At 39.4% G+C, this 72,089-nt stretch overlaps 1 protein-coding gene across 2 annotated transcripts; it reads left to right on the plus strand.

The window, feature by feature from the left end:
• The first annotated feature begins 21,933 nt into the window (after nucleotides 1–21,933).
• On the plus strand, nucleotides 21,934–58,680 carry MRPS9 (mitochondrial ribosomal protein S9). Of its 2 annotated transcripts, none has more exons than XR_014270524.1 (11): nucleotides 21,934–22,008; nucleotides 28,698–28,877; nucleotides 38,759–38,821; nucleotides 38,917–38,947; nucleotides 41,083–41,162; nucleotides 47,422–47,504; nucleotides 50,219–50,294; nucleotides 52,955–53,123; nucleotides 54,894–55,002; nucleotides 56,428–56,572; nucleotides 57,976–58,680. XR_014270524.1 is itself a non-coding variant. In XM_082498812.1 (11 exons), the coding sequence occupies exons 1-11, from the start codon at nucleotides 21,946–21,948 to the stop codon at nucleotides 58,065–58,067; spliced, it is 1,116 nt and encodes a 371-aa protein (XP_082354938.1). In that variant the 5' UTR covers nucleotides 21,934–21,945; the 3' UTR covers nucleotides 58,068–58,680. The 2 variants fall into 2 exon arrangements, 1 of the variants encoding a protein (XP_082354938.1); XM_082498812.1 differs by having other exon boundaries at nucleotides 56,403–56,572.
• Nucleotides 58,681–72,089: the final 13,409 nt, after the last annotated feature.

Below are 72,089 nucleotides of genomic sequence, written 5' to 3' on the forward strand. Positions count from 1 at the left end.
TTTATGAAGGGAAAGCTAAAAAACCCCAATGATGTTATATTCAGTTACACTGAAACTGCAACCTTTCCCTCTGCGGCTCTGCTTCTACCATCAGCCATACAAAGCCCTTCTTCTTACCACAGAATATATCAACTGCAGGTCTCCAGTTAACTCATGTGTGAAATGTGCTTGATACCAAATGAATGGATGATCATAAAAACAGCGTTCCTTTTTCCTGGAAACAAAAACCAGTGGTGATACATATTGCTTCTGTTTTCAGCCAAAGACTATAGTACCAGATGGCTAACACAACCGTAACAGCTAGCTGCATCTGGATTAAAAAGTTTGGATGGTGTGAGCTAATCTTTAAAAAATGCCAGATAACTTTTATCTCTTTAAATCATGTTACTGCTCAGTGTATTTCCTGCTCACGCCAGCCTAGCACTGCTCAAACATGCCTCAGACATGTTCATTAAGCATCATTAAACTGAACGAAAAGGCTAGTAACTATCTTTGTCAAGTCAGAGGTCAGCTTTCGGGATACGATCCAAGATCCACTGAAGGCAAGGGAAGACGTCTCACTGATTTCTGTGGCCTTTGAACTAGGAGCCTAGTGGTTATTACCCCTTGTCCGCATCTATTAGGGCGGCAGATGAAACTTACACTGGTTAAGGAAAAGAACAGAGAAGACAACTCGTCTCTTTGGATAAAATGACTTGGCTTTTCATACTTAAATGTACTTTTTCCTATGAAAGCAAAGATGTTTGGGTAACAACGTTTGGCTAGCTATGTAACCTGAATACTGAACAGACGGAGAAGAAATATAACTTTTCTCTCTATATGATTATGAGATACCCGAAACAATAATTTGTAGGGAGGCCCTGGGCTTAGCTACAGATGCTTGCATTGCAACAGTCAGATATCGTTTCAAATGACTTTTAATTCAATATCTTTCAGAATCAGCTAGAAATGAAATTCATACGCTGTTGGATGGGAGAGTTGTTGGCAAGGGTTTTGAGGAAGAAAGAATTTTGATTTTGTGAACAGCAAGACCAAAATCTGTGGCTGATGGACTAGGTACAGAGGACACGGTTATTTCTCTCCAGAGACTGTGGCAGGCTACCAAACAAGATTCTGAGTGCTAGCTCTTGGGTTGGCTTTGCTTTTCTTTCCCCTCCAATTTTCTTTGCTGTAATGATAGCAGTGTAGCTTAAAAATTCCACAATTTCCCACACGAATCTTTGCCACTGTGTCTCAGACATTCAATGGGAAGAGTCTCACAATTACTCAGTGTTTCGCGATGTCAAAATGTCACAAGCATTTAAGTATTTTTCATGCAGGAACATCTACAAAACTGCCTGACTCACTCAACCAGGACAGAAAAGAGAACAGCCTTGCAATGCCTTATGCTGTTTCTTGAACATTGGCTATCTTAATGGGGTCAGCGGTGACATTTGTCTTGAAAGACATCCAGTAAGGAGGAAAGTTCTCACACGGTCTTCCTCACAGATGGTGAGACCTGCCAGCAGTTTTACGGCTCAGCAGTGAATGGCTCTGCAGCTGTACGGGCATACCTGCTGGAAGGCTGCCCGAGTGATACAACCAACACGTGCGTCAAAAAACCCCCGGCGCCGCTGGTGGGTTCCTTTGTTTAATCTTCCTCCAGCAAACAAAAAGTGACTTGGCTTCAAAACAATGGGAGGGAGGGAGAAAAATAAGGGGCGAGGGTGCTACTGAAAGATTTAGTTAAAGTCTATTCTTCTCTGGTATTTCTCAGAGTAGGGGTCAATGGTTTAAGTACAACAGGCTTGATTCACTGCCTGGATGAAGCAGATGGGGCAGACCGCCAGGCAGCAGCTTCCAAATAAAAGATGCAGAGGGCAGCTTTAACTTTTCTCGCAAACCAAAGGGCCATTATAATAGTGAGAAAGTGGGACCTGACCCTACTCAGCCTGCACTTCCATCTGCTCCCGGGAATTCTTCGTGCAGCAGTTTGTGTCAGAAGGGCCAGCTGAACCGGCCCTCTGCTCCTCCGCCAGCGGCCTGGAGATCCAGTACAGGAACTGGCAGACAAGACTTCCCGCACAGGTGAGTACAGCGATTGCCTAATACCATCCAGCCCCCAGTTGTCTTATACCTTCACCTGGAGCCCACATTATACTGCAAGATGAGGTGCTGCACCAGCAAATCACAAAAGATGCTCTTGCCTAAGAGAGGAGACAGTCTAAGCATGGAACTGGAGACATCAGTGGGAACACGGACATAGGGAAACACAAAGAGTGAGCTGACATTGTTCAGTATCATGGTCAGGAGCCAGTTGCCTGATTGCTGTTATGTCTGTTGCAGGCATCACCATGATGCTTTCAAAGCAGGGAATGAGGTGATGAGGAATGAGTTCCTCCCAGGAGAAAGCTTGAGCGAAAGGGTGAAAGTGCTTATTTGGAAGTGTGGTAAATGGGCAGTAACTGCGGTCTCATTGGACAATTAGATGCAAGAGTCAAAATAATGGCAGTGCTGATAGGTCAAGTAGGAATAGACAGTGAAGATCCAGGAAAATGGAAACAAGCAGTTTGTATCAGTTGCAATACAGGGACCAAGAGGGGAACCAGAAGAGAGAAGCAAAAAGATACAGTCAAGCTGCAGTCTAAAAGGATTATTTTTTCAGTAGAAGCCAAAATGTATGTCAGTGGCACTCAGCTTTCCATGATTTGACTGTGATGCTTGTACAACTATTATTCATGACAACTTTCCCTTCTCAAACCTGGAAGAGACCCTAAGAAATCCCTTGGTGACCTGATAGAGGAGTGCCTGGAATTAATACGCAAAGACAGCTACTTCTTATTGAAGTTTTTAGCATCAGTGGTCTCTGAGCATCACAGTTGGTCTACAGAGGACCATGTTATATACCTTTTCTAGATTTTTAGAGACCCTGGCCTTGAGCTACTAGCCACCCATGTTGTTTCCCAAGCCTTTCCACAGCTCAAGTAATGAGTATGCATAGCCATAACAACATGCAGATCTGATGAAAGGGCATTGTACACATTTCTACCCCATGTATGGAAAAGTGAGAATACATTTTTCCATGTCTCTTTGGGCACATATATTATTAGACAGATAGACTGACAGACAAATAGATAAAAACAAACCATTCCACATATTGTATGTCCAGAATTTTCAACTGTCAGTAGTTATCTGTATTCCCATAAAACCATTTTTTTATTTGCTGATTCATAACTTTTTCAGTTCTTTCACACCATCATTTGCTTGATTCTTGAGTGTCTGAACAAGCACAGTATAACTGCCTTTCATATGTCCAATATCTAACAATGCCTTTGCTTTCAGCCATGAAGTTTCCTAGACACCAAAACAAAGCATTCTTCTCATACATCACAAGCTAGGCAGTTAGTTCCCACATAGTTCCATGCTCTGCTAATCCAGAAGAAAACTACACTTGTCCAAGTCCAAAGGGATTCTAATTTGGGACTCCTTTTTTCCATGGGAGTTATGTATGGGCCAAACCATAGATATTCAGCCAGGATGTAGAAAAAAGCGCAACCGACATATACAGGGCCAGGAAAAGAGAACAATGATGGAGCAGTCTGATTCCGTCGTCCAGGGACAACAGGGATCCCGCGAGTGTGTAAAGTCGTCATCTCTGTCTTCTGCCCTGCCCCTGCACCTTATCATCAGCGTGTAATTCTTCAATTATCCCTGGGCTGTTGTAATGAAACGTTGGCTATTTTGTTTTCAATGGACTTTGAAGAGCTGGCTCAGAATGTATGCATGGCTGATAATAAGCCATAACTATAAAAGCAATGAAAAACCCAGAAGGCGCTAGTTGTGCAATATAGTCCCGTGAACATATCACACCAGAAATCCTAATTCTGCAATTTCCTGAGGTAATTTCAACCATAGAGTCTTCACATTACATTAAAAGTCCTCTTTGTATAACACCCAGGGTGGGGTCAGCAACTATAGCAGGAACTGAAACGTGGGCTTTTGGGCTTAGTGACTTTAATCTCTGCTGCCTGACCCTAAAGATGCCAGTCGGGAGAGACACGGAGTGCGAGCGTGGGTTACGGTAGCATATTCTTTCGTCGTCTGCTACTCACACCCTTATTTTCACAGCAGAAAAGGAAGATCAACAGGCCTGAAGGAAATTGGATGCAAGTGTTCCTGGACTCAAAATAATAAGGCTTATTTTGAGTATTAAGACACGTATGCATACACGGGGGTTGGTTGTGAGGAGAAGAAAAATACTCAGCATGGGTGTTAAGGGGAGAAAAACAGTGTCTGCTTTGACGGTGCCCTCTTCTGCACCCATCCATATTTTTAAAGTTCTTTAGAATCAGGAGAAGAGCATCTGTCTGTCATCCATTTCTACATAGCGGTGCTTTGCTGCTAGGGGCAAGGGTCATCCTAGCAGATGTCAGCCATCGTGGTGATGGGAAAAGTAGGATCTTTTTTTAGGTGAGAGGAGTGAGTTTGTTAATAGAGAATAAAAGGCTATGAATAGAAATTAAAAAATATTTAACTGAGATTTCATTTATGACATCTAAATTATTGTATTAATAAAAGTAGATTGTATTTTGATTGTGACTGAATAAGAAACATACCGTGTGTATAAGGTATATAATCAGTTTAATCACATGCTGATCCCAGGACAATCTCATCCCAACATTTTATGAAATTACAAATAACATATAGTGCACACAATTCTTCATAGTAATTTAAATGTCACTTTGCTAAATGAACTTGAAGACAGATTTGCACTTCTTGAATACAGAATCATTCCAATATTAATTTCTATTTTTTCCATTACTGAAAGATAATTTTATGCTAGAATTTCAAATACTTAAATCCAAAAGGTTCACTAATTCTGCTCTCAGCTTTTGAGTTTCAGCAGTACCAAATTCAATTGGAAAGCTTGCTAACTACCTTTATCCTTCTACCTTGAACCTTGCTTTATCTGCAGATGCACAAAGCATTGCAAACGTCTTACAGCAGTTCTCTACCAGTCTGCCCCAGCCGAGGCAGCTCTTATTTCCTGCAGGATTATTCGTTTATTTCGAAGAGGGATGATACAGAGGTTATCATTGTGCAAACTCACAGCTCCTCCACTGAGAACCAAAGAGAGCTTATCTAAACCATAGATGTTATGAACATGACAAGCCTCAGGTTCCCGTACGGCAGTCCACCTGAGATCCTGACCCAGGGCAGGGTTGCTCAGAAACATCACCTGAGCAAGAAGCAGAAGACTGAGGTCTGGTTTTACCCTTCCAGGTATGTCTCTGTTCCTGTTTATTGCTGGTTGACTTCATGAGAAGAAATCCATTTGACATTTTAAGATTTACTTTCTTGGATACATAGGTTCGAGCAGCTGCTGCTAACCTCCCCTACAGTTTTGAAGCCAGTTTGTTTTCAGTCAAGCTAAACCTTAGAGCCAAAACTGTCAAACTTGGGTGACTACATTCCGCATAGAGACATGAAAGCAATTGGCCAGATTTTTGAAGATGGAAAACGTTCAGAGTTTGCATCAACTCACCACCTCCAAAACTCAGGGCATTCATTTAGGTGAGCAAATATGTATTTAGATTCCCAAACATCGATTCCTATTTGGAAAGGCTGGCTAGTATTTTCGATTTCATTCAACAATGAACTGCCATGCTTACTAACCTGTCCTGCTAACAGTTACCTTCCTGCTAACTAATACCTGTTTTTTTTTTAACTTTGGGGGAGCGAAGATACACCTTTACTGTAATTACTAAGTTTCATACATAGAGGATAGGTAGAATGGGGTGTATCACAGAACAAAGCTCAGGAAAATATGCAGAGAGCCACCCTGAGCAAGCACCCGACCTCGAAAGCATGCGCATCCATGGGGCACCCAGGCGAGCTCATCCCGAATCTGACATGTTATTGTCACTAAGCAGATCTGAGCAATACACAGAGTCTTGCTATACTAGATGATCGGCGTCTTACTGTGCAGTACTGCAAATCCCCAATGCAGGAACATCTCTGCAAAGCTAACTTTAGCTTAAATGTTGCCCAAGTTTAACTCATACATAGGATCTGAGCTTCAGCATGGTGAAGCCTGTAGCGCTAACTGGCCGGCCCGCTAATGGATGCAGTCTAACAATTGATCTCCCTGTAGCGGGGACATATGTTTGCTCCATGGGAAAACTTCAAGGATATACAGTCCTTCAGTGCCTTCTGCTCATCTAAAGAGGTCAGCCTTTTCTTATAAGCAATTAACTGGGGATGCTTTGTTTTGTTTTGTTTTGCAGCTTGCTCCAGTAAAGAAATCCATAGGATGCCCATCCACAACTCTTAGCATTACACACAAGCATAGGGTGGACAAAACAAACTCAAGTGTTATTTCACAGTGTGGTTGCTTTCATGCAAACAGAGCTAATACAAACGGAGTAATTCAAGCATGGATAATTCATGTTAACTCTTCACTGAAGACACATCCATCAGTGGTGCACGGGAAGTGATTTTACCCTTGCTTTGTTTTCACTTAGTTTGCTAATTAAGAGAAGTTAATCTAACCAAGTTTGAACTGGGTTCAAAGTGTCAGCCTCAGGGATTTTTTTCTAGTATACATAGATCAAATAAAATTGATCGATGTAAACTTTTGGAACTTTTCTAGTGAGGACAAGATCAAGTGCAAATATGAGCACTGACTGCAAAAAATAGATTCCAGAGCTTACAGTGCCTCTTTATGTGACGTCTTATACTTTTATATCATATGACCATCTGCAGCTAAGTGGAGATGGCCATCCAACAAAGGGATCAGTCAGGTCACTGAAATATGGAGTTGCCCTTTGCTTGTATTTGGATAACTCTGATGGATAAAACATTGTTCAACATTGTTCAGGAACGACATCAAACATTTTGCCTCCATACACAAAAAATTGCAGTCTAGACTGAGAGGAGACTTTCAGCATCCTTGTTTTCTTCTCCATTTTGCAAAAAATTCTCTTTGAATTCATTATTAAATGAAGGCATTTAAAAATACTAAACCAAAGCTGCACTTCAAACTCAAACAAGGATGAAGTACCAGTGGAAAGAGGAAGGACATTTTCCTCCTTTTACTACCGTACCTACAGTTTTTGAAGGTGATTAACTATAGTATGCTCTAATATTAAAAGGATTTTTAAATGGCATTTTATTGGGAGGATTCCTGATTTAAAGAGGTGCTTCAGGAAGTAATCAGCTGTTTTACTATCCTGTTGAGATAGCTATCTCTGTGCCACTGTAAGCTCAAGTAATATTCATATCAGTATAAGCAATGTTATGGCATACAATCTCAGAATAAACTGTGTGGAAAGTGGTTTCTAACATTGCATCATCTACATAGTAAAAAATATATGCCATTAATAGAATGTACTTACAAAGACAACAAACAAATATCACGGGTAGGCTGCCTAGGAGAAACAGGCTTTATCACTCTGCCATCATCCTATTCCTCTAACCTAATATAATGAAAATAACTTTGATGAGTCAGTTAAGAACACGATTTCAGAATAAAAACGCTTGGGTCTTCTTTTTCTGTGCCAGTCTACAAACATCGGATCAACTGCCTCAGCCTTTAAACTGCTCACCTTGTGTCACACTGCATCAACCAAAATAAGCAGAGGGACTTGTGCTAGATGGAAATGTCTTCTTTAAAAAGGAGGAGTCTGGCAGGGGGTGAATTTCAGAGGAGTTTCCCCAAGTTTGGAAAGCATTCCCTGTACTGATTGGTTTATCCAGACTTTTTTGTTTGTTTGTTTCAGTCTGTCCTTACGGATTTCAGAAGCTAGTTGTTCTACCAGGCCTGACAACAAAGCTCTGAAAAAGCCCCTTTTTAACTCTAAACATCACCTAACACATCCAGAACCTAAAAACTCTAGCAATGCGCTCAGTCCAAAGATCATGAGGAAACCATTCTGACCTGCTACCTACGGTGGCCCAGTACTGATGAAAACACCGTCAGTTCCTGAGGAGAAACAGCTTAATTCATCTTATTCTAAAGCTATAGTATTCCACTTAAATATACCAATGAAAGGATTGAGTCCAAGAGGCGAAGTGTCTAGTAGCTGTATCCTGAGAAAATAACTCAGATCTTGTCTGAATTGCATGAGCTCTGGGAGTGTGTGCTACCACCCAGCTCCCCACGGATCAGGGCATATGTCACCTCACCTAGTGTTAACCACCTCTGCATCTCAAGGGAGACAGTCATCCCCTTCTAAGCCCAGGCCACCCAGCCTGCCGCATAAGGAGAACATCTCCCAGCAGAGGCAATACCTGTGCACAGCGACCGCAGTGTCAGCATGAGAGGGAATCTTAAAGTTGGTAGAGGTTTTCTCCTAAATATGCCTGAAGCCAGGGCGAAGAAGATCCCACTCCTTGGCCTATGTCTACTTCAGCAGAGGGCAGGAGAGAAGCAGGCAGAAGGCAAGGAAGGTCTGGAGTGGGATGAAGGAGAAAGGAAAGAAGAGTGCCTGAAGGAACTAGAGAAGGAAGCCATGCAGACTGCAGGACTGCGCTTGGTGGGTTTGGTTCTGCTAGTACGCATCATCTGGCAGAGCAGCAGGCAACTTAAACCTTGGCGGCCACTTGGGGCTGAAGCAATGTCAGGTTATGCCGTGGTGCCCTGCTACACTGCATGCAGTCCTGACAGAAAGGTTCACCCGAGACCTGCTGCGCCATTCTGGAAGCTGCTACTGGCTTCAGTGATGCAAGTGATTCTTGGGACTCTTGTTATTGAGCCAGTCTCCAGGGCTATATACTAACAAATTAAACAGTGTCAGGGGAAGTTCCTGGGCAGGGGAAGTCCGTCAGCTGTACTGTACAATTACACTGTTAGAATAGTTCCAGACATAGCTTTGGTCTGTGCCAAAGAGGACTTTGCCAAGCATAGTTCAAGGATAAGTACAGCCCTGGCACCACTTCCAGCAGGTGGTTTGGATGTGGCTGCCCTTTGCTGAAGGGTAAGAGCTTTATTAATATAGTTGCAAGCCACTTTGTGACAGTTGGCCTCAGTGCCAGAACAGGGCTCCAGGATGCTTCGCCTGTCACCAAACGTAGCCTAAGCGCCTGCCAACTGAAGACATAGCCTCCACAGAAATTCAGAACCAGATGTGAGATGTTGTCCCCCAAAGGTCTGGAGATACTGAGAGTGTAGATGATGAGCCAGGCCACTTCACTCACCCTCAGAACTCCAGGGCACTCTTTGACTTGCTTCTGCAGAGCAATACCTCATCCGTGTGCGCTGCTGTTAGCCTGAGGAACATTTGTTGATGAAAGTAAGGTAAGTATTGCTTTTGGTGGTACCAGAAATGGAAATGGAAGCACCACGGAGCATGGGATTGCTGCTGTTATAGGCAATGTGAAAATGAAAAGGATTATACATCTTCCCACTTAGGCACTCATTTCCATAGCTGTAATTTTCACATGAAAGGGTATGTACTCCTGCAGTCTTAACTTCCAGTAAACACAGATATGGTTGTTAATAAATTTATACTGGGGCCCATAGAAAGTACAAATCATGTGCCTTACTACTATGCAATAAACCTCCTGGATTCCTTTTATTTAATTAATCAATGTATAGGGAGATTTTTATTTTAACATCAAGTTACTCCTTAACTACTAGAGCTCACTCCCTGGAGACAAATATCCCCAATTATTATAATTATTATATAGTTCAGCTTCTGCAAATTTTATATTATGCATTTAACTTTTGGCATCATAAAATGTGAAGTGCAAGGTACACATGATGTGCCTTCCTGCACAACTTAACAGTAGGATTACCTAGCACTTTTTGTGCTCCTGACACGGAATTACAAAAACACTAGTCATTCTTCTCTGTTACCAAAGTAAAAGAAAACATTTGTTTGCTTCAAAAACAACTGCTATAAACCATTCCTCCATTATAGTAACAATTCAAAAACTGTATACTCAATTTTTAGAAAAATTCCCAATAAAATTCCTGAAATCATCCTAACAGGCTAATTTGTGAACTTTTCTTTGAGGGCTGACATGTATAAAAACTTCACAAACAAAAGTCTTCTGCCTATAGATACATTCATTCAACTTGTCTGACTTTCTTCTTATTTATTTTTAATAGGTAGGAGCTATCTGTGTTACAATGGCACTGACATACCAGGACTGCTCCCAGCAATGATAATGTATTAGATGCTTTCCAAGAAAGAATTGTGTCTCTGCAGCTTCTAAATGGTAGCCTAGTTGGCAAACAAGTTATTCAGGAAATTCACTTTCTGAATACACTTATTCTCCCGGGTTTTCTTCGAAAGTTTTTCTAGATGTTTACTTGAGGAAAAGTCAGAATAGATAATTGTTGGAAATCTAAAGATAATCTTGCCACTTGAAACATTGGATTGCATTTTCAAATTGAATATAATTAATCTGTATTTTGCACTTTTGATATTAGATGCTTAGGTTAAGCAACCTAAGGATGTATTTAAGAAAATGTTTTGGTGCATTTATGAACAAGAGTTTTTATCCTCAGTTTTGTTTATTTAGGTGTTTTGGACATACACTATAGCTTCCTTTCTGCCATATGCTTCTGTCCCACCATCATCCGTTTGTTTTCACTCCTGAATATATATTTGGAATTGTCACTTAAGAGAAAGCCTGTTTCGTCAATGTCCTTCTGTGTTCTACTTCATTCAGATCTGCTTCTTTTATTTCTATATCTTCACCTTCATTTATTTACATATTGACTTAGAAATTCTTTAAACCTTAACTAAGAAAAAAGACAGACATCTTTACTGGTTTGTGTTAGAATCACTCATAATATACTATTTATGCCATTGCAATAAAAGAAATTTAAAAACCAGATTTTGATCTAAATCAAGAAAATCTACCACAAATCAGACCGTAATAACAGCTTGTTAGCAGAGAGTGAGAACATTGCTGTGGCACAAAAGTTTCTAGATTTTTCCAGGACAAGTAAAACAATGAGATAGTGGTATTAAAAGGAAGAATCTTCAGCTATGGAATATGGAGGAAGGTTCAAGAATGTGGATTCACTTGGAGCTACCCAAAATATTAACATATTCCAACAGTAATGTTTTTATAGATTAAAATCATATCAGGCAGTCTAAGGAGAAGTTATTCAGAGAAGATGAACCATCTTCCTATAAAATTGGTTTTAATTCTTTGAAAACATTTGGCTTCCATCTGCTAAAAATTATAAAACAAGCACAGAATAGGTACAAAAGACAGAATATTAATTACTCTTTTTATTCTTGTCTTTGATTTATGGATGTGATCTTATTTGTGTTAGCATAAACTAACGCTATATATGTCAGTGTAAACAGTATATTTTTAAGTAGAAAGAAGATACTTCACTGCCCACTCCCTTTTACGTCTTCTCTTTTGGGTCAGCCTGTTCAGATATCTTTAGTAGGATTCAAAGAGGCTGCAAGTTGCTTATATGCAACTTCAAAGTGTAAATCAACTATTTATTGGCCAGCAGCCACAAAAGGTAGCCAGGACTTAACATTTAAGCATTAGTGTGCTCACCACCCTGACAAGGCACCTGGTGACTCTCTGCTGGCCGGGCAGGCATCAGTTGCACGGGGAAAGGCTGAAGTCCAGGGTTCCTGAGGATGGTCCCTGAGCACGCCACAACTGCTGTCCTCCATTGTGAGCTGAAAGTCCCTGGCATGAAAAAATTCCATTATCTGATCCTGGAAATGCTTAGGACTTGGTTTTGAAATCCCTTCTTGGGGTGAATGATGTTTAATCGTGTGCTGTTAATGGTAACAGCTTAGTTCACCAAGTAAGAAGTTCTTTAAACAAATACGGCAGCAGAATTTTGGCCTTGGCTCAGTTCTGAAACGAATTTCAAGGGATAGAAACTCCCCACCTTTGCAAATATATTCAGTTACTCTCTGCCTTCAATGACAACATCTGTTTTCTCCCAAAGATCACTATTCTCCAGTTTCTGTTCACAATTCAGGTTCAGACTCTTCAAGTTCAAAAAATGCAGTGCTATTTATCTTCAATTTTGTTATAATCTTCCACTCTACATTTCCATTAATTTGTTTCATTGACCTTAAACTTGACTTCAAAAGATTCCTAAATTTTACATGTTTCTGAATACCATATTTCCTACCACTAACTGCAGTGCAATTACTCAGTGATAATGACAAGCTGTTCTATGCATTCTAACAGCTAAAACATACATTACCATCATCTAGAATTAAACCTTAACGGAGAGATTTGCCAAATATTGCAAAGAACATTTGAGAATCTGTGATGGTCACCTAATATTTGAAAAGAGAAGACTCACTCAGATATGTTGATTCATTTTGCCAGATTTGTTCTACTACAGGAGTAAAGAGCAAAACATATATCATCTGATTTCCAGTGTGAAGATGAGAAGATGAAAATTTGTTTTCTCTGACAAATTTCAAACAATTCCAATTTTGTACATCAAATATTTGCATTAATCTGAGAAAAAATCTGAAGAGCAATGTGTGTTTGCGAACATTCTCAAAATAATTAGAAGGTGCTTGGCTATAATATGCTGGCAGAGTGTAAAAACCTATTTCAATAAACCTAAATAAACAATTTAAAGTGACAATTAAACTACATATCATTTGCAGAAAATTTAAAACTGAAAAAGGCAAAACAAATTTTGTTTCCCCAAGACTCATTGTGTGGCCAACTGTTTGCGAGCTCCAATAAGGTGTTAAAAAATTGACCTGAGCACTATCCTGAGTGTACTCTACCAAATAATTCCTCATTTAATTTCATGTTCTTCAGTGTATTGTCCATTGGATGAAATGGCACTGGGACGAACCCCGCACCAGGAAGCTTTCTTATTTATAACTAAACTACATATCTGTATTTCTGAAAACACTCTATCAGCTTGAGTAAGAGATATCATTATCAGGTCGAGATGAAGGAATAGCCTGACAAGATAGGAGGCAAAATGTCCATATCAAGGCAAGAATAATAGCCCTATCAAGAAAAGTGGTGGGAAAAGGATAGATCCAGGCATGTAAGCAATATCTCTGCCAGCTATATCTCTCAATCCTTCACTTACTCAGATGTCAAGAGAAAGAACTTCTAGTACAGGAGAAATAACCAAATGCCTAACCAAGAAAGAACTCTTTGAATATTATTCACACGAGTAAAGTTACTCATTTATTTGAGTATTTTCAAAATCAGACCTTTAATGACAAATGGATCAAAAAGCAGTATTTTTCTCCTGAAGAGTAACAACACTGGCAGTTTGTCAGGAAAGCACTTTTAAAATTCAAAGTAACCTTTCTTAATTATTCTACTCTTTAGTTCTCACACATGGAATGACATTTGCCTGTAGTGGGATTGAAGTCCTGCCCTTAACAGCTGCTGGTCCCAGAACTGCTAAACACATGGTCATCTTATGTTCTCCTATTTTAGCAGAATGAAAATCCAAGGAAAAGCCATCTAGACAGGATTTGATCCAGCAGCCACAAGATGAGTGTCATAGCTTCCATAGACTCAGGCAAACCAGGTGAGTAAGGTCAAGCCTGCATAGGTCAGAACAGTAAGGTACAGAGCTGTCCCGGAAGCATGCCAAAAAGCAAAACAGCAAATGATGTCATCTATTGTGGACAAGTAAGTTATACTTTCCCTCAAGTTCTGGTGCAGTGCTAGATTTATTGGAATGGAGGGGGAAGAGTGCTGATAGGACAGTCACACAGAAATATAGAAGAGAGGCAAAGAGAAAAAATGTCTATCCTATTGATCCCACAAAAAAAGTTATATGTAGTTGACTCCTCTCCCCTTTTATTTTTCGTGTTTGAAAGTGCAGTGTTTTATTTTGAATAGTATCACATTTTCCCTGACAACTCCACTCTCAAAAAGATTTTTTTCTGAAGGTTCCTCGCATAAAAAAATGTATATTTCTTTCCATATTTGCTCATATTCCAACAGAACTCTTAATGAAACTCTGTTTGATTCTCTTTTTTTAATAAATCCAGAAGAGTGGAAAACTAGAAATCACATCCCAGGGGACAGCGAAGTCCTCTCCCAAGAGATATTTAACAAGCTTTTTCATTTTGCTTTACTTTTATTTAAGTAAAATGAAATAATTTAATGTGATCTGTTTTAATCCTATCGTATATCTAAGTACAGATTGACCTTTCCATGTAACTTTATAAATGACTGAGAAGGCTTGGCCAAAGAGACAAAATGTCTGGCATCCTTTAAAATAAGCTGGAGCCTACTTACCTCCGCAAGGTTCAGCATAATTTGCTGCCAGCCAACCATGTTCAGGTTGATTGTGGCAGCATATTATAAATGATACATGACTTGTGTCATCAAGAAGTAAGTAAATCAGTCAGTTTGTGACTACGCTCACAGGAGTTGGAGATTCCTTGCCTTTTTCCCCCCAAAATTTGCAAACTTTCTCCCTTGTTTCGCCTCACATTTTGAAACAGAAGTATCATAATCTGAGAAATACAGTTGCTTGCTGCAGATGTTCAGATTTAGGCTGACATGCAGCATTAAATTCTCACATGTAAGGAGGTGATGATTCAGGCAGTTTCTACAGATACTTATAATAACCTTAATTATGTGTGCTGTTTCACGAGTTAGCTCCAGACTGCATCATTTGCCCTCATAAGTGCTTTCTTTGATGGTTGAAGACAGCAGAGCAAGGGATGCCAAAACAGAGACTGCCTTTCTAACTGCAGGTCAGATGGCAGAGAAGAGAAAGCATTCAAATAGCACTTCCTACTCTTTTCAGGATTACTTCCTTCAGTTGGAACTTGGCCCACAGTGGTCAATGGCAGACAGGTTCTCCAGGTTAACATAAAATGCCTGGAGGCAAAACTATTTTCCAGGCACCAGCCTAGCTCTCGGAAAGCACACTACTACTTGTGAATTCGGGTTAGCTCTTGCAATGATGTTCAAATGCTAAAGAAGCTTCCCGTGCTTACCTCCCCCTCCAACCATACGCCACACAGGATTATTGTGGACTAAGCTCTTCTACTTGTGCAGCGGAACAGGAAGGGATCTTTTCAAGGTGTCGCGCTGACTGGGTCTTCATGTACTGGCACCCACAGGGTAGACCGTAGGTAGTGCCTCGTCGCTGCAATAAGAGAGAAGCCAAAAAGAATGACCAGTTCTTTACTCAGAACATCTGGGGAAGACATCTGTGTTATGTTAGATACTTGGTTTTGCTGGACACTTTACAGCCTTGATATAGATTCAATACAGGCACATAAACAGCTTGTTTCTGTAAAGAGTTCTACAGCAGAAAAATGCAGATTATTTTCTTTATTATTTGAATATAATGGTCAGAAAGTAACAAGAGTACTTGGTGATTGTTTTTTTCTTAATCCAGATCCAATTTGTCAGTCTCTTTCCTTATTATTTCTGTGAAAGATGCATCGTATGTATTTCTTTAGACTTTCTAAATGATGACTTCTGATGACTCAGAAGCTTCTGCTGCTACGGCTGTTTTAAAACCTGAAATCTTTTAAGTCATACTTTCTTGTGCTTCGTTACTTCAGAGACTGGTCCAAAGCCTGTTGAAACAAAGCTACAGCTTCTTTTTCAGCTCTGAATTGGCTGACATTTTGGTCATACTTTTCATTTTGAGGGGAGAAGAAATTTAATTCTGACTAACCACTTTGTCCTCTTTAGAGCCAGATTAGATTTTTGGCCAAGGTGACCACGTCCTCAACAACCTGGTCCCCTCGTCAGGAGTAACGTAAGTGTCTGGGACCACCACACTCTATGGGATAGCGCTTGGTCATTGACCGTCATGCGCCCTGTATGAATTTTAATCCAGCAGGAAAGATGTGAGGCCACAAGAAGAGGCATCCCAGCCTTAAAACCAAAATGGGGCTTGCAGTCTGACACAGATACAGATACAGATGGAGTTCACAACCTCCAGCAGCGTCCATAAACTGTACATTGGCAAATCCCTCGCTGTGTCCCAGGAGGGCATGCTCTGAGATGTATTTTCTGGTTATCTGGTGAGGTAGACAGGACTTACAGTGTATACTCCCTATCTATAAATGAATCTTGAGAAGCATATACAATTTGAAAAACTACCGTTTTTCTCTATTTATTCTGAATATGTGTATGTCTCTAGTACTTAGAAAAATCAATAATGAAAAGTTTATAAATCTGAACAGGTTCAGTAATGGGAATAGCAATAAATTTCCTTCTGTGTAACGAAGAGATAAAACTACTACTGCTCTGTGTCTATGGATAGGGGAGATTATTTGTATTTCTGGTTCTATTTTGGGCTGTTCCAAGCAGCTGTGCTATACAGGGAATGTGGCCCTAATCAGTGCTGATGTGACTTGATCAAGGTCACTTCATCTCTAGGCCAGTCCTCAGGCCTCTTTTATTTAGCAGTATAGGCACAGCTTCTGGATATAATGTCAGCTCTGACTCAAAGTTTCTGCTAGGATCAGTAATGACATTAGTCTAATTATATAGAGACAAAAAAGTCTGATGCAAACCCTAGTCTAAATAACAGCTCCAAATGATTCTATTATTGAAATACTGAATCAGCAATAGCAACAGTGATAAACATATGGAGGCAAAGTGTATGGTAGACAAATGACAAAGACACATTACATAGTCTAAAAGCACTTGCCAACTAAAAATAGGCCCAGACACTGCATTTGGATCTCTTTGGGCTGACTCTGGCATCCATGTGGAATAAAACTATCTTCAGATGCCTCCAAATTACATCCATACAAGTTCTCTTTCTTTCTGAGAACTGTTTGTAAATTCAATGGGGGCTACTCAAGCACATAAATTATGGCGGAGCTGGAACACAATACCGCAGAAAAGAATGCTCCCCAAAATGCCTTGCAGTGCTCAATGATACCCATAAGCTGTGGAAAAAAAAACCCCAACCAACTAACAACCCTTGCACTGTGAAGAAAAGACAAAACAGATGCGGGGCTGTGATCCAAAGTGCAGTGAGGATCTGGGTAACACCTTCTTTCATGGAGAAGGAAAGCTATAGGAAGGAACAAAACGGGGGGCACTGCTTTACAAGCAAAGATCTCTGGCTATTTTTGATTCACCTTTACTAATTCTATACTCAATCCAAACCCCTTTCTCTATAAAATGAAATATGATACCTCTGTATTTTGTGTTGTCATGTAAATGTGGTTTTATTTTTATATTTGATAAATACTGTTGGAATAATGATTCTTGAAATCTCTCTCACAACAGACTTGACTGACAGCCCCCTAAGTGCTGTGCCTTTTATAGCGTAACATAATTGACAGCCCTTAGGTAGCTAGCGTATTCAGCCTACAAAATGGAGTGCGCTTGCTCCACATTTGAAGAAAAGTAGGCGCAATGAAATACTTGTTCTTATTATTAGCTTTTTAAAATAAAATTTATGTGTTTGCATTTAAAAAACCATGAATTCTGCATATATCAGCCTCAAGCATTTCCACAGTGATGGAAAAGATCAATGCAAAACAATTTCTGTGTCAAAAAGCACACACATGCCATAAAATATCTAGAAATTACTTAACTGGAACAGAGTTAAAATACTGCTGGATTCTCTGCATTTTTAACATGCTTTTTTTTTTTTTCACATACTGATCAGCTTCTGAAACACAATGCTTTCTGTCAAGCCACTCTTCTCCAGTGCTCTCCCTAGCCAAAACCTCAAGTTTTTTGTTGAACACCAGACCTGGGTGTTCCTATACTTCCCTGGGTCTAAAGAGAATCCAGAAAGTGCCCCTGGTTAGGCTCTGAGGAATGTTCTCAGCATGTGGATGCTGTGTCTAGCATCCTCAGACTCTGACACCCAACCACGCAGTCCCTGGTCGAGCACTGGTGATTGCTGTCCCTTTTGGCACAGGTGCCCCAGAACTTCAGCCAAGAAAGGCAGAGGGGAAAGAGAACAGAAAATTGTTTATGAGAAGAATAACACTAGTTCAGAACTCAAAACCAAATCTACTCTTTTATTTCTGTTAGGGAAAACTCTAAAAAACTTAAGCATCTCTTCAGAAGTGGATGTAGATTACGGCATCCTGAGAAGTCTTAACTCTCCAACAACTATTTGCTTTGTCTTCTGATTCGTGGAGTCCCACTCTCTTTGCTGCAGTTTAGATTGTTCTGTTGCATGGCAGCAGATCCTGCTACATCCTCCATGAAGTCCTGTCCTCTTCTCCTGCATAAGTTTCTTGTATGTCTAAGCTTAAGACACCGCCTTCGGCTCATTGCAAGTCAGGAGATTTTGTCAAGAAAGTATGCCTGTATACTTGCCCTGCCTTTCTACTCTTCTGTAAGCATCTATCATTGGCCACTGGTAGAGTGAAGCCATCAGGCCCAACGGACCTTTGGTCTGACCCAGTACTGCCATCCTTGCCATCCTGTCATCTGCCTCTATGAGGCAGTGAGCTGGAGATCCATACATGTCCATCACTGCCACTGAGACACCTGTTCCTCAAGCAACTGTTTTTCACCCTACCCATACCAATAATTTGAACTCATGCTATCTACAAATCCCATCTCTGATTACAAAAGGAAACCCCAGATCTCGCTGCAGGACTGCCTGCATGTAGGTCAGTAATGTAAGCAATCAGCAAATTTGGACTGAAGCTCAGCCTTAGGTTTGTGCTCAGGAATTTGCATATACTACAGATGTGCCCCTCAGGCTGTCCCCTGACCCATTCATGTGGCAGGCTCAGCCTGGTTTCCTTATTTTGCATTCAGTGATTTTTCATTTCAGAAACCTCGAGCCCCATAAAGAAGCACCATTTTCTTAATGTCAGGCTATCCCTCAAAGACAGCACTCCAGCTTTTATCATCCCAAATTACATGCTCACCCTCATTACCTAAGTCTCAAAACAAAACCAGGTAATGTGCTGCAGGCAACAGTCCCCAGTTCTGTGATTGCATAGAGCATGATTAGCAAGTTACATGAGTATATGGGTAATCAAGTTCACAATTTGAACAAGTCCCCAGAGTTGAACATTGCCCAGCTGGGCTCAAAAACGACATTCCTGCCACATGAGACTAAAGATCCGCAGAGAGCTTAGTGAAGCATCAGGGTAGTTTGCATGGATTAGGCAAGCATCTACAGTCTGTCAACTAAATGCAGAGATAGAAATAGAAGCCTTTTGGACTTAATCTTGCGATAAGTAGATTAAACATGGTTTTCTTGCATTTCCCTCCACCTCTGTCTTAATAAACTTTTGACAGGGATGGGGATGCAGGAGGTTGAGCATGTAAATAACTTCCGCTCATTTTTCTCCTACCTTGGCTTGTGCTAAAAACTGATTTTGAACTGGCGAACCCAGACTCCCGCCTTTCGAGCAGAAGTGGCAATCCTTCCACTAGAAGGAATCTTTCTGGGACACATTAGGCGTGCCCACCACGGAAGTACATTTTCCTCAAAGCATCCCAAGCAATAACTACATGCACTCGCATTTAGTTATATGATCAGTGCAGAAACCGGTCACCCAGGCATCTCGGTGGAAGAGTCTTCCAGTGACAAGCAAGCCCAGCTTGGCAGCAGCAGGACAGCTGGGAAATATACATGAAATTTGTGCAAAAATTTTCCACCTTGAAGGGGCAGCCATTAATTTCTAAGGACTGACTGCTCTGAAGATCCACAGCGTGGCCCTTGTCATTAAATGCTGGACTCCACATACACCAAGGTGCAATTTGTGAGAACAAATTTGTAACCTCAGACTGAAACCATAGGCTGTATGAACTCCCACGTCATTGAAAACATGCTCCAAACTGCAAAAGCATTTAGGATTTTTTTCACAGTGGGCAAACAAGTCGAAAGATTTAGGGAGTCAAGGCAGTTGGATTTACATCAACCAGTTTCCAAGTATAAGTGGATGGTATTTTATAGGTGGCCCTGGTCCTTGAGTTTAATTGACAATTAATTATATGTGGGGAATGAAAACTGTTCACTCCAGCAGCGCTTTGTTCCTGTAGAGCTGACAGGGGTGTGGGCTAACAATTGCTCAGCATGGTGAGGACCGAGGAACTCCTCCACTGCTGAACAAAGCCAAACCGCAGGGTGACAGATGGCAGATGAGAGTCACCACAGGCCTTGAAGAGGCTGTACCATCTCCGGCTTTCCCCACCCCTTCAGGTCTGCTGGCTGCTTCAGGAGGTGGGTCAGTGCGACTGTGACCCTAACCAAAGCCCCTTTTTCTCTTTTGGAGAAACAGCTGGTAACCAAATGCCATCCCTACACGCTCTGTGAATGAAAGTGCGGCTGCAGTTCCCAGTGCATGGCCAGGTGTGCACAGGAGAGAGACACTCTACCGCTCTCCTTCAGTGCAGCGTTCATTGCATTCACTTGCATGTATCCATGTCAATAAAACTACTGACATTTTCATTTTCACAGTTGGTAACCACAAGAATAAATGCACCTTTCCAGATGGCTTCTCGACCTCCCCACATGGGTGACTTCCCTTGCCCACAGTCAGCTTTCTTATACCATCTCTTTTATATCCCAGGGAGGAAATCATACTTGTCTGCATAGGGGGAAGCAAGAGCCACCTGTGAAAAAGTGATAAGAAAAACAAACCTGGAAAAGCAGAGATTCACTTCCAGAATTTCCTCTCAAATAATATCTGCTCCTAAAGAGAAGGTCCCAACAAGCCTAAAGTAGAACTCTTTTTAATTAAATTTTTAATTTATTTCCACTTTTCCTGTGATAGAAAACACTACTGCCAAAATCAAATCACATCTAATGGTATATACTACGTAACTTAGGCAAATGATGAAAACTTTCAAGGTCTCAAGGTTCAGCGTCCAGATTAATGTCACCTTGGGAGGTGATAGCATTGATACCAAACCCCCCTCAGCAAGAGACAACTGCTGCGTCTCTAAAAAATGGCTTTTTGCCATGGAAAAAAAAAAAACAGTGCTAGGGTGGAATATGCTTTTTGCTACAACTCTCCAGAGTAGCTGTGTTGCACCAGACATACTGCAATTTCCAACGCTGCCTGCTAAAATGGGAGTCTTGATTTTAGCCTTTTCCTTCAGAGGTGGGGTTCCCTGTGTTGTCCCAAATCTGGCTTCTTCCATCTAGTGTGCAAGAGCCAATCAATACACTGATTTGAGATACTTGCTTTATTCCAGTGCTGTGCAGAAAAAGGGTGCCAGGCGATAATTTGCAAAGCTAGCACACCTGTTAGGAAACACCTAGGGTCTTTTATACAAAAAGGTAAGGAAAATCACATCAAAATAGCTGATCGGCCACTTGCAATTATGTAACAAAAACCTCATTTGCACATGTCCCAACTTCTGGCTCTTTATACTAAGGTGGCCTTACATTTACATATAAAATCTCTTCCTAGAGGAGTGATTTTTAGTATTAAAATTATCTAACTATCAGCTACCCCTAGGTTACTGCTTAACTTTCTATTCCGTTGGGGCTCCACTTGGAACAATGACTAACTTCAAGATTGGAGTATTTACGTTTATGGGCTTTTTGGCTTACAGACTTTCTATTCCTGTTGCTCTGGTTTCAGAGTAGGCCATCACAGCACGGTAGCTCAATTTTTGGGTTTTTAACTCTTTTCCACGTCAGCCAGAGCAGCCCCCACCTTGGGTGGCAGGCACACGCCCGGGGCCTACCTCTCCTCCGCTGCGACCACACGCAAGCTACAAACCACCATTATGAAAGATCAGGCTGAATTTTAACAATGCTGACGCGTTTTAACCTTTCAAAAATACATCCTGACAACCCGCCCGCCGCCCGCTCACCCGCCCGAAACACAACCAAACAACCGCCGGCAGCCACTGCCGCAGAGCCCCACAGCACTGGTGAAGCGCGGGGGGCAGGCAGTGCGCAGGCGCGGCCCCGCCCCTCCGGCCCCTCCCGCCAATCGGTGGCGCTGGGGCCTGCGGCGGAGAGCTGCTGCGCCGCCTCGCGCTGTGCCTTCCTTTCCCCCGGCGGTGTGGGGCGAGGGAGGGGCGGGGCGCCGCGCCGCGGGCATGGCGGCGGCCGTTGGGCGCGTGCTGCGGCTGGGTGGCCGTTGGAGCGGGGCGCGCGCCCAGGTGAGAGGCGGGTCGGGCCCTTTCCCCGCCTGCTTCGTCCTCTGGGGGCCCCGGGCCCTGCTCGGGGGCGGGGGGGCTCCGTGCGGTGGTAGCGGGCGAGCAGGAAGGCGGCGGCGGCGGCGGCGGGTTGGGGGGGCGGGGAAGCAGGTGGCGGGCCGGGGGTGTCCTTGCACCCGGGGTGGCACCACGCGGGTTTCGTGAGGCCCCGGTTGGGGTGGGGGTTGTGGGGCTTGCTTCTGCCCCCCTGGGCGGCCCGGCCGGCGGGGCTGCGGCCTACCGGGCGCCGGCCGTGGGTGCACGGGGCTGGCGCCGAGAGGAGGCGGCGCCGCCGCGTCCGAGATAGCCCTTCCGTCAGCCGAGTTCGTTTTTCTTAATGTAAAGAAAAAGAGTAGTTAAGCCCTGGTTTATTATGTATATCGCTAGAATGAACAGAACCATGTATGGACCATAGCCAACACGGAAGTGAAGTACTTTAAGATGGTAGTATTTTAGATTGAGTTCTTGAGTTGTGTTTGACCAGCAGGTAAATAGATAACGACATCTCCCAGTTCTTGCAATGGAGAGAGAAACGCGCTTCACAGGTGCTGTAACTTCTGATTAAACAGAATTGCTGTTTGATTTGAGAGATACCAGTGTTCAGCTGATTGCAGTTTAATTAAAAAGTTTAGCCTCTCTCAGTATGGAGGACAGCCACCCTCTTTGTATAGGGGTATTTGATACACCTGTATATATATTTAATCAGTGACCAGCAAGTGGATGAAAAGGCATGCTGGTAACACTTCCAAGTTACAAAGTAATTTAAGATTAAGGGTTGAAGAGCTGTTCCCTGACTGAGCTAGGTCAAACCATGCAAGATAGATGCAGTAAGGAAATGAAAGGGAATACTGGAAGGAGCAATTTGAACTGTTTATATTGGTTACTTCTAGATTAACTTCACCCATTACGGATAAAGACCTGGTGCCAGTGTGGGTAGTTCTTTACACAGCAGCCAGAAATACATGCACTGAAGTTGTGCAAGGAATGAGAAAGAGAATATGGCTGAAGATACTCTAACACTTGATTTTGTTCTCAGTACGAATAGTTTGTGTTGCTTTGGTTATCCTATATCAAAGGTATGATCATGACAGTAGCTTAGTTTTCCTGGCTAGACACCTGCTTGAGTTTGAGTTGAAAAGTATTTGTATCGTAAACAAAGAAATGATCTCAGGAGTCACTGTACAAGGTAAAGCTGGAACGAGCCTTGAGAGATCGTTTGTCTGCTCCTCTCACCCCCAGAGGTGAGATCAGTACCTAAGCCTACAGCTACATATGAATCATCTGTCTGTGAACAAAAGGATGCGAAGGGAACTAGTGGGAGGCATTGCCCAGGAAACTTAGGCAACTCTTCTTTCCATTAGTTGTAGTTCACCTGTGGAACTGTTTGATGAGGGTGTTCAGGATACTAAGCGTTTATGTGAATACAAAAAGTAACTTAAAAAACTTGGAAGAAAATTTGACTGAGGACTGTTATAAGCAAGATACCAGCATGTCTTGGAACCATGAATTGCTGAAACTGGGGAAGTGTACTGAGAAAATTATCCCTATTTGTTTGTTCTCTCTATGTGTCTCTGATACCGGCTACTGTTGAGGACAGAGTAATAAGTTGACGTACCCTTGTTCTGACCTGCTACAACCATTTCTTCCATCAAGTACTTCTCCGTCCTTACTGTTAGGAAACTTTTTTATGATGCCTATCCTAGAAATCCCTTACTGGAGTTTAGTTCATTACTTCTTGTCTATCTTAGTGGGAGAAATGGTTTAATTTCTTCGTTGGTTTTTTTTTTTTTTTTGGTATTTGGAAGTGTCATGCATTGAGAGAGGAAATGGAAGAGAAACTTTGTAATTCCATTTCCCTTAGCTTTGACTGAAAAACAGATTTAGTTTCCTATTCTTCTAATAAACAAAACACAGAGACTTAGCACAATTTATAAAGAAAAAAAATTATCTAGCTTAGTTGCTGTCAGTCACTTCTGAGAATAGCTGTTCTCAGCAGAGGAGTTCAGAATACCATACATGCTATTTAATTTGATTGGCTTGGATACCTTATCTAAATCATTGTGGATGGTACATGTACTGGTATCAGAATGATCGTAGCAGTTCAATGACAGTCTTTCAGAACTACACGCTTGCAATGGAGTAGCTTTTTCAGCAGTTGTTAACTAAGTTAGAATTGAAGAGCTTCTTATTATTTGATAACTTGTGCCTCAAAACAACTGGATCTAAATTCTATTCCCCATTATGCACATCTGACACTTGCCATGTATCTATACATTTAGAGCTATCTTTTATTTCCATAGTATATAGTATAAGCAAAACTTAATACATAGATTTGGGCAAATATGCACAGAAAGCAGTTTTTCTGGGTGTGGGAGATGCAGTTTTACAGTTACCTGTCAAGAAACTTCATTTTGAGAAGTTTCTTCTGGTGAAATACTTTGTGAAATCAGGTATAAAAAGTAGTATAAAATCACTTACGCGTATTTGCTGACGCCTTGTGATACTTTCTGATGTGCTTTAAAAATGCTTCTTAAAACATAAACCTGATACTAGTTCACCTAATGAGTTTGTGGGCCCACTGAAATCTGAGATTATGTAAATATTATTTAAGTAAATCAATTAAAACAGCACACTAGAAAACCAAAACTTGCCTATTGAAAAAAAAAATAATTATTTAGAAACTCAGGATGGGTCCAAGTGTTTACATTCTGTAGGATTGCTACATAATATATGTTTTTTCTTGTGCAACAAGTGACCAGAAGACTGCTGTTGGTATCTTGTATGTCTGCTGGATTCAGTAGCACTAGCTGTGCCAGTCCTTGGAGGAGTGGGCACAGGGCACCTTTAGTCCTGCAGGCTGATGTGGTTGTACAGCTCCAGCTCTGCATCTCCTAGTGAAGTTTTATCCCAAAGACAACTTTTTAGTAAAAATTTGTTTGTGCACTGCATGGTTTTGGAAAAGGAGATGGTTGAAGTCTGCCAGCTTAGAGCATGGAAGCAGTAGAAAAACGTCCAAACTGCATGTGTGCCACATCAATTGGTGTAATTTTCTATTTCTGTAATTATGTTATGTTCTAAAATGGGCAACGTTTTCTTTTGAATTCAAGCCTCCTGTCCCTGATTCCCCGTTCCTCCCATTACAAAAGTACAGTAAGCTTAATTCCTCTGTTAGTGATACATGTTGATTTTATATCCATATAACTCCAGTGAAGCAAAATGAACAGGAGGAGTAAACAGACAGGGCCTAGTTATTTCTCTTCATGGAAAAAATAGTCCAGAGGAGTTGAAATTGTCTGAAAATGCTTATTTTCAATAAATTTTAGATAAGCTGATTTTCTATAAGTTTATGGTCTTCCTGGAAAAAACAGGATTTGCCAAACTGCTTTAATGCTGGGTTGCTCAGGAAGGAGTCAGGAGGGGAAGGTTAATTGTGTCAAGAAGTAAGGCTTTCCCTTCTCCCCTGTCCTGGTAGAAGTGTCTGTTATTTCAGGAGAACTGTTAATAACCATTATTATTTTAAAAATGGTGAGGCTGCTGTCTGCAGTAATGCTTTATGAAATGTGTAAGAAGTGAATGCAAACCTCTGTGGTTTCCTCTAGAAAGTAGAGGAGCATGCTTTCTTGTTTGACTGAAATGCCAGAAGCATTTAGCTGTGCTTTGCAGTTCTTGCCTGTACCACCCATGAAATAGTACTCTTATCCCAGAAGAGGTACCCAATACAATAGATATTAATTTGCATAAGAGGCTGTTTTCTAATTATGAACAGTTTGTGTGTCCAGGGACTTTTGATTAGTGACGAATTGAAACTAGGGGAGAATATGAATAGCTTGAGGGAAGGAGGACAAAAATGAGAAAATTACAATAGAAATTGACAGGAATAAGATGAAAGCAATCTTTTTTTAAAGTATTCTGTTTAAAGCATAGCAGAGAGAAAGTAATTTTGGGCCAAGTAATAAGGAATCATATGTTCATTAACAAGAATTACAAATAATTAGTTACTATTAAGACAAGTAAGACAGAAGATGAATTTAATTCTTTCCCGAGGAGTGACTAGGAGAGAAGAATAGGGAATGTGCAGAGATACTTCTGCTTTCCTTACTGCTTTCTAAGGAAATCACCAGAGCCTTGCTGTGGAAAATGTGTACATTTAAAATTTTGATTATTTTTCTTTTAATTCTATATATGTCAATGTAACCTCACAGAAAACATGACTGTGAAGAAAAAAAAAAAAAAGGAATGGGCAAACCAGGACTAGCATTGAATGTGATACATGTAAACTGTGGAGAAAACAATGCAACAACAGGCTCTTCAGCACCAAATTCTGCCTTGGAGCTATTTTAAAATCTTTTCTGGCAGAGGTATTGGTTGCTTTTCTGAGGTACATACCTTGGGGGCCATATCTTTATCTATGTCAGGTTGTAAAAGCATAGAGGGTCACTTCTTTCCATCTTGTGTGACCTTGTTATTCAAAGATTACTTCACCTTCTTTATTAAACCTCAATGAATTCATAGGACCTATACTGCAGCACAGGCATGTGCTATACGTCGGTTTAAGGCAGGACATTATAGTCTTTATTCCAAATTGAAATTTTAAGTGGGGTTGTTAGATTTTGTATATTGAAGCCCGAGATAGTCATGGACAGGTAAATTGATCATGAATAGGTGTACATACGTGCAGCAAATGGGATGCGTTGGACCAGTCCATCCTGGACTGCCAGTGTTCAGAATACTGTGGGCTGTGTGACAGTAAAAGAAAAGCCACGTTTCATTTCCTGTTCATGTAGGACTTGACCGTGTAATACAGAACACCCAAAGCTTCTAGTCACAGGAGCAGTTTGTGTAAGCTAACTCGTGTTACTAACAAAAGGCAGAAGTTCAATCTGCTTTTGTGTTTGTCTTGCAAATATTTCCATGTAATCTTGTTTTGATGAGATGTGTGTGTTTGTATCATTGTGGTTATAACGGGGTTTGAAGACTACTGTTGTATTTGTATTAGTTACAGGAAGATAGCAAGTATCTTATGCTCTTCATCTTAGCTTAAATCAGAATGGTAAAATCCACCAAAATGGTTAGCATGTCTAAAGCGTCATCTGGAGGACATAATTCCTGTGACTCGGAGAACATTTAATTATTTCAAAGTAGCTTTATTTTGTTGCTCATAAGAACCCTAACTAGTTCACTTTGTTGTGTGTGTTTGGGTTTTAATGTTTGGCTAAAGGTAGACTGAGGCTGCAGCTCCAGGAGCAGCAGAGGCAATTTAATAATTTGCTCAAAGAAATGAAGGTAAAAAGAGGACTCCTCCTCTGCTTCCTTGCTCCCAGTGCGTGGTTCAGCCACCTTCTCCTGTCAGCATTGGCTCTTCTCAGAGCCTTCTCTGAATTGCTTGGACTTAATAGCTCAGCAGAGAACTGGCCACTCGTTGGGAGGAAGCAGAAGTTAGTGTTCTGCCGTATTTAGGGAGCTGAGCTGGCTTGCAGAAGAGTCTGAGTGCCAGGGCTGGCACAGGGTTAGTGAAGGGAGTGGAAGAAAGCAGCAGGAGGAAAGCTAGCAGGAGTGGACTGTGAGATGGGCTCACTCTGCCTTGTGAAATGGCACTGTCTGCTCACAAAACCAAGCCGTGGCACGTTGAAGGGGCTGGAGAGGAGTGTTTCAGGGTACTATCTGGTGAACGGAACTGGGCATTTTTCTGCTTCAAAATTATTCTTTGTCTGCCTTTGCTTTCCACACACCCTTTTTTCTTGTGATTCCCTCCCCCCCCACCCACAGAAGACCACACAAATAATCAGTTCTCATTCAGTGTGTGGAATAATTAAGCTGCAGAGGACTTTAATACTAATGTTGGAGAGTCAAAATAGTGTGCAATATTGGCACTAGGCCAGAATTGGGACATTACAGCTCTGTCAGTGACGTTCCTGTTTGTCTGGCAGAGAGCTTGATTGAAATTAGTCATCTTCACTACTGATTGTCTTGATAGAAAAAAACCCAAACCTGTATCCCACAAAGATCAAAAGATAACTGTCCCCTGAGTTATGACTTCTGAGCTGGAACGATGCTTAGTAGTATTTGCTGCTGAGAACTACCCTACTAGTTTAATTGTTGTATCTGAGACAGTGAAGTAGCTTAAGAACCATTCTGGCACTGTGAACAAGGAAGAAGCACTCCAGAGCCTTTCCAGAGCCTTTAGCAGTATTTGTGCAGCCACATGCTTCTGAAAGCTGCTAGAGAGCTGCCCTGCAGATTCTTTTCATACTGCATTACAGGATGGCTTTAGGTGAAGACAAAACCGCTTATTTGCTGATAGATTTTTATTTTCTTATAAGGTTGAGTCTGTTGATCAGTGCTGTGTTTTGCTTTTGCTGGATGTTTCTGACACATGATACTACATTTCTTTTCATCAGAAAAATCTTCTGAATTAATTGTAATATGTGAAAATGTTCAACTTATAGAATGTGTTTATCTGTTTATGGGCATTAAACAATTGGAAGAAAACGGTTTCATGAGTAATATTGCCTTTTCTAATTTAATACAATAATGTGTTGAATCTTGTTATAGGAATGAATGGCTTGTTATACTATTCATTTTATTTAGACCGCACTGTGCCAAAAATATAAAATAAATCTCTCGCTTCTTTTTTTCTTTTCTGTTTTTGTTAGATGTTAAGGCTAATCTATACCACCACAGCAGTGCAGAGGAAAAATGTAGAAGCCTCAGGACCTGAAAAGTACACAGAGGCATTTATTAAAAAACAGATTGAAGAGTTCAACCTAGGAAAGAGACATTTAGCCAACATGATGGGAGAAGATCCAGAAACTTTTACCCAAGAGGATATTGATGTAAGTACAGTTGCTCTGTTGGAGAAGTAATTTACTGTAGAGTTTCAGATATTGAAAGCACTTTACTTCAGCATGAGCCCCTCAGCTCTCTGTGAATTTTAATCAAACTGTCAGAATAAGAAAGAATGCTACTATACATTGCAAACATTGCAACTGTGACTGTGAATAGAGATTCTGCCACTGCTACCATGTGAGGCCAGACATCACAGTATAGAGCTGTATACCATATCTTGCTAAAGCACAGTAGGTTCTTTTAAAAAGTACTAATGGATAATCCCCTTGATCTGAGGTTATAAGAGGCACTGTAAAGGTTTATGTAGCACTTCAAAACGTTTACCCACAATTTGACCTGCTGTGTATATTTAGGTCAGGTTTTCTTGTATGATACTGTGGTTGCTGGTAATGCAAATTAAATTTTATAGGATGTTTTACAACTAACACTCTGGTTTAGCTTAGGGATTTTAATATAGATGTGAATTTAAGCTCATATCAGTAGCTCGAAACATACTATTTTATTGCCATTCCCTCTGACAACTGACAGATGGGTGGCCTCTTTCTCTGTGTCATTTAGGCTCATGTATAGATATGCTTCCTTTCACTCAGAAAAATGTTTTGTTGCATGGATTTTTTTTTTTTTTTTTAATGTCCCACCTGGTCTTCACTTCTGTCATTTCTGTCTTATCGCACATCAGAGGTAGGGAGGAGAAATGTCACTTGGTGACATTCACTCTTAGGTGAAGCTGTGTGAAGTCTCATGGCTGAAGCTTTCCCTGTGCAGCAGTGACACTATTACTATAGCCATGGCAGCACAGTATATCAGCAGGGCCCATAGAGTAGACTTAGTAATGTGCAATGTGCCAAAAGAGAGGTGCGCATGGTTCAGTTGTTTTTTTCAGGGCGAGGAGATTGTTTGTTGCCTCTTTCAGTGGCAAAATTCTGTCAGCATAGCTGTGTCCACATAAGAGGTCTTGACAGTATGCTTATGCCAAGAAAGAACTACATCTGTAGGTGGTGATACAGGCTGATTTCAAACATGTTTGACAGGCTTCAAAACTAAGTTCTGAAAACTTCTCTGAAAATAAACAGCAAAGTAGAGAAGAGACACACAGTTAATGGCCTGCTGAGAAAAAGGCTGAAATGACACTTGAGTTTTATCAGGTACCAGAAAATCCATGAGGGAAGCTTGACTTCAAGTCACAAATCTGTAGGAAATTGAGCTTTGAGTACAAAGCTATGCACTGGTACTGTGACTACTTTCTGAATCGTAAATATCACTTTGCTCTTCTACAGACAAGTGCCAATGCAGAGACCCTTCCAGTCTCAGTGTAGAGTGGACAAGGTCCTGTCAACAGTAAAAGCATTCATTGAGGCCAGATGTAGGTCAGTAGTAATAGCAGCCTGTTTCTTTTCATTGGCTTTCTTATTTCTGTACAGACTATAGAATCTCATTTTCACATATTTTTTAGGTGTTTTTTCTTACCTTTAATGACCATTATTTTTTTGGGTTACTTTCCTGTAAAGTATTCATACACAGACCTGCCACCAGAATACCTCCCACGTTAGTACAGTGTGATGTTGATGCTAATAGTTCGGTTTGCCCGAAAGTTTAATGGTTGTAGAATGCATTAATCTGCAGTCTGGATTCCTTCTTTTGATAGAGCCTAGGGGGAGGGCTTGCAGACAGCAAGACTGCAAGAAATAGAAAATGACCATATCTAAGTAGTGGTTTCTCCTTTATGAATCTACAGCACTATCATAGTTTGCACAGAATTAGTTGAGCTCCATCATTAGTAAAAGCAGATTCATTCTGGAAATTAGGTTTTACAAATGCAGCACAGGTGATAAATATAGGACTGCTTTGCAGATTCTGTTTCTGAAAAGATGGAGAAGTAGAGCCAAGAGTAGTGTTTTGTCTGGTGATACCGAGTATCTGTGGTACATTTGATTTCTTTGTATTCCATCAGGTGTTGGAAAATACTTAGAGTGCGTAATAGTGTCTGCTATGCATAAGTAAATTTCTGTTATAAAAATATAAAAGCTGCTTAAGCAGTGGCAGAAGAATTATCAAGCTTTACATTTCGAACAGTAATAATTCTTTCTGAGTGCTTATATACCTCCATGTCTTCTACTGTTAATCAGTCTGTGCAGTGTATTTCAAAAGTAGACATCATAGGATTCTGTCCTTCACTGGAGTTTTAGGTATAGTTGAATAAAAGCTAAATCTTGTGAAGTTTTAAACAGGAAAATAAGTTGACTTACTTGCTAATCCTTCTGAACGTTGTGGAAGCAGAATTGCCTTCTACTGATGCCTTTATTTAGGAATGAAAAGTTAAGCTGTGCATTACAACTGTATTTCTGGAGGAGAAAAAAAATCCAGCAAATTGATATATAACTCTGCAGAAGTCTACCAATTGCTTTTTAATTGGTATTATAGACCTCACTCTGAAGCTAGGATGTTTTATTCTCCTATGTGTGAATATGTGCTATGAAGTTTCTCTAATTGATTTGCTTTGCCCATTCCATTTGATGTATCATTTTTCACAATATTTCATAATTTGTGCTCATTTCTAATGAACAGAGTCGTTAGGACAGGCATGTCTAAGTACAACTGACAGCTAACATTAGGTGCCAGATGCAGTTTATAAAGCTATGTAGAACTGCAGAGAACAGTTTAAATAAATTAGCACCTGTACATTAGTCTCACTTGCTGGTAATTTATAAGCGAATCAGTAGAGATGACATTTAGGTAAGTCATTGATCAAGTTAACAGCTGCATACCCACTGCCCAGCTGGGATACCTAATTAATAGAGATTGCAGTCCTGACCTAGTGCTTTTCCCCGGTTGAGTCTGTAATCCTTTTATTTTGTGATTTAACTTTAACTTATGGTGGTAGTAAACAGCCCACCATCATTTTCCAATGTCAGTTTTGTGATATTCTACTTTAAAGCTCAGAAATCTAAGTAAGATTAATACAAGAAAAGCATCTTAATCTTCATGACCTATTTATATGCCAGTATTTTTATTATTCATTTTTATGCAGTCACTAAATGCTCTTCCATATATGAGCTCGTCATAAAGCAGTACTCTTTCCCCATAAGAGTTAGTAAAACTCAAAAGCTAGAGATCTATGTTAATTTTCTCTTGTTGTCTGCCTTATGACCTAATAGATTGTTGTCAAGCAGATGGAATAATTTCAAGCTAAAATATACATTTATCTTCACTAGTGTGGATATCGTTGCAAAAGTACCAGTAAGGTTGTTAACTATGAAAATGTTAATGTGAAAAAACTTTGTTCCTCATAAGGTATAGTTTCTTTCAATGAATTAAGACTTCTTTAATGAAAAATAGGTTGTATTCAGTTGCTTTTAAAAGTGGCTCAGCACATCTGATTTCTAAATAACATTCAAATTTTAGCAATGCAGAGTGTTAGAAATGAGTGAATATTGGCATATGTGAAATGTCAGAAACATTATTCAGAACAAAATGCTTTTCGGAACTTAACAAAGTCTGCAAGAAGAGTGTGTTGTTCAGCATTGTCCTTACAATAAATATTGGATTTTGTATTGTTTTTTTAAATAGTTGAAGCTAGGATGCATTTTTCAACTGATTTTTTTTTTTTTTTTTTTTTTTTTCTCCAGTGGAGCCACACTCCGCGTCAGTATTTTCTTTCTTCGGCATCAAAGTCCATCTGAATTGATGATTACTTTTTTTTTTTTCCTCTCTTTTTAATACTGTTTAATGTTTTGAAAAGTTGAAATAAAGATAGAAATAATGACTGTTTATTTCAACAGGCTTTTGGGCTGTTTGTTTTTTTGCTCTGAAAGCTCTGGACAAGACATTAATTTTTGTTTTGAAAATGATTAGTTAGTATAAAAGTAAAGTAATATTAAAAGAAGTTGGTTTTTTTGATATAACACTAGTGGGTTGGTTTTTCTTGTTTTCAAGTGATAGGGTTAAAATTATATATCAGTGTGAACTTGAAATTTCTTTCTGTCCAAGTTAGAATTCAGTTTTTGGATAAACAGTGACAAATGATTGGGGTGGTTTCAATAAATTTTACTAGCTAGTTGTTAGAGGAGGATTTTGTTTTACAAGGTAAACTTAAACTTAGGTGTGTCACTTTTTTTTTTTCTTTGTGTTAACCTTTTCTGTCTTGTTAACTAAAAAAGCTATTTCAGAGTTAACATTTCACATCCCATTTTTGTTTCATTCATTCCTGATTCTACCCCAAATATTCTGGATTTTGGATGCTGAAAACTTTTAAAGAATACTGCTAGTGTGGTTAGAAGGAAAAACAGCTGTTCCAGCAAACTTCTCAGTCTGACTAAATAATGTGATTCAAGAGGCAAAGTTTAAAAAGGGAAGTGGCTCTTGGGTGATCAAGTTGAGGAGTAGAAGCTGAAGCAGCTATCACTCAGGCATTTTGTTAAAACATCATGGCATGAAGTGTCACTTCTCACCTCAGTCTTTTGACGATTGAAGTTTTGTGTATATTTAAAAAGGAATGAGCTGGATTCTTGAGCCCTCTGCCAAAAGGGGTGCTGCTGCAAGGGAACCCCAGGGTGGAGTTTTTTTATGTTTATTTTCATTTTTTTTCCTCTTCTTTCCTTATTTTCTACAGATTACCTTTTCTCACTGGATGTTAGTTAGATAACTATCTTTGCACATGATTTGAGCAATGAAAAATAGTGGAGTGTTTTGTGTTTGAGCTGTAGATTCAACAAAAGTGTGGGAAGACACTTGGGCAAGATCAATTGCCCTGCTAAACCTCTCCTACTTACGGCAGGTTATTTAAGGATTGAACTGTCTCAATCTCCTTCCCCTATCCCAGCATGACTCAGTCAACTCTATTTGAATTAAAGTATTGAATTCTTAATTTCTCAAGACATTAAAAAAAAAAAAAGGTAGCCCTTACTGACCCAGTTGAATTTGTTTGGATCAGAGTTAGTCTCTGATGTTTGAGAAAGTGAGTGAACAAAAATTCTTGGCTTGGACATAGATAGGAAGGGAAGGAGGATCAGAAGTCAGCATGCGCAGTATGCACAATGAAGAGGGGAAAATAAGGGTGTGGCAGGTATACTGAATTTGCATGACATGTCACATGCAGTGCTGGACAGATTATTTAATGAATTGGTTTGCATGTTTGAAGGACTGCGAGGTACGATTTTTTTTTTTTTTTTTTATAGGGGTAGAAGCTTGTTCTCATTATTCCAACTGGCTTGAATTCAAACTTACAGCTGCAAGTGAAAGACCTTGAGGTCCTATGAGCAGTATACTGAATCATCCAGTGTCTCAACTAATGATGATATAACAGGATTCCTTTTAGTTTGTTACAGGAATGTTAAGTTCATCAGTGCAATTTAAGAACTGTCTGATGTAAACCATCTTGTTACTAACATGTATTCATTATGATTTGCTATTTTTAAAAGTGTGACTATGGGGTATTTTTTTTTTTTTGCTGTGTGGATCAACAGCGGAGTTTAAAAACAAACACTGTAAAATCTAGAAAGGTAATGGCTAAATTTTTTTTTTTAGTAATTTATAGCAGAAGCAGGCTGTACCCATTCCACCTTTTTCCGGTAGCTTATGTAATTATTTTTGGGAACACCATTCTGTTACTAGGTGCCAGGATTTTTAATTGTGTTTCTGCTGAAAATAATTATGGATGTTTCTTTTTTAGAAACTTGTGTTTTATTTCCAGAGACAATGGCAACAGTGTGATTTAACAAATAGAATTGTGAATTAGCAACCCAGAACCTGTGGAGGCTAAAGTGGGGTGAATGAATCTTTTATAGCTGAAATGATGGCCTGAAGAAAGTAGTTCTTGGTCATATCCAGTACAGCATTTCCTTTCTCATCTCGTCTTCAAGTCAAAGTGAGCACTAGAAGAAGGATGTGGGCCATGACCCTTAAGCTGAAAAGCATTCCTGGAATGGAAAACTGCAGTTAAATCTAAGATATTTCTTGGGAACTTTGCTGCTAGCATTTAAAGTTTTAAGAGGGATATTCACCTGCTATTTGTATGTTCAGGAAAATGCAGAATGTGCAGTTAATTTTCTACAGAATTTTGACTTGAGACATGGAGATTCCTGAAAGGAAGCCTGTGTTCCAAATCTGAAGATGTTGTCAAAAGATTTCAGGAAAATGTTTCATGGTTATTTATGTGTTCCAGCTACAGTTTGGAGACACCAATTCTGATGTCATTACTATGGTTGATCCACCATCTTATTTTATTGCTAGTACGCATCGAATCATAGAATTGTCTAGGTTGTAAGGGACCTTTAAGATCATCAAGTCCAACCATTAACCTAACAGTCCTAAAACTACCACTAAACCATGTCCCTAAGCACCACGTCTACACATCTTTTAAATACCTCCAGGGATGGTCACTCAATCACTTCCCTGGGCAGCCTGTTCCAATGTTTGACACCCCTTTCAGTGAAGAAATTTTTCTTAATATCCAGTCTAAACCTCCCCTGGTGCAACTTGAGGCCATTTCCTCTTGTCTTATCACTTGTTATTTGGGAGAAGAGACTGACCCTCACCTCACTCCAACCTCCTTTCAGGTAGTTGTAGAGAGCGATAAGGTCTCCCCTCAGCCTCTTTCTCTCCAGATTACACAACCCCTGTTCCCTCAGCAGCTCCTCATAAGACTTGTGCTCTAAACCCCTCACCAGCTTCTTTGCCCTTCTCTGGACACGCTCCAGAATCTCAATGTCTTTCTTGTAGTGAGGTGCCCCAAAACTGAGCCCAGGATTCAAGTTGTAGCCTTAACAAGGCCGAGTGTAGGGTGATGATTGCTTCCCTAGTCCTGCTCACCACACTGTTCCTGATAGAAGCCAGGATGTTGTTGGCCTTCTTGGCCACCTGGGCACACTGCTGGCTCATACTCAACTGGCTGTTGACCAATACCCCCAGGTCCTTTTCTGCTGAGCATCTTTCCAGCCACTCTTCCCCAAGCCTGTGGTGCTGCGTGGGGTTGTTGTGACCCAAGTGCAGGACCTGGAACTTGGCCTTGTCGAACCTCATACCATTGGCCTTGGCCCATTCATCCAGCCTGTCCAGATGCCTCTGTAGACCCATCCTACCCTCAAGCAGATCAATGTTCCCACCCAATTTGGTGTCATCTGCAAACTTACTGAGGGCGCACTTGATCTCCTCATGCAGGCTGTTGATAAAGATATTAAACAGAACCAGCTCCAGTACTGAGCCCTGGAGAACACTACTTGTGACTGGCTGCCAACTGGATTTAACTCCATTCGCCACAACTCTTTTGGCCCTCTGATCCAGCCAGTTTTTACCCAGCGAAGAGTACACCCATCCAAGCCATGAGCCTGGTTTCTCCAGGAGAATGCTGTGGGGAAACTGTGTCAAAGGCTTTACATAAGTCCAGCTAAATAACATCCACAGCCTTTCCCTCATCCACTGAGCAGGTCACCTTGTCATAGAAGGAGATAATCTCAACATGGGTGCTGAGAACTACAGTTTTTCTGAAATACTTCTTTTCTACAAAACTGAAACATTTGCATAGACAAAAATCAGCTTCTGAAACATTTGCATAGACAAAAATCAGCTTCTGAAACATTTGCATAGACAAAAATCAGCTTCTATAAATGCAGTTTCTGAGATGCAGACTGACTTTCTGTATAGTTGCTAAAAGTACAGTCTGAGGACACAGCTATTTAAAATTAAGAAACTTTTGAATAAAGTTGAACTGGAGTCTGTTGCATCCCAGGATAATTCCTAATGGGAAGTAAAGACAAATACCCCATCCCTGATTACATTTCCGTTAAAAGGGAGAAGGCAGAAAGACTATTTCTTTCCATTTTGGAGCAACAAATAAGCAAACTTATAAAATGAACTATTATTCTTTGGCTAGTTGTTGTGTGGAGAGCTGAAAGTAGATGTTTGGATTTCTTAATGCGGGGTTTGTTTATGCTTTAGTGTGAAAGACATGAGTATATACTCAAGCAATATAAAATAAACTTTCTAATTCTAGAACGTCTCAGATGGCAGCCCCTCTCTTCATTATAAATGTTAAATTGTTATATTTGGCATTTATTAAGGTGTCATAGTTACAGTAACTGTTTTGACTGAGATTCTGGAAATGCTTGTACGAAGACTATGTCTTAAGTACACACACAGACAGTCTCAGTATCCTATAATAAATTCTTTTAATATATTCTATAAGGTGTTTGTTTAACATCATTTGGCTCACAGCAGATTTCTCTATTGTCATCATAATTAATCCCCATTTGTTCATAAATAGGTGTTCACCTACTGTGTGTATGCATAAAATGCCCATTGACTAACAAATGGGAATACAGTAGTCACTAAGAGAAACAAAATTACCATTTCATAAAATCAAGTTAAGCCTTTTGTTTGCTTCAGAATTCTCAAAATTTCTGTTCAGAATGCCAGTAGGGGATTAATGAAAGTAATAGGTTAGGTCTTTTTACACTCCATGCATATTAAATTGGTTGAAGCACTGACAAACCATTCCGTGTCCCTGGAAAACATTGTCAGCAAGTAATAGCCCTAAGGTAGCCTAACCAACAAAGATCCATTCTTTTTAAGAGAAGACTTAAAACTCTAATTTTACTGTCATTCTACTTTTCCGTACTGTCTAATAGAAATACAAATGAGGCCACTGCTAGAGGGGTTTATTTGGTTAGTCCATGTTACTGTACAAGCACAAGATTTCTATCTTAAGTTCTATTACTTGGTGTCTGAAGTTGGCTACACTTGCCAGACTCCTGAATCTGGGGGGGTTTGATGGCTAGCTTTTTCTGGTTTGTTTTTAAAAACAAATGGAAGTAAACAGCTCTCATAAATGCATATTTTTCCTTTATTAAATTATGTTTTAGTTACATTGAAGAGGGGGAATAAGATGACGTTGAACAGAAATGCATGTCATTGGGTTTAACCTCGTAAGGTGCTTTGCCTTACGTTTTGTCAGAATGATTTGGAATATTGGTATACCTGCTTTATTTGTTGGAGGCAAATAATGCTAACTTTATACATCACATGAATAGTAGTAGATATTGGTTAAGTAAAAGCAAATGAACTACCTTGTACTTAGTGAAAACAGTGGTAAAAAATAACTGTGTAATGAATGTCATACGGTTTCCTAAATTTTTTAAGAAAAAAAATCTAAGGTATCTAAGGAGATCTTAGAAACATTAAGTATCGAAGGAGAAGAAAGATGGTATTTCAGATTCTTTTCTTCTGTGAGCAATTAGTTCAAGTTCAGCAAAGATAGTAGTGATTCCAAGTTGTTTCCAAATGTAGTGATCAATGAAATGCTTATTTAGGCTATGTAAAATATTTTCTACTGCCACAACAAACATCGCTCTTAGACTTGAGGAAACTACATCTGTAGAACCCGGGATTCTAAATGTGTAAAACTTTGCTTGGTCCAGTTGCTTTAAGTAAAATTTCTGTGCTTGGTTTGTCAGTAGGCACTATTAATGAGCACTGATATTTTCAGAAAGATAAATTAAATGTTGTGATTTCCTCTAGAAGTCACAGCACTCTAAATTTTAGGCAAAAATCACTGTGTATAAAGGGAGTCTTTGCACTTGGGTAGTTCTGGTAAGTTATGATAAATGCATACCATGAAAACTAAACTTTGCAGAATAGAGTTCACTCATCCTGATATAGTAGAGTACAGCCTTCAGAGTGAGATTTTACTTTTCCCAAGGAAATGATCTGCTTTTCTTTTCAGCATAGCATATATATGGCCCTCTTTCTTATTGATTTGGTTGCCTACTGTACAAACGTTATGCTGTTTTTCTGTACAAGAAAGTACCTAAGAAATATTTTGATGATGCTTTTGTGAAAAAAAAATTACATATATGATCTCGCTTTTTGTTTTCAGAGAGCTATTGCCTATCTCTTTCCTTCTGGTTTATTTGACAAACGAGCCAGGCCCATGATGAAGGTAGGATTTTTTTGTTGCATTTCTGAATAACTGTAGCATGATATTTTAACTAACTTTTTCCTTTTGCTGATATTTGTTTGTTTGTTTATTTACAGCATCCTACTGAAATTTTTCCAGAGCAAAGGAGTAAGTGTTTGTAGATTATTTTTTATTATTATTATTTCTAAGTATTAGAATTTTTGCATATGTAGAATTCCTTATTTTCACAGACTGACTTTTTTCCCTGTGTTCCTAATAACTTCTAAGACATAAGCAGTAAAAGTCTGATCTGATATTGTAGTTGTTAGGATGAAAAATACTGCTAGATTCTGGAATACCAGTGGTCTTTTCAGACATCTTGTTAACTGACTATAGATAAATGTTTTTCATTGTTTAAAAATAAGCAATAAGTAGGATGACGTGCAGAATCTATTGAAGTCACAGGAATACCTTTTGTTGAATTCAGTAGCTTTTTTGTCAGAGGTGTCTATCACAGCCCTGAAAAATTCATTAATACTATTTTAAACCAAAAGTTTTCCTGGTAACTTCATTGCTCTAAAAGCATAGAAATTATAGGTTTGAAATTGCCAGTTGAGAGAATAGGGAGAGTGGAAAATCTCCCAAATTATGTCTCAGTTTTGACCTGAAAGTCCTAACTCTGCACTTATGTCCATACTGTCTTTCGTCTTGCTCTTGAGACACCGTATGAAGTCCCAGTTGTTAGTGATATGCCAGTATATTGGTCAGTGAGTACTTCAGCGAAACCACCAAAATAATTTTATGTAGAATATTTAAAATATATGTCAAAACCCGTTGTCCACACTTGACTCATGTTTAGTATGAACTAGTAGCATGGGTATGAAATTCTACATTCACTGAGCGATCAAGTCCCAGATGGACACTTCTGATTATCAGTCAAATCTTACAATTTTCTGTCCTTCCTTTTCCTGCTCCTGGAATTAATTGCTACTTGATGGTTTTGGGGCTTTGTATGTCTTTTAGAAAGCTGTTTAAATTATGTGAAATTTTGGGATTTCAGCTTTCAGATGGTATCATGCGTTATTTTCTAACTTCATAGTTTTGTGAAGTAAAAAGTAGAAAACAAAAGGGTAGGAGAGAGTTAATTGTTATGCAGTTTTAAAATACAAGGGTTGTTTTATGGCAGAACTAAGCTACTATTCGATATGCTTTCAGGACTAAAGAATCCTTTGAAATGCTAGCTGTGTCCTGAGGAGTGTAAGAAATAATTAGTATAAATGTTTATCTTTGTATTTACATCTAAAAATAACACTTTCAATAAGTATCTCTTTTAAGGCAGCTTTGTCTTTTTCTATGTGTTAGATCTTTTAAGTACAAAAATGTAAATTTATACTTCAGAATGTTCCCTGAACAGTAATTTCAACAAAATATGCTTTCACAGCTGCATACATGGAAATTTACACATTCCACTAGTAGTTTATGTGGGTAAAAGCCCCCTGTATTCTTTCTGTTCTAGTAAGTTTTACATCTTTACATTCAACTTCTGCCGTATTATGTCTTAAAGTTCCAATGCAGTATTGATTGTGCTTATCAGACAGGTTCTTGGAGTCTTATCTTTGTCTATAACTTATAGATAGCTTCATTTGAACTTCACTGGATAAAGTGGCTGCAGATTTCTCTACAGTTCAATTTGTGAAAAGCTCTCGGGTTTTTATTCTTGTCACTTTTCTTTATTTGGAAAAGGTCTTTGTCATGTTATATTAAGTTTAATTTTTTTTTTTTCCAAAGTTGAAATTTAGTTGTCCTTAAATAATATTTTTTAATGAAAAAAAATAAACTGTATGTGCTGAATGATATGGAACGCGTGTTTTCTTGCTGAACTAATTATGTAAACTATAGCTTAGGTTTTGTGTTTAAATATCTCAAATATATCAACATGAACAAGTCCTAAAATCGCCCAAGTTCTGAATACGGTTATGTTACCCACAAAAGACAATTGTATGAATACTTACTTTAGTTTAGACATACTAATAAAAATACTGCTCTGGGTTTAAAGCACTGTTTTTCAGAGCTGTTAATCTTTCATCTTTCACAATTGTTATGTAGTTTCATAATTTGTACTTCTTCCTGTTCTGAAATGGATACTTTTATCTGTAATGCCAACTATACAGTCTTTGAAAGTTTGTTTAAGATGTACATGAGGGATTCCCTTCTGTTAAACAGTATTTAGAAGTATTATATTAAATAATTGGTTATAATTGCAGATGGAGATTGCTTTCTTGTCTAATCTTGCTTTTCATTAGAAATCCAGTGGGGAGAAGATGGCCGACCATTTCACTTTCTCTTTTATACTGGCAAACAGTCATATTATTCATTAATGCATGTAAGTATGTTATAATCTGTAATAAATAATGTTAGCTCCCAGTCAAGTACGTGTTATTCTAGAGGTGAGTAACAGGAGCTCCTGAGTTTACTCATGTTTTCACAGTAGGCCATAATATTGCCACTGAAGCTAAATGCAACGTATATTTTTATGTCATGATATCTATTACTAGGGGCATTTTTATGTCACATTTAAGAGAACAGACTGCATAATAGTTCTTGCTTTAATTTTTGGTTTATTTTACAATTTTGGCTGTGGACTGGGTTTGAATAGTCTGAATGCTTTCTTGTAGGCTGTATCTGCTTAGTAACAGAAGGTTAGTAGTGGCGAATGCATATACAACAAAAAAGGCTAGTTCTAGGAAAATTCATTGTAGAATAAAAACTAGTTTGTTTTTTTTTCCCCTTGAAGGGCAAAGCTATAGGAAATGTTATTTGTGCTGACATTTAATGTGAAGAAAATTTGCATTTAAACTGCTTAATTGATTTTTCTAAGACTGTTCCATTCATGCAAACTTAAGGCTTTTTCTGATTAGTATGGTTCCAGGAGTGAAGGATCTGCATCTGTTTACCTTTATGAAAAAAGCTATATCTAATAGGACATCAGTAGACCCTGAGTCTTAACATGGATTACGAACAGACGTTTCATATGTATGACCATCAGTGGTGCAAGCATTATCTACCTCTTTAGAAGAATTTATAGAAAGATGTCATGTTTCTTATGTGTACTTCAAGACAAAAGCATTGATAATGTATGCAGAAATATTTAATTGGACAATGATGTCAGATTTTGTTTCCTCATTAGATAGTCTTAAAAAGTTAGTTCTATGGTTAGTCTGTTGTCAAAAAAAAAAAAAAATTTTGCATGGCTTTACGGAATGTAGTGTTATTATTAGAATTATCTGATATTTGTTTGCGTTCTGCGTACCCAAAGGACAAAATCCCCACTTGTCAGGTACATTTATTTCTTTGGGAGAATAAAAAACACCCCACTCCCCCCCCTTTTTTTTGTTGTTGACCTTGGGCAAATGAGCTTCTTGCCCTGGCAGAAATGAAATGAATGATAAATGTAGAGTGTGTCTTTGCTGAGTAATGGAGCTGCAGCGTAGGCTTTCCACAGAGGTTTTCTCCTGCACAGCCTGAGGCAGCCCGAGGACCCCTGCTGTTCATTTAAATAGGTATGTCAAATCTGCCTCGAAACGCCGCTGGTTTGATCTGTGGTAATATTTGTGAAGGTTCCATATGGACTTGAGCCCCCTGCAGTGCTAAGAAATAATGTACAACGCTTCATGGTGCAGACGCAAATTTTCTCTGAAAAGGGATGCAATGCTGCGTTTTAGCTGTCGGAGAGGATGATGGAGCTGACGCGCTAGGCCTGTCAACTTGTTACACGGATGGGTTGCACGCAGCGAGGCTGTGGAAAATCTGTGCCTTTTAACTTTTCTACTTAATCACGGTTGTAGCATTGCCTTTAGACTGTATGCTACATTAATTCTCTTCCTGCCTTCTGCCTTTCATCCCAAGTTTCACGGAAAAAAGTAAAGCATGCAGGTCTTGTAGAGGAGCCTTATCAAACAGCTGTCATCTGACAAGCCATTTGCATTTGTTTTGGCTGAAACAGAGCAACCCAAGGGCAAGATGTTTTGTTGCATTCCATCATAATGAAGAAATTACAAATTTTACAAGGAGCACAAGTTTATTTTTAGCTCTTCCTAGCAGTTAGAAAGACTATGCAAGCTTGCCTTGGAAATCTCTAAAAGAATAGTGCGCATCTTCTTTCTAACAGTGTGGAAAGCACCTTCAAACAAATCGGTTTGACAAATGCATTTTCATTAGTATAGGGTACTTGAGTATTCTTTGACTGTTTCTGAATATTTTCATTAAATAGGCTTCTATAAACCTAAATCCGTTAAGTGAGGTTTAACAGTTTTTTTTTTTAAGTCAGCCAAATGAAAGCTGAAATCTGCATGAAATTCCCAACATTGTTTTAACCTCTTCTTAGACTAATGTGTATTTAGGAAAATGTATTTTTAAGTCTCAAAGCTAATTAATTTGGCTAGGAAAAAAAAAATTGTATGTTAATACAGTCTAGTGTAAGTAATCAATCCCATTTGAGGATGTCCTTTAAATTACTACATTAAGTCTAAGCAATCGGATAAACATAGTGTTTAGCTTAAACTTGTATGCCATTAATTAACTACATAGACTCATGTGGGACTTGAATTTTATTAATTGCTACTAATATAACTGGTCACAGCATTATTTGTTTAGTTAATGCCAATAAATATTATCCAGTTACTAAAAATAAACTATATATTCACATGTATTATAACCGCTAATATATATGTTGTTATGACTTGAATATGAAATGAACTTTCATAAAGGATATTCGCTTTATACTCCATTGTTGTCTTTGTTCTGCCTGTTGAATAAAGTTTAGCAGTAGGGAAAAGGACAATTTATTTTTCTTCTGATATGCAAAAGAATGTTTATTGCATGAAAGACCATTTCACAAATGTTTGATACCACATTTGATCATCGTTTAACTCAAAAGTTTTTCAGAGTAATATATTTTTGTAATGTGCAGAACAAGACAAAACGGTCTCTTCGTACCATTCTGTCTAGCGAAACAGTAATTTTATGTAATTGTGCTGCTTGTACTTTTTTAGAAACATCAGAGGTCGTAGATCAGAGGTAAATGCTCTAGCAACAGAGCATTTTAACTCTTAAACCAGCAAAACCTGAAAAAACCTGAAGTATATGCTGAAGTCAAAACCACATAAGAAGCAAAGTGCAAAATGTGATGTAAAATGTGGGCTTTAAGGCATATTTTAACTAAAATGTTAAAATTGATTTTTTTTTTCCCCATAAAAACCTCTCCTTCTAGGGTTCCATTTGCTAATTTCTTCCCTAAATTTTTTATGCAGGGTAAAATAAGAATATTTTTTTTTTTTATTTTAAAAGCGAGCATCCTTTTAGACATCTGAAAGTTGATCTCTCTATTAGAAAGAAATGGAAGCGTTTCAGTACGTAGCCAATCTTGTAAAATCAGCTATTTTGATTGTGTAATAGCTGAGTTTACAAGACACACAGATGTGTACATTCATGAATTGGACTATTGAATCCTGAAGTGATTAGTAAAATCTTCACCTGCCAGCTTTGAAAAAGCAAGTGTGTCTTCAGAAGCTTTCTTTAGCTGTTGGGGAGTGAAGATTTGTCAGATAAATTATTGGGCACTACATGTGACTCCTGATTTTGCAAAGGCTCATACACATACTTTACTTCACACGCGAGTGATTCTTTTAGTCTGACTTCATCTCTATACAGAGATTAAATACAGGCATTACTTTTTTTTTTTAATACATCAGACCAAAATTTTATTTCATAGGAGAGGCAAGTCCACTTTCATTGCCAGAAGTATGCAGGAAATTATATTTAGCATTTCTCTTTTACACTCGGAAATATTTTAAAATACTACTTTTTAATGTTGTTTGACTTCATCTCCTGTGTAAGGGTTCTTTGTATGAATGGATATGATTACTGTAATTTAACCAGAACAGTTTAAAGAGATCATTTTAATTCTTAGAAGTGCACATTCTTAGAACTTAAACAGGCTGTGGAGTGTTGGTGTTCTTTGGGAATACCTAGGGAGGGTCTTCAGGAAAATCTCACTGTTTCAGCTGTTGTAAAGTTTTCTTTGTAGTTCTTACAATGAATTTCTGAGGCTAAAAACTGGTGGGTGGCAGCCCACACTTGATTTTATTCACCAATGTACATCAGTAATTTCCAAATATGATGACAAAATTTTAAAGTTTGCCTTTAACTTGTATTCCCCTGCCCTTTTTTAAAGAACTGTGATATAGTTGTGGTTTTGTTGAGCTCCTGGTTCGTGCATTTTTTTGCTGAGCATTCCAGTAGATAAACGTAAATGCCAGAGTGTAGTGAAGATGATGGGTATTGGTAAAGAGGCAGACTGCAGACTGCTTTTGCCAGGTAGAAAGGTGACATTCTATGCCTTATGAAGGCAAGAGGTAAGCCAAAAGGCTAGCAGTAAAATGAAAAACTTCCATATGCATTTATAAGGCTTAGTAACCCAGTACCTCTTCTGGTCATCTAACAGCAAAATATCTTCTTTGTGCCTGCTTTGACTTCTTCCAAATGCAGAAACTCATGGAGCTCCCAGGAATCTCTAAGCCTGTTCCAACTGAGCTCTCCCCAGGTAGCTGAGGGACAGCCACAGCTCTCCTTCCCCTTCTCTTCCCTCCCTTAACAGTCCAGAGCACAAGCTTCCATCATGATTGTTTTTCATGTCTTACTACAGATGCCTAAAAATTGCTTGGTGTCAGGCACATCTCATGCCCTCCAACCCAAACCATGTCTATGCCTTTCCTGTGTAGTCAGTGATTTTTGCAGCCTAATAGTCAGCTCTGAATGGAGCTGCTAAGTTTATTAGAGTGATGTGAATCTTGCACAAAGTAGTGCTACCATGTCTTGTTGCCTTAGAGATCTGCAGATACATTTGTGAGGTTTCGAAATATTTGAAAATATAAGTTGTTGTGCTCTTTTATGTGCTGTTTCCTGTGTTTGAAGGTAAAGACTTTTTTTAAGTTGAAAAATTTTCTTAGTTCCTATCTGATATAATTATCTCTGTCAAAAATAAATGATTTCTGAAAGGCATACTGCTATAATACATGAGTTCTTATGTTGTCTCAAAGAAAAGTGGACAATTTTGTACTTCAGGATTTTATACTGTGAAGTTATTCCAAAAATACTTTTGTTCCGCTGTGCTGTTAAAAATGTCACCCATGACCTGCATCAAAGACTTCAGTGAATTGTCCCTATTTAAATGCTTTGAGTACAGCTCGGATAACAATCTGTTCTTAGTTCATATGCTTTAAGTACAAATATTTTTAGTATATGTGCGGGTGTATTTTTATATTAGTGGATAAATCAGCTTGAACAGTAGGTGTTTATAACTAAGCAAGGGGTTTTTGTTTTGTTTTGTTTTGTTTTTCCCCCCAAGGTAAACTGTTGCAGACATTTCATTGCATCCTGTTGCAAATCCCAGTATTATGTTAAGAACTAATATTTCATTGGTTAACTTCTGACAATACAGAGCTGTCTCACATTTCTTATTTTATTGGTTTTTTAAGAGTAATACAAAGGAAAAAAAAAAACCAAAACATTGTTCCTTGTCCCCACTAATTCTTACACTGCAGTTTCTCTCTAGTATTTGCTAAAAGTCATTATATTAAGGTATATGGAAGTGATTATAAGCTTTCTATTTTCACTTGTTAATGGAAATAAATTATGTGAAATATAAGTACTTTGTTGTAGTACAACAATCCTGTTTTATTTCAATATAATTTATAATTATTTCTTCAAATACTATTTAACTTGTGATTTGAATCACTGTTGTAATTCAGAATATTAGAAGTTGTATTTTAGAGCCAGATAGTCTTCAAAAGTTTCTGAACTGAAAAAGAAAACCCCAATAATACTTCTTTAAAAGCATCTTTCTTCTGTAATATTTTCATTGTGACTTTCTGGAATATTTTTCCTTTTGTTTTTCTGAAGTGGTAAATCAGTGTCACAGCATTGTTTGAAAATAATAGCATAGCTAAGAATTAAGAGAAAACTGTTTAAAAAAAGATACTGAAAATTCAGAGTGAATACATCTGTAACATTTGAAGAAACAGAAATTCTTATTATGGTAACTGTCAACTCTGTGTGTCCCTATAGACATGCCTGGGTAAGAGGGAGATCCGACTGATACAGACTGCCAACAAAACTGATAACTCTAAATGTACAAATATCTAACTAAATGAAATTATTTACATTCTTAAACCTTGTCAGTATTTTGAGGAAGTCAAACTAAAATGTGGATGCAATGATGAAATTATTGTGCCATGTTTTGGAGTTACAACTATTAAACAAATGTAGTTGCCTTCCTGTATACAGTTGAATTTTTTTTTTTAACAAGTGTATGTAAGAAGGCAAAAAACACTTGATGAAAAATACCAGAATTCAAAATTAATGACTTTGAACTGCATATGAAAATATTATGTATACTGTCTAAATGTTTGTTGGTTTAGATTTAAGTTGCTATATTTTTATTAATAGTCAGAGCTCTGCTTGTTTCTGACCTCTGCCTTTTAAGTGTTTGGAGAGTAAAACCACATAAACATGTTTTTTAAATAACAAAATTTAAAAGTTAAATTGAAAAATGCATTTAAATACTTTTTCTATATGCATTTTAGGAAACATATGAAAAATGGCTAAATGTTCAGAAATATCAAGACCAGGTGATAGCCCAAGACCTTCTTCCTCAGAAGGAGAAAAAGTAAGCTTGAAGTTGGAATGAATATTGATAACATTTCTTAAAATGTTTCAGTATGTTGTTTTGGCACTTCTTGTAGTTCCCCACCGTACCTGCCTCTTATTCCACAAACACTTTTTCAGAATTTTTCCCTATTCTGTGTCTAATATTTGTATGGTAATTTCAGGTTGAAAAGTCTTACCTGCAGTAAGTATGTGTAGTGTTCTGTTCTCACTGCTAAAATAGGGAAACCCCCACCTAGTTCTCTTGCTCTTTAATCTCTCACTGCTCTTTTCAATGTTCTCTTCTATATAAAAATTCTGAAGTGTGATTGGAAAATAAGTAGAGAATATTCAGGATTCTATGCGTCTGTGTATGAAGTTTTCTAATTATTTCTTTATTAAGGGTTTTTTAAAAAGGAGGCAAACTCTTTATAAGAAAACAAGGCCTTTTAAAATGCCAAATAAGTTGCTTATCTGTTGGAAAAATTCTAAGGCCTAAAGCTGAGCTCTTTAATAGTCATTCATTAATTACAGCTTGTGAATAATTTTACTTACCGAAATATAACTTGAAGAGTATCAAAATACTTAATGTTACTTTTTTCTTCTAATGGCTTTGAACAGCTAAAACATCAAAAACTATATTAATTTTAGGCAAGTTTATTTAGTTTGTTTTGTTTAAATATCACCATTATTAGTAATTGAATTTAGTTTTTCTTCTTTTTCCTCTAACTTCTCTGGTATGCACAGCAAGCTCGTCAGCTAGTTAGCTACTGGACAGAAAAGCTACATGTCAACCAGAAGCAGCTATGGAAGATGCTACAATTGTTATCTTTTTTTGTGCATACAGTCAGGATTGTCTTTGAAATAGGTATATGCTTTAAGAATGGTTTGCTTCTCTTAGGCTGTATTCTTGATTTTCTATTTTGAGATTTTTTGCAATGACTTTATGATACATTAGAATATTAAATTAAGCATGTCTTTAAAAGAAATGGATACAGCTAGGAAATACTGATTTTGACATTTACTGCTTTTCTGTTACTTTTTCACTCTCCAAGTTGTTTTTATCTTTGTTCTTGTTCTATATTTTCTATCCAGATTTATGTGCTGTTCCAGTTGCACATCATGTTGGTTTGTCATTTCTTAATTACAGCCATTTGTTATTTATGTTAGGAAGAGAAAGGATTAATTTGCTGAGATTATTTCAATTTCTTAAATAACAGAAGTTCATGTTTCTTCCTGATATAAATAGTGTCCTATGACCCACAGAATGTTTTATCATAGATTCACGTTAGCTTCTGAGCAGACAAGAGAACAAATGAATTCAGTCTCTTGCTGTATGCTGCTGAAAAATAACCTGACTCCTTACAGAGCTCAGCCAGTGGATTTACTGATGTGAAAAATGATCTAAAGCTAGTCAGAGTTGAAAGGTTTTTTCCCAGTTAGGTTTGTAAAAGCTCAGAGAATTTAAAGGATTTTTGAGACTTATTTTCCACACTGGATATGGTACTTCCTCTGAGATTAGCCTGGGTAATTTATCTCCGAAGTGTAGGTAGAGGGTGGGTGGGAAGGGCTGTTTGGCTTGTTTGGTTTGGTTTGTTGTTTTGGTTTTGTTTGTTTGTTTTTCCCCCAGAAAATAAACTATTGTGGACTCGTTCTCTATTATTAACTGTAGGGTTAGGACCTGATCTTGAACTACTTTGTTTGTAGCTTTTCACATGTAAAAAACTTCACTGATTTCACTGGCAGTAGCAATATGTAAATGTAAGTATATACTTGAGTATGTCAGGATTGGAAAATTTTTAAAATTACTGTTAAAACCAGCATTGTTTCTAAATAAATGTTTCTCGTGCCCTGATTCAGAAAAGCATTAAAATACATACTTAAGAAGAATTACTACTTAAAATCACCTTCAGGAGTGCTTTTCTGAATCACAGCTTCCTTAACGCTGCTGAAAACATTCATTAAGATTGTTTCTAAAAGAACTAGAGAGGTAAGAAACTAGTTACCAGCTTTGCCTTATTTACCTGATAATGTTGGCATGTATATTTATGGTGGCATTCTGTTTTGTTGGTCACTTCATATCATACATATTTCACAAAGATTTACTTCAAGCATTGGTTTTTCTTTGTGTCAACATCTCCGTATGACTGTTTTCTTAGAAATTTCTGGTTTTGCTATCATCAGTGCATTTTCTGTGCTGAGCAGGTCAAGATTACATAGTAGATAAAATACAGTGTGTCATTGCTGCATTAGTACTTTGACCATGCTCACTGCTAGTGGAGTTTTTTGTATCTATCAGAAAAGTAAAGACCTGAGACAAAATTCTGTTACTTCAGAATTTGATTTTAACATTCTGGCTTTGATTTTGTTCTTTGCTTCTTGTAAACCAAACTCTTCCTAGCAGCAGGCTTTTAAAACTAAGTCTTAAGTTGTGTGGAAGATCACTTACTATTACAATATTATTCTAGCTCAATCTTGGACTGTAATATGAATAATGCATAACTAATACTCATAATTTTCATGTGGTTAATTTAATATGTGAAGTTACCATCTCTTTCAAAAGATCTTTTAAAATTAACATAAGCTTTTTCATGTTTATTATAGGAATGTGATCTGTATTCATTTATAATGGAAAATGTATTTCTGAACGAAAACTGACTGTATGTGTGGTCCTTTGTGATGTAACTCTAATTGCATGGTTAATTAAAGGGAGAATATGTGTGATATTTTAAACAGAAACCTGGCTGGCAGCAGATGGCTGACTAAGATTGAATTGGAAGAAATGTTGTTAGAAAAACTGTCAGATAATGATGTAAGTAATTAATCTTTCTAATCTTAAGGAGGCTTGTGTCTTAAAAATATGGACTCTGGGTGCATTTTTGGATACTGAAAAGTACTACGTAGAAGCAGGTGCTCTTCAAAAGAATTTTCTTCCTTCTTGTAAAGTCTGTATATGCTTGCAGCACTGTCACATTCATGTTGTTTTGAAAAGTACCCTGTGTTGCGCTTTTTATCTAGCACAGTACAGAACTATTAAGGGTTTTCTGTTGTTACTAACACAGTTTAGTTTTTCTCCTGGTAACATAGTGAGGCCTTAGAGCACTACTTTCTTGTCATCTAATTATGTTGTCAGGAATGGATTATAGTAACACTTTATAATAGAAATAAATAGTCATTTATTCTAGTTACTGATGAAAAACAGACAGGGCTAAAACCTCTGTTGCCTATTGTAGAGAAGGGGTAAATATTCAAGGTAGGAAACACGATAGATTTGTGTGATGGTAAAACTGCACAGAGTTTCTGACTTATTCATCTTAAGAAAGACATGGTAATGATAGAAAAATCACAGAGAAGGCTGATCAGAAATAAGGAGTCCTTTTTCTTAGTGATTGGCTACAGAATCAAGTATCAGAAACAAGATACAAAGCTACGTAGATCTGTGGTCTGACACAGATATCTCTTGTTATATTCTTCTTGATATGAATATAGTGGGAGAGACAAGGGTTTTGCTGTTTCCCCAGTATCTGCAAACTGTATCACTGTCTACATTTGGAGTCCTCCTTTACATGTATCTCTGGGAATAAGACTATTCATCCTGGTAGTCGTAGGCTTTTTTCCTCACTGAGAGCTTTTTCCTACGGTCCCCTAAATAGCGTTAGATTTTCTAAGAGCAGGTTCAGTCTATGTGGCCAGCTTCAGTTTTCTTTTGGAAGTTTAAGCTCAAAAATACCAGAGAATATAACACTATTTTCTGAGCACTCCAAGTATTTTCTCATGTAGAAACAGTGCTCTTCAATCTCTTCTGTCCTGTGGACAGCATCATTGCAAAAATAGCATAGCAGCAGCAAACATGCCCTATGCTCACTTGTCATCCAGAACAGTAACATGTAGTAGCTTCCTTGGATATGGGTGATGTGAAAAGGTCTTGAGCAGATTGTAGTCTGTAAGCATAAGTGAGAAATCACTGTTGTACATTCTCCATCCTGGTATACCAAGGAGACTCCCTCTATCTTGCTCGCAGTAGAAGCAGTTATGACTTCCTTGTTTTCAGTAGCTCCTGCATTTGGAATAGCTGTTTTTCCTCTCAGAGTGCCAGGAACTGGACGAGTTGTACAACCAACCAGTTTGGTGTTCTTCACTGCTTGTTTTTTTGTACAATACATCCGTAAAAGTAGACTGCAATAAACTCAAACCACCACAACCAAACCCCAAAACTTTTTACATACTGGCCTCTCACATGTAAAACCACAAAGCCTCAGCCCATAGGAACAAACATTGTTTAAATGTATTTGAAATGTCTTGGCATGAGCTACCAGTCTTACCTGCTCAAATTCTTCTATTTTGCCATTGCAACAAAATTTTCTGTGCTGTTTGCATTATTAAACACAATCAGACCTATTGATTTTTTTTTCCTTTGCACTATGCAAGTGAAAACTGTTGGAAGCTTTCTTCATCTGTAGCCTCTATAATTTAAAAATTTTTGTATTTTTATATTTCTGCTCTTCAAAGGATTTATCACATGCCTGTGTCATATCATTAGACAGAAGTAGCTTTATAAGTGATGTCAGAGTTCCAGGGGCTATTGCTAGGTTACAAGAGTATTAATTTTGTGCAGAAGCATCTACTAACAGAGAGAAGAAAAAGTACTTTTAATAGCAGCTTGTAAGTAAAGAAAATTTCAAAAATAAGTTCATTATAGCTATGTGAAAAATCCATTTTAGGTGATAGCATACCTTTACATCCAGTGACCAGCTGTGTAGGGCTCCTGCCAGTACCACTTCATAACAGGACATCCCAGCTTTTAGCACAAATGGGTTAACACAGTGGTGTTTACTCTTTAATCACATGTTGAAGAACTTTGGAGGGGGGTGTAAGGGGGAAGGAGAACCACACAGTAGCAAAGGATAATTTATTTCAAGAGGTTGCCCTTTAAGTCAAGTGTCTCTTGAATTTTTAAATAGCTTGATTGTTCGGTTTTAAAGGAAATCATAAACATTAAAGTAACTCAGCTTGAACAGCCAAAGATAGATAGATAGGTATTTCCTGTATATATTAGGAAATATAATCATTTAAGAGGTTCAGTTTAGTGAAATAAAATTATTTCCAAGTCAATGAACATGCTGACTTATGGAAAATGAGGTGAAAATCTTTTCCTTTTTTTCATTTTAATAAAACAATAATAAGAGTGAAGACCATGCTCAATGTTTTCTTTTTAAAAGTGAGATGAACTTCATTCTAATACAATAAAAGGGGTTGGTTATGCTTTGAATTAAAGTTTTGTTGTTGCCTGAAGAAAGAACTAGGTATCTTTAGTCACACAGAAAATGATGCATCTGCATGCTGTTCTTAAAGTGTCATCTTGTCAGAAATCATCAATAAAAGCGAAGTAGGAAAGATCAATTATATAAAAATAGAAAGTTTTAGCAAATGCAATTACACTTGCATCCTTTAATGAAGTCTTGTTGTCTGCAGTATTTAAGATTTATTCAACTCTTACAAAAACTGGCGACATTGCCATGTGGTGACATCGAGGAGAAGTACATACAAAAGTTTTGCAAAGAAGTTCCTGTGCAGTTACAAAAGGTGGTTATTGAGCCCTTGAAGTATGATGAGCGAGGAGTGGCCTTCAGCACCGGTGAAGGTAATAATTTCAAGTTGATCAGTAACGATGCAGAATGTTTTCCTCTTCACGCTACTTTCTTTATAGTATGTATAAGACTGCTAAATGTGTCACTACTTCATTTCATATGCTTATGTGTATATTGCATATATAATTGTTAATTATGTTATGGCATACTAAGTTATAACATGGCCTGGTAATGAAGTGGAAGGTTTTTGGTGTAGAGTCTATCAGCTGTTAGTTTTTATCTGTATTTCTGTACAGTAGTACCTCTGTAGAGAGGACGCTGTTGTGCTACATGTTGTAGGATACAAGAGGACTTTCATAGCTGGCAAGGGTTGAACATAAAGAGCAGGGGACTGGGGGAGCACAAACACAGGTGGAGAATTCCATGGATGTAACAGTGTTGTTGTTTAGTGGCATGCTTAGACCACTAGGTAACTTTTACCATGACTTTTGTAGAAAGTCGAGTGAAGGAGAATTTCAAAGATTCAAAGAATAAATAGAAAGGCATTTGGATATTTGCAAATGACTTAGGAAAATGCAAAGAGGGAATTCCTAAATTTTTTAAATGAGTGGACGAACCACAGCTAGCATTATGAGGCAGAGATGGGAATCAGTCATTGGTACCGAGACAGAGGGGATGTTGGAGAAAAGCCATGAAGGTTTCTGTGTCTTCTCAACATAAGCTGCTTACGTTTTCAGTGGAGAAACACATAGTGGAAGAATTATATGATTTATGATATGACTGCCTAGAAAAAATAATGTAGCAACAACATGTGTAGCATAGTCTGACTTTCTGGACAAATGTGCATGAGCACACTTTATGCTGTACGTTTAAGAGGAATCTAAGTTAGAGATTACATGTATTCTTAAGCAGCAGGCAGCAGACAACAATAAGAATAATGGTCGCAGAGAATTTGAGGGGCAAAATGGCTAGAGAGCTCTGTTCTGGCTGGGTTGGCTTCAAGATGACATGACAACAAGGAGATGTGAGTGTCAAACTGGGATTTAATCCACACTGGTTTTCAGTAGTGTCTCGAGAACAGTAGTTATTGTGATAAACATGCAACCCATTTTATTTAAGAAAAGCCATCAGATTTTCTAGGTTCAAGAACAGTCTTGTTTATGTCCCATCACCCCCCTAAATTAAGAAAAATGTCTAATTTGTTTCATAATTCCGGTATCAGAATGATTGCTTCCTTTGTGCTACGGAAGATTGGTCTTGGGCTTTAGCAGAGTTTGGCGTGGTTTAACTTGAAGCTAATGCACTTAGAGAACTCTAAGTAGCAATTTCTGAGGAAACTATGCTAAATGATGCATAGGCATTGCTTATACTAGTATAATTAAAGTGTTAACCTTTTCCACATGAATATTCTTAAACTTCTGTACCTTTGTATGATTTTATAAAGTATTTTAATATTACTAGAAGTTGTGCTTATGGTAAACGTAGGTGTTCAGCAAACTGTTTAGTTTCATATAGTGTGACATCACCAGATCAAGAAAGTGTTCTGATCTACTGAAGTTATGAGAGGTAGAGTGTTACCTCTACCTCTTCCCAACACACACTTCCCCTCCTCTTAGTAGACACCGATTAAAATATACTGAAAGCTAGTTGTTCATTGTTTGTATTTATTTCCTTCTGTTAATTTTTTTTGGTTTGCTACCTCAGCCTCTAAAAAGAAACAGCAGGTACTGTGTGAAAGTGTACAGATTTGCTTAACTTCTTGGTCACTTGAAGTGCTGTAGAATATTGAAGCTTGATAACAGATTGGTTTTAATTCCTTTAAGGTACAAGAAAAACTGCAAGAGCTACTGCAGTAGTTTATGACAATGGCACTGGAAAAATTACAGTGAATGGAATAGACATTTTACATTACTTCCCAGTGCTACAGGACAGGTGAGAGCACTATGAAATGCTGTATTCTTACTGTACTTAAATTATTCTGGCAAAAGTTATACTATGCAATTATATTTTGGTGCTGTGTTCCACAGAGTTGATGCTATGTTCTTGTTTCTGTGTAACTGTTTTATGAAAATCGGTCTTGCTTTTCCTCCTTGTTTTCAGGAGTCAATAGTATACGAACTGATAGGTAAGTTTTGCTCTGTATTACTTGTTTCTCCCTTTCTGAAGGGATGCAAAAACCAATAAATAGTGTCTTTAAATGTTTCCTGAGAGATCTGCAAATTGTATGCATATGTAATTACTCTGGCATACAGTAACATAGTGGAAGCAAACGAGGTGAGACACTTCATGTAAAGCTTCAGAATTTGGAGGATGTGCACAGTCTAATATAGAGAAGACTTCTCATGAGGCTGACAAGGTTTCTATCCCTTATGTGATTTCTTTTTGTATTGTGGTTTCTGACCTCACGAATAGAGTGAGAGATTGCTCAGTTTGAATATCCAGAGCTGACATCTTGGCATCTATAGATAATTTGTGAAACAAAAGTAATTGTAAAACTGAACTTAAAATACTTAGCATTGGCAGTTTAAATATGCTCCTAGCTGCTAATTTCCTGTTGATATCAGTAGGAAATTAGAGATCATAGAATCATAGAATGGTTTAGGTTGGAAAGGACCTTGAAGATCATCAAGTTCCAACCACCCTGCCATAGGCAGGGACACCTCCCACTAGACCAGGTTGCCCAAGGCCACGTCCAGCCTGGCCTTGAACACCTCCAGGGATGGGGCCTCAACAACCTCTCAGGGCAACCTGTTCCAGTGCCTTACCACCCTCACAGTGAAAAATTTCTTCCTAATGTTTAATCTGAACCTGCCCTCTTCCAGTTTAAAGCCATTCCCCCTCGTCCTATCGCTACATGCCCTAGTAAAAAGTCCTTCTCCAGCTCTCCTGTAGGCCCCCTTTAGGTATTGGAAGGCCGCAATAAGATCTCCCCGGAGTCTTCTCTTCTCCAGGCTGAACAGCCCCAACTCTTTTAGCGTCTCCTCATAGGAGAGGTGCTCCAGCCCTTGGATCATCCTCGTGGCTCTCCTCTGGACACACTCCAACAGGTCCATGTTTCTTATGTTGGGGACTCCAGAGCTGGATGCAGTACTCCAGGTGGGGTCTCAGGAGAGTGGAGTAGAGGGGCAGAATCACCTCCTTTGACCTGCTGGCCACACTTCTTCTGATGCAGCCCAGGATACGATATGAGATATAAATGCCTTTCTGGATCTCTGCCTGAAAGTTAACTATGTTTTTGTATATACTATGATAAGAAATGTACATAGCATGTAACTTTATATACATGTGTATATTTCATTGTCATTATTATGATTATTATTTTTTATTTTTAGAGAACAGTTGTTGTTCCCTTTCCAGTTTCTTGATAGAGTTGGAAAACATGATATGGTTTGCACAGTCTCTGGTGGGGGAAGATCCGCACAGGCTGGAGCAATACGTTTAGCCTCTGCAAAAGCCTTAAAGAGTTTTGTGACAGAAAAGGAGGTGGAATTCATGAGGCAAGGTAGGAATTGAAATTATTTCCATGTTTCTTATTGTATTTTTGGTAACTAATGGAATTAACACAAGGTTCGTTAAGGATCAGATAGTGCAAATTTGAGTAAATAATCCCAGTGAAACTTTGTATATTGTACGAAAGGGATCTGCATTTATTTATAAATTATTTTCACTTCTTTCTTAGCATCCTTTGCGTACACTTTGCATGACTTCTTGAGCATTTTTCCATCTATTCATGGCCTCTCTTAGGTCTGCTAACCAGCTTATATTACCTCAACATAGAATCACAAAATATGAATGTGTGTTCACTAACAAATAAATCTGGATCAGGCATTAGTGAGCTGTAAGGTACTAAGATTGTATTTTGTTTTACTTGTTTAGTCGCATCTTGTTCATGTTTTAAAAAAGGTTTTGTTCTTGAACGTAAACGCTAGAGGGTTAGCTTTGAAGGGATAGTAGTGAGCATAAACATATTACATGCAACTAGCCAGACTGAAGGAGCTTCTTTCCTCTGTTGCTTTATTTAGAATTTACAAATTACCTTGGATAAGGTAGAACTTATTTGGGTAACTGCAGTATTTGATGCTTCTTGGTGATTAAATGCCACACTGTTTCAGCAAATACAGAATTATGAACAGTGAGCTTTTAACTGTGCTCTTTCTGCACTAGTAGGGATAATACCTGTGTATATTACTGGCAGAATAGCTATGACTTTTTCACTCTATTGCCATCCATGGAACTAAAGATATCTTCATGCTAGTATTTTTGCAACAAGTTTCTTTGATTATAGCTTTTCAGTACTGACAAGCATGACTTGCTAGGAATACCCCTGTAAACTGACAGTGTAATGAGTTGGGGTGTCTGTAATGAGATCAGCATAATTCTCAACATGTTTTGGACATATCCAAATATATTTTAGAAACAGTAAGTGTACTTTAAAGCAGTGGTCTCCAAAGTGGGGTGTGTGCCCCCCAGTGTTGTGCAAAATAATCCACTGGGGTACAGGAAGAAGATCTTAGAATTTTGGTAGTGTATATAATTTAAAAATGAATAAATACACTTATGTGGGGGGTGCATGCTCAAAAATATTTTACTGATAGGACTGCAGGATCAAAAGTTTGGAGACTGCTCCTCTAAAGGCTTAAGCAACATAGATATAAACCAATGTAGGATTTTTTTTCTAGTGGTTTGTAAAATAAAATGTGAAGAAAGTTTGGTTACTAAAGAAAACTAAAAATGTTAGAGGATCTGATGAAATTCCTTTCAGTGTGTTTTATACTGAACCCTTATCCTTCTAGATGTTACAATTCATATGCAAAGTTATTGGCTGCCTTGAATCCCCCACGTGTAGTATATCTGCAATATTAACTAATAACGGTAAACAAATGGGTGCTTTTCTGTGTTTTGTAGCTGGACTACTAACAGTTGACCCACGTGTGAAGGAACGAAAAAAGCCTGGTCAAGAGGGAGCCAGACGGAAATTCACCTGGAAAAAGCGATAAATCTGAGTATTTAAAGAATGACAGAATGCTACCAGAATCTCAAAATGTACTGATGTGTGATTCAAAACTGTTGTATAAATATATTTAGTAAAGACTTTTTCCATTATAACTACTATGTTTTCTCTGCAAAAAAAAAAAATCTTTAAATTTATTTAAAATTGTGGAAAATTATGTGTGGTGTGATTTGCCTAAATGCTAAATCCAAAATAGTAGCTCGAGTGCCAGCTTTGCATCTTAGCTTCACTGAAGTCAATAGTGATTCATGAAGCTGTTGGTGGATTGTAACTTCTAAAAATCAGTCTATTTGTTTAGTGACTTGACTATCTAAATTCTGGAATTAGGCAGTTCCTAACCAGGTATTTGGACAACTTTGACTTGCTTCCCTTTCTGCCTCGCAGGTATCTGAGGATAAGTGACAGCATCCCACCTAAACTATGGTGGAGTTGAGAAACTGGTGAGAATGGCACTGACAATTGAGGGGCTGTTGAGAGAGGAACAGTCACAGAGGATAACCTTTGCCTGTGGAATCAGTTGTCTCTAGGATGCCTCCTTAGGTTAAGTAGGGAGTGATTCAGAGCAAGTACCTAAATTTAGGTGCTCTGAATCACCCTCTGGAGGAGTCAGTTTTTCTCTTCTTCCCCCAAATGCAGAAAGAGCTGGAGGGATTAGGTTGAAGTTAATCTTTTAGAATATTCTTCTCCACCCCTTAAATCTCAAGGGGCCCAATCAAGGAGGCGTGTTCCAAATATGGCTAATGCACAAAGATAGCATTGGACTCTTTGCCAAATACAGTCATAACTTTTCTTTTTTAAAATCAGAAGCAGGAGGTGATGACAGTGCTGCCTACCTCCTTTCTATAATTGTAGCCTTCCAAAATAGATTAGTGGTTACACCACTCACCCAAAAGCGCAAGGTTTTGGTTTATTGCCAGCTTCCTTCCTGGGACGGAGGTCAAACATATAGAGCTTCCAAGGAAGAGCATATCCTTCAGCTTTCCCATAGGAACTGGCTAGCGCAAAAAAAGTGTAAGGTTCATCTCACCAGTAGAAAGAAGAGAAAAAAAATCAACTCAGTAGTTTTAACAACAGGGCACCTTCCAAACTTTATTTTATTTTAGAAGACTTTTTTTAAGTTTGCTGTACATTATACCGAAAATATTACACCTCAGGGGTAACAAAAGGTGCTAGCAGATCACTATGGGTGATCTGTATGGGTCATAACTTTCCCAAGCACCATTCAAGAGGGGGCAGCAAGTAAATAGATCTCTGGAACTGAGTAAAGCAGAGGTCGAAAACTGAGTGTGCATCCTTGACTGATGTGTTTTTGATTCCTTACTTCCCAAAGGCACTCTGCTTTTTTCATGAGGATACTCAGTATACTTGGGCAGGATTCCTCATTGCTGAGGTAATTTGTCTCAATCAAAATATGTGACTCTGCAACTACCTGAAAGGCGGTCGTAGGGAGGTGGGGGTCGGTCTTCTCCCAGGTAACAAGTGGTAGGACAAGAGGAAACGGCCTCGTGTTGCGCCAGGGGAGGTTTAGATTGTATATAGGAAAAATTTCTTCACTGAAAGGGTTATCAAACATTGGAACAGGCTGCCCAGGGAAGTGGTTGAGTCACCATTCCTGGAGGTATTTAGAAGACCTGTAGATGTGATGCTTAGGGACATGGTTTAGTGGCAGACTTGGTGGTGTTAGGTTAATGGTTGGACTCGATCTTATGGGTCTTTTCCAACCTAAATGATTCTGTGATTCTATGACTTGTTAAGTTGAATTCAACAGCTGAGGCAATTCACCTAGCTCTTAGAAAAACATGTGAGGGTTACATGAGACATGTTTTACACTAAGGCAAATACAAAATGGCTTAATTAGCATTTCTGCTAATTTAACTCTGCATTGTTTGTGTGTAGCAAAATTACTCTATATCTTGTTTCAGTAAAAGCTGTGACTTGTAATAAAAGCATTCGGTAAATATCCATGCTGAGACAGGTGCCTAAGGATTCTGTTGACACACTTACATAACAAACATACCTAAGCACATGGACTTAAATGAAGGTGCTAGCTGAAGGAGATACAGGAGGAGATTAAACAGCAGATTTTTTTTATCTTAAGACAAATGAAAATTGATCCGTTTGACCATATTAATTTTTCCTACCTCATTATTAGGCCATAGAGCTCTAAGAGTGCAACAGCATATCAGTACTTACAACATACAAAGTCTTTTGTCATGTTTTAAAGGATTTCTTAATGTTTTACTTTCCAAAAAAGTATAGACCTTTGGTGTTTAGACCCATCCAAAATTTTGATGGGGTAAAGTTTTAGAATTTATCACAACTTTTTAGGGAAGTCCCTAGAAATACTAGTTAATGCTGTGCAACCAGGTCACTTGCTTCATAGCTACTTGCTCAGGCTTGAACTAATTCTGAACCTGAGCCAATAGAGAGAAGCACTTTGAAAAGAAAAGAACAGAATTATACATATTTTTTGCATTTTTTCACTTGTATGAAGTTCATCTCAGTTGTCTGCAATACATGTCAACATTTAGTTGTTAGGTGATGAAATAATTCTATAAGAAAGGACTATTTTTGTAGTGTTAAAGCTGATGAAAAGGTGATTCTACTGTTTTTTTTTTCACTTATTTTTATAGATTCATCAGAACTGAGGTATCTTACGTGAGAAAGAACTAAGGAAATTTCATTGGGGTGGTTAATTTTGATTTGCGACAGCAGCACAGTAGTAGAATCAGTTTATCAGTTTGAACAATCTGGTTTAACTTCCCATTCTTCTCATTCCCTTGCATTTCCAAGGTTATTGAAAGAAGCAGTCCCGGACGCCAACCTACTGTGTCCCAGCCAGGATTCTCAGGTCTCAATTTTGAACCACTTGCAATGTGGAAAAACTTATCTTGCCAGTAAGATTTCAGAAAAGTGTCCTGAATGTGACAGGTGTCAATACTTTAAATGTTAAAGTATTTTCTGAATGTGGGCAAAAAGAAATAAGCCACCTGTGCTTTCTGGTCAATGTATGTTGTGATTCATCCAGGCTCTTTTTTTGTTTGTTTGTTTTTTTGAGTTAAGATACCGAAATTAGCTCTAAGGCAAACAATATATCTGTGCCATCGATCCATCGATTTCTGGCAATTGTCACATTTCTTCAGTGTGGAAACCAGTCAGTCAGTCAGAAGGTAAAGCTGTCAGGATGTTTCTGCTTTGTATTAATGCTGCTATGCTACCACAAGATGGAGCAGTTTGCAATCTAATGAAACGAGCGATTTTCAGGAGTGGTACGTAGATACTTAGGAAAGAAATGATGAATCTTCCTTAGAAATAGTGATTTTTTTATAACAACAGATTATCATGAAAATAAATGTATTTGGTTTCAAAAGGGTAGATTCAGATTGTCTTTCCAGGATTTTTTTTCCCCTGACAAGAGAAACAAATTTTAGTGACAAATAACAAATGTCAGTTAATGCTAGTTTTCAGCAATCTAATTTCAATCTATAAGTAATACCTTCAAATTGATATTAGTGTTATGCTAACAAATGTGAAGCTTGGAAATGGTACAGTAATGTGCCTGTCATCACAAAGTTAATATCACAGAGTCACAGCATGGTTTGTGTTGGAAGGGACTTTCAAACATTATGTAGTCCAACCCCTCTGCCTCCCATCTTTCACTAGACCAGGTTGCTCAACGGCCCATCTAACCTGACCTTGAACACTTCCAGGGATGAGGCATCCACAGCTTCTCTGGGCAACCTATTCCAGTGTCTCACCACCCTCAGAGTAAAGAATTTCTGCCTTTTGTCCAACCTAAACCTACCCTTAGTAATCTCATAATAACTAATAAATATAATTATTTAGATTAATTGCCAGAAATTGGTTTTGGCTGAGGGGAACGGGATGTGTTATTGAAACTGCATTTTATCCATACAGTTTCGTAAAATCCTTCTGCATATAGAAATTAATTTTCACACTATTCTGTGATATTTTATATAGATAGGAATTCATGGGCTGGAATTGGAAGCAAATGTGTTATTTATGCTCTGCTAGCACCCAGTGGGCATCGGTTGTAGTAGCTTACTAAATGTCCTGCAAACACCTGTGAACACAAATCACTGCCCGTGTACCTGCCCACATAAACAGAACAGTGTGGGAGCAGAACAAAATACAGAAACAAATGGGCAATAATGGGTTTAGACCTCCTATTGCTTAGCATCCACCCCCAATCAGTATGTCAGCAATCACCTTCACTGTTAGTTTTCAGTGTTAAATAACTGAAATACTGAAGTCTTTCTGGTGGGAAATTCCAATCCCACCTGCCGTTTCTCTCCTAGTTACCAGCCACGTCAGCAGTAATGGGTGCTCCTCTGCTTGGCTGGGAACTTGCTCATTTTGAAGGAAAAAAGCCTTGTGTGCTCCACAGTGGAGGTCTGTATTTCAACATGCTAAATCTTTACAGCATTCAAGATGTGTGCTGACCATTTCTTCATCGCTTCAATAAGTACTCATATTCAGATGATGGTAATACTGACATAATAAATAATGTAGAGTGGTGTGTGCTTGCCACAGGTCCTGAGCAAATGAGTACATCATGGAAGCAATTTCAGACTAACAGATGATTAGCAGGAGATACAAGATTATGCACCAACACTTTCTTCTGAAAGTGCTGATTTGCTTCTGAGATCAATGAAAGCAAATTTTCCTCGGTTCCAGAACTGGTCCCAGATACTTTCCTGCTTGCTTGGTTACACTTTCCCTTAGTAACTGTTGTTTCTCATAAGACACGATGATGCCAAGATAAAGCTGATTGTACCAGGGCAGATATGATTCAGAAAACTCCAGCATGTCTTGGTACAGTCCTGATTTCAAGTCCCAGAGTAGCCCTGCAGGATTTAGTTTGGTGGCACCCCTAAAACTTTGACCTTATATACCTTATAACTTGAGTGATGGATTGCATATAGACAGAGGCAGCTGTAGTGCTTTTCAGCTGGTGGAGATATCAACAGGACTTTTGTTTAAAATTGTGTTCACATAATGTAACAGAGGTTTTAAGGAAAAATACTGTGCAAAGCAAAAATGCTATAGATATCCATTGTCAGCAATAAAATGATAATAATGTTATACATTGCATAACAGGAGAAGAAAATGTCATGGCTTTGTAAAGGACCTTGTGACTTTTATCTTATATACCGCTTTTCTCACTCAGGCTCAGCACCGTGTATCTGTCTCTGCAAGTGCATGGGGTTAGCCAGCAAAATCCCCACAGCGGGCTCTTATGCAGGAACACCAGTGAATGCTTGAGAAGGGTATGACGTGCATGCTGAACGTACCGTGTGAGACAAAACATCTGCTTCATTCAGCTTCATTGCCAAAAGGAGAACGCAAGCACACAAGTTGCACAATATCCTTGCATACAAAAATCAGCTCACGCACAAAACCGTAGGGCAGCTGGCTTGTCAGCGTCTTCCAGCTTTCTGCGGCGTGCCACCTTCCACGCTCAACCTGAGTTGGACATTTCCATCTCGGTGAGCAACTTTGGATATAGCTAAGGAAACCCCACCAGCAACTGTGTGGTGGTGTGTAGCAGTGCCCTGCTTGCTGCTGGCATGTTTGCTGTCTGTGTCTGCTGCAAGAAGGAAGTGAGACTCAGATCTCACTGAGGCTGTCAAGTTGTGGTGGGGATGGTCCCCAGCATTCCTAAAGCAAGGGCTGTCCCTGCTGGTATAGATGTAATGGACATCTAGGATGTGTTATTTAGTAGAAGTTCAGCTGTGGGTTATATTCCCTGCAAGATAGAGAGGAATTTGTTTTTCTCTTCACTCAGCTGCCGTTAAATTCGTAGGAATTAAAAAGTTGTTCTTTTGTGAGACCTCAACATGAGTTAGAATCATAGAATCATAGAATGGTTTAGGTTGGAAAGGACCTTGAAGATCATCGAGTTCCAACCACCCTGCCATAGGCAGGGACACCTCCCACTAGACCAGGTTGCCCAAGGCCATGTTCAGCCTGGCCTTGAACACCTCCAGGGATGGGGCCTCAACAACCTCTCAGGGCAACCTGTTCCAATGACTTACCACCCTCATAGTGAAAAAAATCTTCCTAATATTTAATCTGAACCTGCCCTCTTCCAGTTTAAAGCCATTCCCCCTCGTCCTATCACTACATGCCCCAGTAAAAAGTCCTTCTCCAGCTCTCCTGTAGGGCCCCTTTAGGTAATGGAAGGCCACAATAAGATCTCCCTGGAGCCTTCTCTTCTCCAGGCTGAACAGCCCCAACTCTTTTAGCGTCTCCTCATAGGAGAGGTGCTCCAGCCCTCGGATCATCCTCGTGGCTCTCCTCTGGACACACTCCAACAGGTCCATGTTTCTTATGTTGGGGACTCCAGAGCTGGATGCAGTACTCCAGGTGGGGTCTCATGAGAGTGGAGTAGAGGGGCAGAATCACCTCCTTTGATCTGCTGGCCACACTTCCGATGCAGCCCAGGTTGGCCTTCTGGGCTGCAGTTGCACATTGCTGGCTCATGTTGAGCTTCTCGTCAATCAGCACCCCCAGGTCCTTCTCCTCAGGGCTGCTCTCCAGCCATTCCCACCGAGCCTGTATTTGTGCTTTGGATTGCTCCGACCCAGATGTAGGACCTTGCACTTGGCCTTGTTGAACTGCATGAGGTTGGCTTGGGCCCACCTCTGCAGCCTGTCCAGGTCCCTCTGGATGACATCCCTCCCCTCCAGCGTGTCTACCTTACCAAAGAGCTTGGTATCATCGGCAAACTTGTTGAGGAGCACTCGACCCCACTGTCCTTGTCACCAACAAAGATGTTGAACAGTACAGGTCTCAGTACCGACACTGACATCTCTTGCAAGTTTTTGAGCCAAGGCCACAGGGGTCCCTCCTGTATCTTTCACCTGAGACAGCTCTCTGGTAGCTATTGCTTCTGCTCGGAGAACTGATGAGGTATTCAGATTTAACAGTCAGCTTTCCTCAGGGTTTCTTTCCCTGTGAAAAAGTCACTCTGAGACCTATTCTAAATCCCCCCCTCCCCCCGACAACATTACCTCTGAACTCTGTTTAATTTCAGAGGTTAAGCAGACAGGCAGATTATCTTCTCCTCTAAGTGCATGCTTCCAAGGCTGAAGGACTCATTTGTACTCAAGTTGCGAAGAACACCTAATGATTTTATTTGACTAAGGCAAAATGAGAAAGGAAAACGATATTCAGAAAATTTCATTAGAAAAACATTTGCTGCTTTGTTTCTATAACAGCGAGATTACTGGGTAATCTCTGCCTTAACTCATCGGGGATAGCTGATTGCATCAGGTATGCTGATGGAGCCGATATTGATGGGCTGAGTGTGCAAGGAATACTCATTACCTTCTGGAAGACTCATAAGATGCCTCAGACCAGGAATGTGTGAAACAGCTGCCCCGTAAGGATATCCCAAGGTACAACGCAAAAACTAGTCAGGAGGCAGAACAGCTCAGAGCAGCAGCAGAGAGTCAAGGGCAACTGGACTTGCTGGAGCACCAAGCCAACACTGCCAGCTGCTGAAGGCTGGGGAGGTCCTAGGAGAGGAGCCAGCTCAAGCAGTTAATTGCTGCTCAGTGTGGGAGCTGTGGCACCCAGTGACGCGGCGATGCTGTCTAGCACGTCGACCATTTGGGATGTCGCACTTTGTTCACAAGGGATGGGGGTCCCGCATCTCCCCCACTGACACCCCTGCCGGCAGGTGAGTAGGAGGTGGGCGGGTGGGCCACCCTCAGGTAGGCAGGACAGAGGTGGGGAAGGTTTTCACCGGCAGGAGGAGGAACCACTGACCGGAGCTCTCGTACTTTGTACAGACAGAGGATGTGCCCCTTCCCTACAGCAACGCGGCCGGTCCAAATGCTGTCATTTGCCAATAAAAAGGGGACACCGGCTGTGTTTCATAATCCACTGCAAATTTGTTTTTACCTTAAGGAATTTATATTTTACAAATATGCTGCTTTACTTTAGCATAAAGTTTATCGAACGTTCATCATCAAAAGTCAAGACTCCATCCACTGCCTGAATTTGGCATAAATCTGGTCGGTTTCTTTTGTAGAGAGCCAATTTAGGAATCAATTATATATATTAATGGGCGTGAAAACAGCTCCTCTTTGGTCATTGTAGTAGATTACAGCTTGTAGTCTGACATCATTTAACTGTGTAGCAAATTGTCTGAAAATGAAAACTCCTATTAGGACACTTAAAAATTTCTGTTTCAAAATGACTACTTAACAGCCATTAAAGCATCTTTATAGAAATGTCACTAGCCTCGTTACATCTGTACCTTTGGTTAGTTTCTTTTCCCCTTTCCAATTTTCTCCCAGCATCTTGCAGCTTGCCTATTATTTGGATGTATAATTAGAAATCCATTATTATGTTTTATGGAGATGTAAAGAGTAGGAAGAAAGCTGCGTAACTACTTTTTACATGCAGCATGCAAATTATCCACCTTGTGTATTTTGGCTCTGAATGTTCCGCAGATGTAGTTTCATTTCCCTTGGATCTCTGTTTACCCATTTTTATTGCCAGTCATCAAGTAGAGCAGCAGAAAAATCAAAATAGGAGGGGGGAGGGACCTTCCCATAGAAGCAGCTTACTGTGCCCCCATCGCAGAGCAGTATCGACATTAATGTGCTTCACCTACACAGTGCTGTGCGCGGCCATTATTCATAATAGATGGTCATGGAAATGGTAGGGGTAATCAACATCGCCTGAGCAGACGGTCACTGCCAAAGCTGAATCGGTGGGAAAATACTCTGAAGGATACAATTTAAAATGTTCTATCCAGATGCCGTGCATACCGAGAAAGGATGCAGGATGGGGCTTCGACTGTACCTCACAGCTTAGAATGAGAAAACGCCTCTTTCCTCAGCCTGAGCCTTCCAGCTGACATTTGTTCTGGTCTTTCCTAAGGATAATATCCCACTGTGTGATATGCTCAGGAGCTGATCTGAAATCAGTGGAGATCTTTATGGACTTCATGGCCCTTTACCTCAGGCCCTAATGTTTTTAAGGATTTAAGATCTGACCTTTATCCTCTGTGAAATCCCACCAATGCATATGGCACAGCACGGTTGATGGGTTGCGCTCCCTGCCATGGCTTCTTCAGATTTGCCAGTCCACTGGAGAGCAAACGGGCTGGAGGTTCATCCCTTCTCCCTCTCCCTCCCACCAGATAGAAATGTCCTGGGTCAAGAGGCTCCTCCACTGTCTGTGGTTTGTGACCAGAAAGGTCTGGTGGGGCTCCTAAATAAAGGCGGCAAAGCCTCTGGAGCTGTGAGTACCCCTTTCAGGGCAGCATTAAATGCTGAACGCCTTGAGAGCTGCAAGCTTTGCCATGCCTTTTGGGGGTCCCTTGTTGGATCTCTACCAGTGTTCCCCAGGTGACAGGACGCCTCTAAGAGGGGAGAGGTCTCAGTGCAATGGCCTTAAAGCAAAGATTCCTTTAAACTGGCATTGGACAGTGGGTCTGATAAGGGTATGGAATTGGGTCTTGGAGAGACTATAAAAGCACATAATCTTTCTTTTTTGGGGGGTAGGAGGAGGGTACCAGTGTCTGAGGAGAAGCTGGCTTCACAGGAAAGGAGGAACCCCCTTTATGGGGGTCTAGCAGAGCTGTGATATGGGAATTATGATTGCATATAGCACATGGTGTTGTACTGTGGTTTAGTGGCTCAGTGTGACTTTCTGAGTATTGAATTTTAAAAAGAAAAAAAGGCAAAGTGCACCTAGTAGGTATGTGTTTAAAAAAAAAAAAAAAAGGTTTTTTTCATGAATACTATTTTATCTCATTCCTTTACTGGACTGGACAAAACCAGAAATAACATCTCCACAATATACAGGTTTTTCCCTATTCTGAATTGCTGCTGTTTTTCCTTAGCTTTTAATTCCACATAACTGGCAAAATAATACATTGTTCAAGAGTATCAGTCTCTTTTAGTCATGGTAAAAGTAGGAAACAGATTCTGGTCAACCAGACGTTACCACTTAATGATAAAGCAGTATTTGATCAGTGTATTATATACACACATATATATACACACACACATTCAGGTATTATACACATATATGTATTAGAATACACATCTAGGTATTGTACACATGTATGTGTGAGAACTAGGGAAGATGATAGTTTATTCTTTCTGATTAAAAAAGTGTAATATTTCTTGAGCTAATTTGATAATGATGCTATAGTTACGACTTAGGGAAGTCATATAGCTATAAAGACTGGAACAATTCAGAACATTGCAATTAATTATTAATTGATTTCTCCTTAATATTGCAATTAAGGGGAAATTCTTATGGTGCTGGGCTAAGACATGGAAAATAGTTGAGCTCTTGCTCCTTTCCAGAGCGTGTATGTGACTACAGAGAAATTGCTTACCGCCTGACCACTATCTGCAGGATTTTGGTAACACTCAAACAGTGGGAATGGCACTGATGTCTGTTTAGCTCTTGGTCTTTCTGACAGTGTCCAAGCTTTCAGTAGAGAATCCAAATCAGAGAGCGCTGACGCCTGGCACCCTGACCTTGTCTGTCCATCCTTACGTGCTGCTGCCCTCATGCTATATCCTGAGCCAAGTCCTCATGGCCAACGGCACCAGAGATGCTGCTCTCAGAGAAGACCAGTGCTGCCTCCTTATCTGTTCCAGGTTGACCACTAGCCCTCCAAGGGCTCAGTTCTACAGTCTTTTGGGACTTTTTGAACCTAGTCTGGTGACACAACTTTTAGCTGGTGGTCAAAACTGGCTTATGGCTTTTTGGAATTGTAGATGAAACAGAATTATGTTTCTAGGAGGAGAGGTTGGGGTGGGCCATGGAAAGGAGAAAAGGTGGGGCAGCGATGATACAGTGAATGACCGCTGCTTTGGGGTGGCAGCAGTCCTTCCTCAAAAAACAGTGATATTCTTTCTTTGTGTCTTCACCAGCAGCGGCAGCCACGCTGGCTCCCCAGGAGCCTCATGTGCATCAAAGAGATGGTAACGCTACGGCCAGTTTGTTGCACCTAGAAGTTTCCTCCTGCAGGCGATGCATTCACTGTGCCTAAGCCTACATTGTCCTGCTCCTCAGGTGGGAGAAGGAGGCTTTGTCCCAACTAGAGGTCTGCCACAGTTATTCCCAGGCACAACCAACGAGTGACCAGTCTGTGTTTGCGCAAACCTACATACAATTTTAATTTTAGACAAAGAGGGTTGCTGTAACATCATAGTCATACTTGAAAGAGAGGGTGGGATTTGGAGACATTGGGGTTGTTGCTTGGGTAACACCATGGCCGGCAACAGCTTTATCCGAACCTGTGGCTGGGGACTCGGGTCAGTGCAGCCATGCAGTTCGGCCAGGTACGGACCAGAAAGCCTCCAGCTCAATCCTGTCCCATTTACAGGTCCTGTCTTGCGGGTCCAACAGCTGTAGAAACTTTTTTTAATCACTAGTTTAAGAGGATATATCTCTGGATACATCCAGGGAGTAGATCTGTTGAGGAAGCAGGTGCCAGTTTTCCATAGTTACTTTTAAGAGCCAAATTGTGCTTTAGTGCTGATTTTTAGTTTTAAGGCAATATTGAGAATTTTAAAACCCTTCTTTTTAATTTTTTTTTTTATTTTTTATTTGATCCAGCTGGAGCTTGTACTTCCTCTTTAACTTTTTCTTTTATTATTTAAAATCCTTAATTATCTGAGACAAAATTGGTAAGGAAATCTGCAGAATCTAGGGATTCCACAGAGCTCTCTCTATAAACACTCAGGCTATTCACTGTTGCCAAATAGACATGTGCCAACTCTGAAACACCCACCCACTCCCTCCTTCTGCTGCAGCAAACTAATAAGCGCATTGATTACACCCATTTAAAGAAAAACACTGCTCTTTTAATCTTTACATTCTGCGTGCTTTAGATTTATGATTACGAGAGATATCCTGTTTATCACACATCATGTGGTGAAAAAGCTACTTGACACACCTCAACGCATTAGATATTTTAAAAGAATATTTTATAGGGTACCAGCAAGTGGTAGTAGGAGATAATTATCATTTCCTGCAAGCTGTTGTTGTACTATTCGCAAGATGAACGAGAGGTCTCTTAAATGTGATTTTTGTAAAGGTCCCTTAAATGCCTTCAGTCCCCCTAAACAAAAATGTTCATACGCAGTTTCTCTCTTCCTTTCCTCTCCTCTCCCACCTCTCCCTGACCCCACCCCCCACCCCCCCGCAAAAAAAATCTGGAAGAAATTTGTTATAATGATATGAGACAACCACATGATGCCCATTTCACTGCTCTATAGAAATCAGTCATTAAGAATGACAATTATATCGTTATATATAGGTGGGTATGTATATATATATATAAAAGCAAATACAAAATCATATGTATGTGTTGAAGATGCATTGATAAAATACATAGCGCATATTCAAGCCTAACTTGAAACTCACCTTTTTAAAGAGTTGAACAACTTTTTTGGTTTGGAGACTGGCAGGGATGTCCCAAGTTAAGTGCAAAATCCTTTCCAGATGTGCCATGCAGATACGTGTACGGATGTACACAGACAAGCTCTCCTCCAGCAGACCATTGTGGAAGTCACCCATCAAACCCCAGGGCCATGGAATAGGCCACTGGTGCTCCCTGGGCTTTGCCCCCAGCCAGGTCTGGAGGTGCTGGCTCAGGGAGGGGAGGCAGGCAGGATCCCGATGAGGTAGCTGGTGCTGGGTACCACCTCTGACCAGCTCAGAAACAAGCAACAGGCTCACACCAAAGTTGTGGGAAAACCTTGTTCAAAATCCTCCTCTGGGCCCATTTGAGCCTACTGCAGTGAATTTTGGATCCCGGCATTCAGCACACCTGAGCTGGAGTGATGGACTGGCTACGGCACTGCCTGTACCCCTAAAGGCGACCGGCAATGCCAGTCCCAATTTCTAAAGCTGCTGAGGCTCCCAACCGTGCAGAGATACTTCTACAACCTTTTAAAAAACACTTCAAACCTAATATCTTGAACCAGGTTCTTGAAGTCTTTACTGCTATTTAGTCAGTACAGGTATCGGAGCACGACCCCTGTTTGGGATAGAGCATTTCACTTGTCCGTGCTTAAGGCCACTCTCCCACCCACGCTCCGTGGGAGCAGTGCCCTGCTCCGTCAGCAGTCCCATCAGTCCCCAGCTGAGACCACGGTGAGGAAAGAAGAGCCACAGGAGCTAAAATTCACTGATAAGGAATACACAGCCTGTATTCCTTACTTCTGAAGAGAAAGGCTGGCCTTGCTCTCCCAGCCCAGCTCTCCTGGTTTCTTTGCAGTGGACCATTCCCCCACTGCAATGGTGATCAATTATAGCATCAACATTTAAAGCACCCATTGTTAATAATTGCCATAATCTTAGGGCAGCCTGCAGTTTTTAACAGGAATTTCAGAAAGGAGCTGGGAAGTGCTGGAGAGTCCCCATCAAAATTCAGCCCAGTGCCCAAACCGGTTCTTAGGAACAATATAATATGTAGCGCAGTCCACGCGTCAAGTCCAGTGGGATGGGGAAAGAGTACAGAGCTGTGGATTAAGTAAGAGGAGATAAAGGGAGGCCCTTCTGCAAGTATTATATGTGACTATGAATTAATAACAGAAACGATGCTTTGCAAGTCAGTGAGAAAAGTCACTAAGCAGCTGCCAGTGGGCCTTAAAAATTTGATTTTGGAGCCTCTAAGGGAGACTCGGAGGGAGGGCGCTGTAGAGTAAGGCCGAGTGTGGGGGGAAGCACCCCGCAGTTACAGTCTGCTTCTTGCTCTTGCATTAAACCGACAGATTTGGGGGGTGCGGTGGGGAGGGTTTCGATTAGTTAAATGGGGAAAATACCCAGAACCTAAGTAATGAACCAGAATCCCGATTAAGTCCCCTCCCTTGAAATAACGTACATCTACAGAGGGTCGACGGCAGGGCGCCAGCCACGTTTGCTAACCGGCAACGTCCCGCAGCAGTGCTGGTAAAAGCGCTGTGCCATGACAGTGCCGTGTTGAGCCCCCAAGTCT

The sequence above is a fragment of the Vanellus vanellus genome, assembly GCF_965231255.1.
Source record: "Vanellus vanellus genome assembly, chromosome: 1".
In the NCBI taxonomy this organism is placed as follows: domain Eukaryota; kingdom Metazoa; phylum Chordata; class Aves; order Charadriiformes; family Charadriidae; genus Vanellus; species Vanellus vanellus.

Excerpts from the sequence above, each read along its gene's own strand:
- MRPS9 (XM_082498812.1), top strand. The coding sequence starts at position 21,946 with ATGGCGGCGGCCGTTGGGCGCGTGCTGCGGCTGGGTGGCCGTTGGAGC. Across the intron at positions 22,009-28,697 it reads GGAGCGGGGCGCGCGCCCAG|ATGTTAAGGCTAATCTATAC; the intron begins GTGAGAGGCGGG and ends TGTTTTTGTTAG. Across the intron at positions 38,822-38,916 it reads GAGCCAGGCCCATGATGAAG|CATCCTACTGAAATTTTTCC; the intron begins GTAGGATTTTTT and ends GTTTATTTACAG.